The sequence below is a fragment of the Cololabis saira genome, chromosome 9, assembly GCF_033807715.1.
Source record: "Cololabis saira isolate AMF1-May2022 chromosome 9, fColSai1.1, whole genome shotgun sequence".
NCBI classification, from domain to species: domain Eukaryota; kingdom Metazoa; phylum Chordata; class Actinopteri; order Beloniformes; family Belonidae; genus Cololabis; species Cololabis saira.
In genome coordinates, this window is record NC_084595.1 from 7,170,174 (window position 1) to 7,233,848 (window position 63,675).

General features: G+C 38.3%; 2 protein-coding genes across 2 annotated transcripts in view; one reads left to right on the forward strand and one right to left on the reverse strand.

Annotated features, from left to right (window-relative positions):
* The window catches only part of si:dkey-112e17.1 (uncharacterized), a 66,225-nt gene extending 45,001 nt beyond the window's left edge, over positions 1-21,224 (forward strand). The window contains exons 4-7 of the mRNA XM_061729754.1: positions 2,765-2,888; positions 8,770-8,912; positions 16,814-17,050; positions 20,347-21,224. Of these exons, the coding sequence (XP_061585738.1) occupies positions 2,765-2,888; positions 8,770-8,912; positions 16,814-17,050; positions 20,347-21,069 (1,227 nt within the window). The 3' untranslated portion in view covers positions 21,070-21,224. The remainder of the gene's footprint in view (positions 1-2,764; positions 2,889-8,769; positions 8,913-16,813; positions 17,051-20,346) is intronic.
* An 8,556-nt stretch (positions 21,225-29,780) lies between these two features.
* Positions 29,781-60,622, reverse strand: chfr (checkpoint with forkhead and ring finger domains, E3 ubiquitin protein ligase). The gene is made up of 18 exons (XM_061729755.1): positions 60,525-60,622; positions 58,883-59,019; positions 55,060-55,159; positions 54,295-54,404; positions 53,305-53,364; positions 53,002-53,202; positions 51,199-51,279; positions 50,120-50,273; positions 48,977-49,131; positions 48,085-48,247; positions 45,467-45,666; positions 41,811-41,927; positions 40,173-40,256; positions 38,377-38,447; positions 36,504-36,591; positions 36,234-36,341; positions 34,664-34,736; positions 29,781-30,441 (listed from the first exon to the last, which is right to left on the reverse strand). The coding sequence occupies exons 2-18, from the start codon at positions 58,986-58,988 to the stop codon at positions 30,399-30,401; spliced, it is 1,914 nt and encodes a 637-aa protein (XP_061585739.1). The 5' UTR covers positions 58,989-59,019; positions 60,525-60,622; the 3' UTR covers positions 29,781-30,398.
* Positions 60,623-63,675: the final 3,053 nt, after the last annotated feature.

Here is a 63,675-nt window from a genome sequence, read left to right on the forward strand (position 1 = left end):
CCAACAAACCATGAGGCTTCTACAAAGCATTGCATCAAACCAGTTTGGATGGATCCTGCAACCTTACTGGAATGGTGTATGTCCTTTCTGGACTATGGACGAATCCTGGAGCCCCGGCCCTGGAACGTCTAACACGCCTCTATGGAGCGGGACTGGCCATTCACGGGGCCAGCACTCCGGCCATAGTCACAACGTTTACATGCACAGAAAGTTGAATTGTTGCCTTAACCCAACCAATATCGAATTTTTAACAGCCATGTATACACCTTAGCCCAGGGGTCGGCAACCCAAAATGTTGAAAGAGCCATATTGGACCAAAAACACAAAAAAAAAAGAAATATGTCTGGAGTCGCAAAAAACTCCCTTTCCTACTTCCTTCCTTCTTTCTCCCTTTCTTCCATATTTTCTCCCTTCCTTACTCCCTTTCCTACTTCCTTCCTTCTTTCTCCCTTCCTTCCATCTTTTCTCCCTTCCTTACTCCCTTTCCTACTTCCTTCCTTCTTTCCTTCTTTTCTCCTTTCTCCCTTCCTTCCATCTTTTCTCCCTTCCTTACTCCCTTTCCTACTTCCTTCCTTTTTTCTCCTTTCTCCCTTCCTTCCATCTTTTCTCCCTTCCTTACTCCCTTTCCTACTTCCTTCCTTCTTTCCTTCTTTTCTCCTTCCCCCTTCCTTCCATCTTTTCTCTCTTCTTTCCTCCATTCCTTCTTTTCTCCCTTCCTTACTCCCTTTCCTACCGTCTTTCCTACTGTCTCCCTTCCTTCCTTCCTTACTCCCTTTCCTACTTCCTTCCTTCTTTTCTCCTTTCTCCCTTCCTTCCATCTTTTCTCCCTTCCTTACTCCCTTTCCTACTTCCTTCCTTCTTTCCTTCTTTTCTCCTTTCTCCGTTCCTTCCATCTTTTCTCCCTTCCTTACTCCCTTTCCTACTTCCTTCCTTCTTTTGTCCTTTCTCCATTCCTTCCATCTTTTTTCCCTTCCTTACTCCCTTTCCTACTTCCTTCCTTCTTTTCTCCTTTCTCCATTCCTTCCTTCTTTCCTCCCTTCCATCTTTTCTCCCTTCCTTACTCCCTCTCCTACTTCCACCGTTCCTAGTGTCCTACAGCTGGTTCCTGGTGTCCTCCAGCTGGTTCCTAGTGTCCTCCAGCTGGTTCCTAGTGTCCTACAGCTGGTTCCTAGTGTCCTACAGCTGGTTCCTAGTGTTCTCCAGCTGGTTCCTAGTGTCCTACAGCTGGTTCCTAGTGTCCTACAGCTGGTTCCTAGTGTCCTACAGCTGGTTCCTAGTGTCCTACAGCTGGTTCCTAGTGTCCTACAGCTGGTTCCTAGTGTCCTACAGCTGGTTTGTGTGGTTATTTGGGAGTTTTTTGGCAGAGCAGGACCTCGGTACACCATGGCTTCCAAACAGAAGGAGACTGATTAGGATTGTACTGGAACTGTGCTAATCGTACTCACCTGGCTCTGTTCCCTGAATGTCTGCCTGCCCCCCTGCCTTGCAGCTGTGCTGAAACCACAGACGGCCAAAACGGTAGCGGCCGTTACATTCTTTCAGAGGGTCAGTCCACCCAGGTCAAAAATCACTTCCACAGAAACAGTGGTTTGAATTCTTTCTTTCTAGTTACGATTCCCTTTACACTGCAACTTCCTACATGAATTATGTTTGTTGCACCAATAACCACTGTTTTCCTTTTAACTAACAACTCATAATAGTATACAGGACTGTCTCAGAAAATTAGAATATTGGGATAAAGTTCTTTATTTTCTGTAATGCAAAAATGTCATACATTCTGGATTCATTACAAATCAACTGAAATATTGCAAACCTTTTATTATTTTAATATTGCTGATTATGGTTTTCAGTTTAAGATTAAGATTCCCAGAATATTCAAATGTTTTGAGATAGGATATTTGAGTTTTCCTTAAACTGTACACCTTTTGTCCTTGGTTGTATTTATATATACAGGACTGTCTCCGAAAATGTTATTGTGATTTTCTGTAATGCAATTACAAAAACAAAAATGTCATACATTCTGGATTCATTACAAATCAACAGAAATATTGCAAGCCTTTTATTATTTTAATATTGCTGATCATGGTTTACAGCTTAAGAAAACTCAAATATCCTATCTCAAAAAATTTGAATATTCTGGGAATCTTAATCTTAAACTGTAAACCATAATCAGCAATATTAAAATACTTACTCCCTTTCCTACTTCCTTCCTTCTTTCTCCCTTCCTTCCATCTTTTCTCCCTTCCTTACTCCCTTTCCTACTTCCTTCCTTTTTTCCTTCTTTTCTCCTTTCTCCCTTCCATCTTTTCTCCCTTCCTTACTCCCTTTCCTACTTCCTTTTGGATTTGATTATGGCTTACAGTTTAAGATTAAGATTCACAGAATATTCTAATTTTTTGAGATAGGATATTTGAGTTTTCTTAAGCTGTAAGCCATAATCAGCAATATTAAAATAATAAAAGTCTTGCAATATTTCAGTTGATTTGTAATGAATCCAGAATGTATGACATTTCTTTTTATTTTTTTTTATTGCATTACAGAAAATAAAGAACTTTATCACAATATTCTAATTTTCTGAGACAGTCCTGTAAGTGCAAAATGCCCTTTGTGCCGTGCAGATGCTGCTCCGAGCGCTGAAAGACACTTCTTCCACAGCTGGCTGTAGGGCATAAATGCTTCACTCAACTTGTTTGCACTGCTGTTACAATGATGATGTGGGCGTGTAAAATAATAAATAAATAAACTGAGGGTCATTTTGTTGTAGGTGCCAGAGGGAGTCCAGAACACTGGTGCCGAGGTCAGTGAGCTGCATCTGATGGCTGAAAATCAGGTCAACCGGGAGACGACCATAGAGCCGGACAACAACAACGACAGCCCGCCACACACAGGTTGGGTGCACACAAAACTCTGCAGACACAGACTACGTTTACATGCAGTCAAAACTCGGGTTATTGCTAATATTCCGGTAACTGAAAGATTCTGAATATTCCGTTTACATGGTAATTAATCATTTGGGATATCTGGATCAAACCAGCGACGCGCGGAGAACGTCATGACGCAATTCCCGTCATTTCTGCTTCTTCTTCCTGTATCCAAATTCAAAACAAATGCTGCTTTGTGCGACTTTTCACTCTCCTTGTAAATCTTCTACCCCGGTACTTTCTACCGTCTACAAATGCAGAAATGTTCATATCCTTCATTACCGTATTTTCGCGACCATAAGGCGCAACTTTTTTTTTTTTTTTTTTTTTTAAATGTGCCGGGCGCCTTAAGAAACGGTGCGCCGTGTCTATTACCTGAATTACTGTAATGTAAGGCCGGCCATGAGAACGGTAAAGGGAGAAGGGGGCGGGTGAAGCTGAATGAGACCATCCACTGAGCTGTTAATGCTTGATGTGTAAAGTGAAATAAAATACAATCAAACTAAGTTTTGCTCCCGCTCTATTTAAATAAGCACACTTGTTCTGCAGCGCGCGTGTGTTTTGCATGTCGGAACCGGTGACTTTCCCCGGTTAAAGCAGCGGCTGGAGCAGCGCGGTGATGGGCGCTGCTGCAACCCGACTTCCTGGTTCCCCAAGCGGTCCAATCGACCTGGTTCCCGGCCGCTTTGCGAGCAGAGATTTCTGGGGTCTGTCTCAGGTCTGATCAGCTTCACCCTCCGAAATTTGCAGCCAAATCTGTCGGTTACAAACCCGGTACCGGACCCCGACATGCGCGGGTGTGTATTCGCGGCGCGACACACAGATTCTCATTTATGTAGCGCTTGACTGGCGCAGCTGATGGACAGAAACCTATGGTGATTTTTAAAAGAAAAACTTTGCATAAGACGTTTCCAGCCGGAGTCATTATAAGGACGAATGGAAAGGGGGGGGCTGGATGAAGGGATGATGATGATCAGGTGGCTGAGACAGGTCTGGAAATTCGGACTGGAGCTCCTGTCGGATACAAACCCCGGTACCGGCTCCCCGACAGCGCGTGTGTGAGCGGGTCCAGCGCGGGGGAGCAGACGGGGAGCGGACCCGGGACCAGCGCGGAGCGGGACCCGGGACGCGGGACCCGGGACGCGGGACGCGGGACCCGGGACGCGGGACCCGGGACGCGGGACCCGGGACCGCCGAGGTCGGGATCCGCAGCACAACGCAGCACAACGGGGTATGAAACGTTTATTTTCTTACCTTTATTTATTCAGGGGTCTGTCCCAGGTCGGAACAACTTCACCCTGCGAGATTTTCAGGCAAATCTGTCGGTTTGATCTCTGGTAGCCTAACCAAGATGCAGAGGATGCGCTCAGGAGCCGCCAGGCTCCCGCCGCGGGTTTGCCGGGCCAGGGCGCACCATCCCCGGGGCAGATCCGGCCGAAATGCCGCTGGTCTTTCCCCGGGAGCCCCTACTCCCATACAGGTGGGTGGCTTCGGTCCCAGCCGGTCCGAACAGGTCACATTCCCGGTTAAAGCCGCTGTGACGCGCGCTGCTCCACCCCGCTGGGGAGAGACGGGCTCTGCGCGGTGGAGGATCCGCACAACGGGGTATGAAAAGTTTATTTACTGTTGTGCAGAAAGTGACTGACACCGAGGAAATTCGGACTGGCGCAGCTGAATTAGCGGAGCTCTTTAATGCAGAAACAGAGGTTTTGCTCCCGCTCTATTTTTTAAATAAGCGCTTGTGTGCTTGTGTGTGCGTTCTGCATGTGTGTGCGTTCTGCAGCGGGTGTGTGTGTTTTCCGGCCGGCGTGTTTTGCGGCACGCGTGTGTGCAGCTCTGCTCTGTAGACTGCGCCTTTTGGGTCGGTGCGCCATATGTATGTTTTAAATCTAAAAATGACACACAAAAATGAGGGTGCGCCTTTCCACACGGTGCGCCGAATGGTCGCGAAAATACGGTACATTTATGAAGTGATTAGTCTCCTTAGGGCTGGGCGATATATCAAGATTTTAATATATATCGATATATTTTCAAACGCGATATGGTACGAGACTATATCGTTTATATCGATTATTTAAAAAAAAAAAAACACTTTTTTTTTTTTTTTTTACGATTTTGATATAGCTTATTTTGGGACGAATTGACTTGAATGTTTTATTTGAGATTTGCAAACATGTTTTGTTATTTGCACAACTGTCAACCTCAGTGGAAAAGTCTGCCTGTTACTGTCTACATTGTATTAATTGCACAGTGTATTTTAAATGAATTGTTATGCAGGAAATGGATTTGTTTTATTTTATTCAAGAAGCATTTTTATTCTATATATGCAGGCAGTTTATTTTTATTTCATTTGTTTTATACATTTTGATATTGTGCAGGCCTCTGTTAATAAAAGAACCTGTGTGACATTTGGCACGAGGCTTTGTATTAAAACTGACTGTTTTTTTAAGGGTTTGCCTCAGATAAAAATGATGCTAACAGAGATGCTAACAGAGATGCTAACAGAGATGCTATGCTATAATGCTTTGGGGGAAACCCCAATTATGTCACGGAAAAAATATCGATATATATCGAGTATCACCATTCAGCTAGAAAATATCGAGATATGACTTTTGGTCCATATCGCCCAGCCCTAATTCTCCTCCTGGTCTTGTGTTTCTCCGTGTTTATAAGAACTTCCTGGACTCAAAAGACCAGGACTCCTTGTGAACAGAGCATGAGCAGAAAACAAATTCCTGTTCCGTTTGATGGGGATATTCAGTTTGGCGTTTACATGACCCAATATTCAGGTTTTAAAAGGAGTAACCCAGGTTTTTAAAAACCCGAATATGAGCAAATTCGGGTTATTCAAAGGGGTTATTGGTGTTTACATGGCCGTGCAAATTCGGGTTATTGCCAATATTCGGGTTTTAAAAGGGTTATTGATGCATGGAAACGCAGTCTGTGATGCATTTCCACAATGCTTTGTGTTGCATTAAGAAACTTTGCAAGAAGTCCAAATCCCACAAAAAAAGGTTGATGCTGGACGAGGCATTTGACTAAAGTAGTTTCAGCAACGATAATATTACTGTGAAGAATATTAATGTTTCAACTATAAATTCCCTGTGAAGGATTGAGGATTAGGGTTGGATTTTCTGTCCCAAAATGGTACTTTCTGCTGCTGCCACAGAAAGCCGGGGATTCTAACCAATGTTTTCTAAATTGGTCGGTGTTGCATTACTCAGAATGTCAAATGTTATGTTAAATAAAAGTAATTAAAGACCTTGTATGGAGTGTTCAATGAAAAAGAAAATTGCATTTGCTTCGGATAAGTATGCAAGCTTTTTTTCCTGGAAAAAACCAGGAGACTTCTCTCGTTCCCAGTGGGACTGAACCCAGGCTGAGAGATTTGTGGGTTGTGGCATTTAACCCACAAAGTGTCCTGGGTGTAGTTTGAACAGGCCAGAGCAGTTCAGATCTAGGCTACATGTGCTACAGTCACTTTATGTTAAAGTGACAGCAAGGAGGGTTTTTTTTCATCTTTGTTCATTTCATGGAATATTTAATTCTTTTTAGGAAATTATGTCTTGCTTTCCTACCATTGGCAAAACCCCCCAGTATCTCAGACGGCGTCAGAAAGGAGATTTAACCCATTAGTTCATGTTCCAGACCAGATGTCAGTACCACTCAAAGTGACCAAACTTACTTATGATTTTTGAAAAGATCCATGTCTATAGATGATATTTTGGTAAGACAACCTTCCTGAGTGGCAGTATTTTGTGTTCTAATGTTATATATAAAACTAAGCTGGTTCCTTATCTCATTGTTATGTCCTTTATGTCGTATATTTGCATGATAAAGACCAGGGGCCTCATTTAAAATGGACTGCGTAGGATTCATACTAAAAGTGCACGTACACTCAAAAGCCGAAAATGTCGGGCGCAAAAAAAAATCCGGATCAATAAAACCATGTGCACGCACACTTGCACGCAATGTTTGCTTTATAAATCACAGTCCAGCTGGAAGGCTGCGCAGCTGAATCCGCCTCATATCCCGCCCTCTACACACCCACTTTTTACCATAAATGCATATGGATGAGTCTACTGAGCATGCGCAGTGGCTTCCTGCAGCCTGTTTGACGTCAGAATGAATGAGAGGGTGTCCAGCCACCGTGACACTGACTTTCACGGAGACTTAGATCTAGATGTTGTAGATGATGTGGAGGACAGGAAAACCACATTATTTGGTGGTCACAGTAAAAGTTAGAATAAGTATATAAATAGTATACAATAAAATAAAGCGAGTGAGTGGCAGCACGCCGTTGCTGCCCGTTAGTGCCACGACGCAATTACCACTGGGGACAGGGGGGACATGTCCCCCCCCACTTTTCAAAATCATGTATTTGGCCCCTCACTTTACAGTTTAAAAACTAACGGTAGGCTCAGCCTGTGATTGCAAATCCTCAAGACTGGCGATGCGAAGACGGGAGCGGAGCCCCGCGGCGACGCGCACCCTATGCCGGACCCTACGGCGTAGGCTCTGCGTTGGTGTAACGCAGAACCATAATTCAGGCTTAAAAGTAAACACAACATGCGCGCACCCGGCATGACAGGCAGATATACACGGGGAGAAGAGACTATTTCTTTAATTTTTATTTTGTTTAAGACTTTATCCTTATGAACGCAATTGTTATATAGTCCAACCTTATTTTAATCAGAACACTTTCTTTTTTCCTCTTCAGCTCGGATTGTCACACACCTTGTCACGATTGATCATTAGATGATTAGACCGCTGCAATTAACCACTCATTTGAGGATGGGAGTATGATATATGTACGTCCTGCAAATGCCTGCGTAATGGCTTATTCGTGGAACACATGGATCTATGATGGTGCCGGCTTGGGTGTAAATGGATCTGTCAGTCTGATATGTGATGACATTGACTATGTTTACATGCAGTCCGAATTCGTGTTATTGCCAATCTTCACGTTTTAAAGTGGTTGTTGAGTGCATGTGGACACAGTCACTGGGAGTATGACATGTATCTGGCTGCATTTCACCACCTCACCTCACCAACTTTCAGGCACTTTTTCTGCGCAAGCAAGCTTTATAGATGAGGCCCCAGTTTGTGACATTAGTGGCTGTTATAGTTTCCTAGGAGCCTAATGATGCTCTTCTAGTTTAAGGCTCACAATGACCGGTAACAACAATATAGTAGGGGTATATTATACATTTCCTGAATCCTTATGGTGCTGTGAGTATTCTAGTTTTTGTATTTTGTGTCTCTGTTGTTCCTAGATGACACAGGGCTAAAAGATAGTATATCTTTTAGGCGAAAATTGTGTAAAAATGTGTGTTGTTTATAGTTTAAAGAGCTGCAGTGACCTCTATGTTGGTCAGAAAGATTCACATCTTAGCTTGAATGAATGCTTAAAATGATACCAAAGACAATATAGTGAAACATTGACAGATTTCCTGTACATGAGTCTAAACCAGGATATGCAGCAGCATCTAAAATGTAATTTTCTGAACTTCCTGAGCTGATAACTATGATCCAGCTGCCACTCAGGAAGGTTATCATACCAAAATATCATCTATAGACATGGATCTTTTCAAAAAGAATAAGTAGGTTTGGTCACCTTGAGTGGTGCTGATATCTGGTCTGGAACATGGACTAATAGGGAAACCCTATAAGTTAAAAATTGGATAAATTGAATGCAACTTCATTGACAGGAACTATGAGTTTGGATTATGCAAAGCCACACAAACACATCTTAGGTTTTTTTCCTAAACCGCAACCTAGATCCAATATATTTGATATTGGCTCTAGTAAAGATTTGCAACAAATGTTTGGATTTGTGTTTGTGTAGTCGGCGGTGGAGGAGAAGTTCCCCAGAGCGCAGAGGTGGATCTTTCCTGCAGCGGTTTGACTGAGCTCGACATCGGCGCGGACGATGTTTTCATCGTGTCGTCAGGCACGAGCCCGAGCGGCCTGCCCTTTTCCCCGCTCACAGTAAGAAACACTTTTTTATGTCAAAACAATGTCTGTGGTGTCATGCATCAAATCCTGCAGCAGAGCCCGGCTACTATAACGCCTGACAGCGTGGCTGCTCTGCAGAGCTGGGTAGTAACGAGTTACATTTACTCTGTTACATTTACTTGAGTACGTTTTGGGAAATGTTGTACTTTTAGGAGTAGTTTTGAATCACTATACTTTTTACTTTTACTTGAGTAGATTTGTGAAGAAGAAACTGTTCCTCTTACTCCGCTACATTAGGCTACGTTGAGCTGTTACTTTTCTTTTATCCCTTTTATCCGTGTACGCGTCAATCTCATGACATCACTGGGTGATTCTTTGGGAAAAATGTTTGTTTTTGCATTTTTTGTCACATTTACACAGACTCAAACACACACAGAGTTTCTATGAGTTCATGTTTGTTCTAGTTCTGCCTGGTTAAAAAAGAAAAGTACAAAGGCTGGAAATTTTTTATTCTGTTATTTTATTTATTTTATTATTTATTAAAGTACTTGAATTTACTTTAAGCTTATTTTTATTTAAGCTATATTTTATTTTTTTATTAATTTTAATTAATTTTATTATTTTATTGATTTAATTTGCCTGAAGATGATTATTTTGTACTTTTGTCTGTTTGGTTGTGTTAAAAAAATAAATCAGACGTTACTCAAGTACTTTTTTACTTTTATTCAAGTAATTATTTGGATGACTACTTTTTACTTCTACTTGAGTCATATTATTCTGAAGTAACAGTACTTTTACTTGAGTACAATTTTTGGCTCCTCTACCCACGTCTGTTGCTTTGCAGGGGGCTGCAAAAGGGTGGACAGTTTCCATGAAACTGTCCCCGGGAGGTTAAGCTGTAAAACCTGGGAAATATTTCACTTTTCAATCATGTTGTACATTGTTTTGCGGAATAATGTAATAACAGGGAGAAAAAAACGTATAAAAACAGTTGTTCGATGCCAAGCATCTATAATAATATATATAATATCCTGGAGTGGCTAACATGATTTACAGTTAGTGGTGGATGAATAAATAGAAAGATGTAGATGAAAAGATGAGGACTCTTCAGTGAGTGTGTGTAAACTAAACCATCCAGTTCCGTGGTCGCCGGCCTCTTCTATTCTCTTCCTACTAAAGTGGTGTTTTGAAAATCTTAGATTTAGCATACCTGATTTATTTGTCTGTAAATTACGCGTCTGACCACCATCACACGGACATCTTTTGTGCATTAACAAAAAACAAATTGCAAACTGTTTTGGAAAAATTTGTGTTGCATTGTTTCCTTTAGCATCTTTTTTTTCATCTTTTTTAAATTAATTAATTTATTTTCTACTCTTTTTTTTTTTATTCTTATATATTTATATTTATATCTTACTTACTTTACTTTTATTTTCTTTGCTCTTTATCGATATAAGGACCAACATCTTCGATGAAGCTCCTGTAATTTCGTTCTGCTACAGCTAGTGACAAAACAATGACAACAATAAAGAATATTGATTTAAACAGGTTTTCTATGTTTGTTCAGGTCAAATATTTTAGTAGCTTAGCTGCTGGATGTAGTATTTGGCATCAAATAGTGCTGATTCAATATAACTGCTGCTGCATGCAAGTTTTTACACAAAAAAAAAAAAAATATATGTATGTATATATATATATATATATATATATATATATATATATATATACACAGTATATAATTATTATTATTATTTATTCATATTCATCAACTATTATAGGCTAACCCGCAGTTTTACACATTTTCATGCTGGTTTCCAGTTCCTGTTAATTTCCTTGAAATGTTTTTCTTCCTACCTCCCTTTCGTCATTCGTTCCTTTATTACCTTCTTTGCTTTTACTTCTTTTCTTATTTTCTCCATTCCTTCCTTCCTTCTTCCCTCCCTTCTTTCTTTCCTTTTCTCCATTCTTTCCTTCCTTTCCCCTTTCCTTCCTTCTTTTTTCCCTTCCTTACTCCCTTTCCTACTTCCTTCCTTCCTTCTTTTCTCCTTTCTCTCTTCCTTCCATCTTTTCTCCCTTCCTTACTCCCTTTCCTACTTCCTTCCTTCCTTCTTTCCTTCCTTCCATCTTTTCTCCCTTCCTTACTCCCTTTCCTACTTCCTTCCTTCCTTCTTTCCTTCCTTCCATCTTTCCTTCCTTCCTTACTCCCATGGGAAATGTCTTGGGAAAGTTTCCAATTCAGAAAATTCACAAATGTTTTGAATCAGACATGTTTTGATTCAAAAAAAGCTTTTATCAGATGCTATTTATCAGTTTCCTTAACATTTATTTAAAATGATAACCAGAAAATGCTGAAGTCTGTGAACCGTTAACGTCCTGGAGTAGCCGCTACCTGCTAGGTGTGAAGACGCTAACGCAGTAATGGAAACGCCGTGGACTCGTTTCATTTGATCACTTCCTTTATGCGACATGGGCGAGGATTGAATTATTTATTTAATTTAAAGATCACACTCTCACTGGGTGTTCTTATTACTCGGTGGAAGTGTTCCAGGAGCCAGTGAACATCAGAGGTGGCAGGGCATTGAAGCGACGGAGCGTTCCCAATAAGATCTATTATGCTGGCGTATGCAGGATACAGTCAAACTACGAAAACTATGACATAAATGGGAAGTGGGGATAATTAAAAGATGGGAGGACCTTTTGCAGAGTCGGGCCCTTTTTTTTCTTGCTCTTTTGTATTCCCTCGGAATAAGAGTTGGCATAAAACAACTCTGGCAGCTTTTTGAGGGACTGGCAAGCTTTTCTGCAGCCTGGGCTAATGGAGCATTATCAACAGAGCCAGATTCCCAGCCCAAATTGTGTGTGTCGGTGTGTGTCGGTGTGTGTCGTGCACACTTTGGCACACAGTGTGTGGTCTGTCTGTGTGTGTCCTCAATCCAGACATCCATGTAAATAATGTTGGGGCAAATGTTGCAGGAAACACTAGCGGAGAAAAGGCAAAACTTCATCTGCTGAAGTTTTTAGTTGTAGGTGGATTTAGGGATGGGCGGTATGGACTAAAAAATGTATCACGATAATTTCTGGCATTTATCCAGATAACGATAAAAATGACGATAAAAAAAATAACAATTCAACTCCATCTTTGTAAATATAAATCTATCTCGCTCTCAGATCCACCATGTTTGTTACACAAAAACCTCATCAACCGGAATTTATCCTGCTTTCTTTCTTTCTTTCTTTCTTTCTTTCTTTCTTTCTTTCTTTCTTTCTTTCTTTCTTTCTTTCTTTCTTTCTTTCTTTCTTTCTTTCTTTCTTTCTTTCTTTCTTTCTTTCTTTCTTTCTTTCTTTCTTTCTTTCTTTCTTTCTTTCTTTCTTTCTTTCTTTCTTTCTTTCTTTCTTTCTTTCTTTCTTTCTTTCTTTCTTTCACTCTTTCTTTCTTTCACTCTTTCTCTCTTTCTTTCACTCTTTCTTTCTTTCACTCTTTCTTTCTTTCACTCTTTCTTTCTTTCTTTCACTCTCTTTCGCTCGCTCTTTCTTTTTTTCGCTCTTTCGTTCTTTCTTTCTTTCGCTCGCTCTCTTTTTTTCGCTCTCTTTCTTTCTTTTTTCTCTTTCTTTCGCTCTCTTTCTTTCTTTCTTGCTCATATCTATCTTCCTTCCTTCCTTCCTTCCTTCCTTCCTTCCTTCCTTCCTTCCTTCCTTCCTTCCTTCCTTCCTTCCTTCCTTCCTTCCTTCACGTACGTTGTGCGTGGATTTAACACAGAACCATAAATCAGTTTTACACAAAAACGTCATCAACGTGAGTTTATCGTTTTTATCGTGAGATACAAATTCTTACCGTGGGGAATTTTTTTGACGGTTTATCGTGAACGGTAAAATATCACCCATTCCTAGGTGGATTGATGAGATCAAACTGATGTTTTACTTAACTCGCAGTCTGAAAATAACCTCACTTTGTTCAACGGGTTCTGTTTTTGTTTTGTTTTGTCTGGAAAGTAGTGTACAGGACGGTCTCAGAAAATTAGAATATTGTGATAAAGTCCTTTATTTTCTGTAATGCAAAAATGTCATACATTCTGGATTAATTACAAATCAAATTTGTGCTGATTACAAATAATATAATATATTACAAATAATAGCAGTGACCAAAACACCTGCAGAAATACTGCAGGAATGACATAGCAGCAGTTAAATGCAGCCTTCTGTAAGCTTTAAATATCCACTGGGCTTACATCTAATACATCAAAACACAACAATAAAAAACACTTTTCTGAACTTATCAATATGACTCTGTCCTTCACAGGATAAGTAAAATGGATCACTGCAAAAACTCACAATCTTAACAAGAATATTTGTCTTATTTCTAGTTAAAATGACTCATTTTAGTAAAATAAATCTCATTACACTTAAAACAAGACTCATCACTGGAAAAAACAACAATTTTCACCTGTTTCAAGTAGATTTTCACTTGAAATAAGTAGAAAAATCTGCCAGTGGAACAAGATTTTTTTGCTTGTAATGAGAAGATAAATCTTGTCCCACTGGCAGATTTTTCTACTTATTTCAAGTTGTAGGTGGATTGAACTCGCAGTCTGAAAATAAACTCACTTTGTTCAACGGGTTCTGTTTTTGTTTTTTCTGGAAAGTAGTGTACAGAACGGTCTCAGAAAATTAGAATATTGTGATAAAGTCCTTTTATTTTCTGTAATGCAAAAATGTCATACATTCTGGATTCATTACAAATCAACTGAAATATTGCAAGCCTTTTATTATTTTAATATTGCTGATCATGGCTTACAGCTTAAGAAAACTCAAATATCCTATCTCAAAAAATTAGAATATTCTAGGAATCTTAATCTTAAACTGTAAACCATAATCAGCAATATTAAAATAATAAAAAAGGCTTGCAATATTTCCTGCATGTCTAAGATGCTACTTTTTTTACACCCAATCAGGACGCTGACATAAAATTACCTAATTAGTCCAAAATGTATAGGACTGTCTCAGAAAATTAGAATATTGTGATAAAGTTCTTTATTTTCTGTAATGCAATTAAAACAACAAAAATGTCATACATTCTGGATTCATTACAAATCAACTGAAATATTGCAAGCCTTTTATTATTTTAATATTGCTGATTATGGTTTACAGTTTAAGATTAAGATTCCCAGAATATTCAAATTTTTTGAGATAGGATATTTGAGTTTTCTTAAACTGTAAGCCATGATCAGCAATATTAAAATAATAAAAGGCTTGCAATATTTCAGTTGATTTGTAATGAATCCAGAATGTATGACATTTTAGTATTTTTAATTGCATTACAGAAAATAAAGAACTTTATTACAATATTCTAATTTTCTGAGACAGTCCTGAATACCGAAGTTTATTTTTTTTAATCAGCCCTGAAGTTCCCCCTACTTAAGAAACCGGTATTTAAGTCCCGCCGTGGCTGGTTCCTTGGTTTTGTTTTGGTCAAATGTAAAAGTTACCGTTGTTGTTAACAAGGCTTTACTAAGTAAAAGAACTCGTATTAAACCCTTTGCTAATTCGTGTCTAGACGAAGTTAGGATTATCTCTCTCTCTCTTTCTGATGAGTGAAATGCCTGAAACGTTGACCCTACCCTGATCAACAGCGACAATGTTTTGATCAGAAATGATCAAAAAAGTGACCTTTAGACTCCTAATCTGTCGATCACATTAAAACGCTTCTAAACTGAAGCAAAAATAACCCGTAATGTAAGTTTAAGATGGTAACAGAGGTGCAGTACGCGTGCACGCAGCTAGACACCAACGTGACAGGAATGATTACGAAGCCCCTGCTGTTTCTCTCCACACTTTTAATACATTTGATACATAATGATGAGGTTTGAACGAGAGCCACTCATGCTCAGCTGGCTGGCTGTGAGACCCAGTGGCTTAAGCTAATCAGCACACTTCCGTCTTGTTAATCCATTAATTTTGTACACAACAAAATCTGTAGGGAGGCATTGAGAGGTGAAGTTAAAGTGTAGCAGGTGCAGCGACGCTGCAACGCTGCCAGCGTGATCTCCTGCACCGGGGACGGAGCTGGAACTGGTTTAAGTGGGAGATGAATTAAAAAAAGACCTCACCATCATTGCAATATATAAATTACCGATTCTAACTCTGATCATTTTTCCTGGCATTATCATGATATATTGTTTTATAGTGTATTATTATATTAAGTTATGAAATCTCATGGGATGTTAAACTATAGTATTATTATATTGTTATATATTATAGTATGGTGATATAATTTTGTTATATGTTATAATATTATAAAAATTATTATGTTATATTAGGATATTACTATATTATTACACTATATTTATATTATATCGTGTTACACCACTCTATATGATAATTATTTGTTTACTTATTTATTCTCAAATTAATATTCTTAATTTAAGTATCTACTTTCGTCTTATTTACACGCACACACACACACACACACACATAGATACATATCATTGTAACTGATGTCGTCTTTTGTCTCAGAAAATTAGAATATTGTGATAAAGTTCTTTTATTTTCTGTAATGCAATTTAAAAAAAAACTAAAATGTCATACATTATGGATTCATTACAAATCAACTGAAATGTTGCAAGTCTTTTATTATTTTAATATAGCTGATTATGGCTTACAGTCTAAGATTAAGATTCCCAGAATATTCTAATTTTTTGAGATAGGATATTTGAGTTTTCTTAAGCTGTAAGCCATAATCAGCAATATTAAAATAATAAAAGGCTTGCAATATTTCAGTTGATTTTTAATGAATCCAGAATGTATGACATTTTTGAATTACAGAAAATAAAAGACTTTTTCACAATATTATAATTTTCTGACACAGTCCTGTATGTTTATATGTTTAATTTTTGTAATACTTTGCTCTTCCGGCCTTTCTTTTTTGACACGTGTTGCTGCCAACAAATTCAAAGTGTACTAATATTTTTGGTTAAAATGTTTCATTTTTTATCTACAGTATTTCCTAAGTTCTGTTGTGACAGGGTTGATGAGATTTCCAAATCATGTTTGGTTTGGTTAATAATGTCAAGACTGTTTTGTTATTCCAGAAAAATGTGTTTGCTAGGCATCTTTATCAGCTTAGTTTCATAATGTCGGTAATATATTGACATCGCCAGAGGTGGGTAGTAACGAGTTACATTTACTCCGTTACATTTACTTGAGTAAGTTTTTGGAAATGTTGTACTTTTAGGAGTAGTTTTGAATCACTATACTTTACTTTTACTTGAGTAGATTTGTGAAGAAGAAACTGTTCCTCTTACTCCGCTACATTAGGCTACGTTGAGCTGTTACTTTTCTTTTATCCCTTTTATCCGCGTACGCATCAATCTCATGACATCACTGGGTGATTCTTTGGGAAAAATGTTTGTTTTTGCATGTTTAGTCACATTTACACAGACTCAAACACACACAGAGTTTCTATGAGTTCATGTTTGTTCTAGTTCTGCCTGGTTAAAAAAGAAAAGTACAAAGGCTGGAAATTTTGTGCTACTTGTGCTTAATTTATTTTTTTATTCTGTTATTTTATTTATTAAAGTACTTGAATTTACTCTAAGATTATTTAAATTTAAGACATTTTTTATTTTTTATTAATTTTAATTAATTTTATTGATTTAATTTGCCTGAACATGATTATTTTGTACTTTTGTCTGTTTGAATGGTTGTGTTAAAAAATAAATCAGACGTTACTCAACAGTTACTCAGTACTTGAGTAGTTTTTTCACCAAGTACTTTTTTACTTTTACTCAAGTAATTATTTGGATGACTACTTTTTACTTCTACTTGAGTCATATTATTCTGAAGTAACAGTACTTTTACTTGAGTACAATTTTTGGCTCCTCTACCAGCTCTGGACATCGCTGACCTGAAAGTGTTGCTCTTTTTTTGTTCTTTTTCAGCAGCGGGAGCGGTTCCTGCGTCACAGCGACACGGGTCCTGGTCCAGCGTGTGAATGGTCGTCCTCGGACCCCGACACGTCGCCGGCCGGAGCCAGATCTTTCAGGGACGCCGGCTGTTCCCGGCCGAGGGCGTGGAGCGTCCGCACCTTCCAGGACTTCCTGCCTCCGCTGCCGCAGCTGCACAAGAAGTGGTGCAGCTGGAACTCAACCAGCCCCTTCACCAAGCTGGTGGACAGCGTCAGTAGATTCAGATTTTACATTTATTTATTTGCACAGTTAAAAATGACATGAATAAAAGTAACAACTTTACAAATTAAAGTGCAGGAAGAGGCTAAAAACTCAAAGAGCTTATCAGGTGACTCCACCTATAGTTAACATAAAATTTTATATCATACTTATAAGAACAAAATATACAAATGAGCAATTAGAAATCTATAGATGATAGAAATAAATTAAAATTACAAAGAATTTACACAAAAGAAAAATGATCAGATATATGAATAACGATAAAGAGTACAATTTAATAATTAAGGCAAGGCAAGGCAAATTTATTTATATAGCACAATTCAAGGTAATTCAAAGTGCTTTACATTGACATTAAAAGCGGCAAGACATAATAACAAATAGGTAAGAATAAGAAAAGAAGTAAAATAATAAAAAGCACAAGCTGTTAAAAAAAAAAAAAAGAAAGAAAAAAAAAATAAGGGCAGTAGAGTACAGCAGGTTTAATTTAAGAGTACACTTCAGTAAACAGTAATGTTTTTAACCCTGATTTAAAGGAGCTGACAGTTGGAGCAGACCTCAGGTCTACAGGAAGTTTGTTCCACCGGTGAGGAGCAGAATAACTGAACTGCCTCACCTTGCTTGGTTCTGGTTCTGGAACCACAACAAACCAGATCCAGATGAACCTCAGGGGTCTGGGAGCTTCATAGGAACTAACAGATCAACCATGTATTTTGTATTTTGGTACAAGACCATTCAGTGCTTTGTAGACCAGCAGTAAGATTTTAAACTCTATCCTTTGACTCACTGGAAGCCAGTGTAGTGATTTCATGAGCGGTGTAATATGGTCCAGTTTCCTGGTGTTTGTAAGGACTCTGCAGCGTTCTGGATCAGCTGCAGCTGCCTGATAGATTTCTTGTTAAGGCCTGTAAAGATGCCATTGCAATAATCCAACCTACTGAAAACGAATGCATGAATAAGTTTTTCCATGTCTTGTTTAGACAGAATCCCCTTAATTCTAGCAATGTTTTTTAGGTGGTAATAGGCAGATTTAGTGATAAACTTTAGATGGCTGTTGAAGTTCAGGTCTGAGTCAATAATTACACCAAGATTTCTGGCTTGATTTGTAGCTGTCAATGACATGGAGCCAAGGTGAGCGCTGATCTTTTCCCTTTCATTTTTAGGGCCAAAAATTATCACCTCTGTCTTTTCTGCATTTAGCTGGAGAAAATTCTGGCACATCCACTCATTGATTTGGTGAATACAGTTACTCAATGAGATCAGGGGGCTGTAGTCATGTGGTGACACTGAAATATAGAGTTGTGTGTCATCCGCATAAGTATGGTAGGAAATGTTGTGATGTTCCATAATCTGAGCTAGCGGTAGCATATAGATGTTGAATAGAAGCGGTCCAAGAATAGACCCTTGAGGAACCCCACATGTGATCTTAGTTCTCTCAGACTCATGGTTTCCTATTGACACAAAAAAGGCCCTATCTTGTAAGTAAGATTTAAACCATTGAAGCACAGTGCTGGTAAGTCCCACCCACTTTTCCAGTCTGCTGAGAAGAATGTTATGATCAACTGTGTCGAATGCAGCACTGAGATCCAGTAATACCAGAACAGAGGATTTGCCTGCATCATTATTCAGATGAATATCTGTAGGAGCTATTTGCAAATAGCCACTACAATATCATTTAAGACTTTGATGAGTACAGTTTCAGTGCTGTGGTGTGGCCGAAATCCAGACTGAAATACATTAAAGAGGTTGTTTTGCATCATAAAAGCATGAATTTGCTGGAAGACCACCTTTTCAATGATTTTCCCTAAAAATGGCAGATTTGATATTGGCCTATAGTTACTAAGTGTTGTAGCATCCAGATTTGATTTTTTTAGAAGAGGTTTTATTACTGCAGTTTTCAAGGCCTGGGGAAACTGGCCTGTTTGAAGAGAAGTATTTATTATCTGCAATACATCCGGAGCTATGCAGTTAAAAACTGTTTTAAATAAGTTTGAAGGCAGAATATCAAGACAGCATGTTGTGGGCTTTAATTTTGAAACTGTTTCCGTTAGGGTTGTATTATCTAATATGCTGAACTGTCCAAGCTTTACTACAAGATAGGAAGGCCAGAGTGTTATCATTCCTGAGGTGGAGCACATTGTTTGTCTTATCTGTAATATTTTGTTTGTGAAAAAGTCAGCGAAGTCGTTACAGGTCTTTTTTGATATCAGTTCAAGTGGGATTGAGGCTGCGGGGTTTGTCAGTCTTTCTACCACAGAAAACAATGCGCGAGTATTATTACTGTTTCTATTGATAATCTCTGAAAAATACGATTGCCTTGCATTCTTCAGTTTCTGGTTATAGTTGCGAAGACTCTCTTTATAAATGTTGTAATATACCTGAAGTTTGTTTTTGCGCCACTTGAGTTCTGCTTGTCTACATATCCTTCTCTGTTCTTTAACCAGTGTGGCGTTTCTCCAGGGTGACTTTTTCCTCCCGGACAGAACTTTGGTCTTAATTGGGGCGATAGAATCAATAACAGCCATAACATTGGAGCTGAAACTGTTAACAAGGTCATCAACTAGAACTGAGGACAGGGTTGTTGATGGTGTAAAACCCTGGGTGAATAATGCACAGGTGTTATCATTTATATAACGCTTTCTGATTACCTCTGCTTCACCTTTCATAGGATTGGCAACAGTGGTTATTTTAAACAAAACACAGTAGTGATCAGAGAGAGCAACATCGTTCACCACAACCTCTGAGATAGAAACAAACAAAAAATAAACGACTAAATAACAAACCAAATAAACACAAACGAAAAATAATTTCAAGGAGATTACACAAGACGATAAAATGTGTCAGTACTAGGGATGGGCGGTATGGACTAAAAAATGTATCACGATAATTTCTGGCATTTATCCCGATAACGATAAAAATGACGATAAAAAAATACTGATTCAACTCCATCTTTTTAACTATAAATCTATCTCTCTCTCAGATCCGCCATGTTTGTTACACAAAAACATTTCAACGGGAATTTATTCTTTCCTTCCTTCCTTCCTAATAGGGGGTGTATTGGGATTGGCCCTTTATATTCTTTGCTGATTTTCATGTTGTGCACGCTGGCTCACGATCGTCTCGGCTCACTAAAATGGCACAGAGCCATAACTAGTTAGTTAAACCTGTGATATCTTTACCTGGGAAACTGTTGTTGAGAGGTTTATTCAGAGGTCTGTGTCACGTGTCTCCCTCTAGACTCTGATTTAGAGACACTGATTTAGAGGTCTGTGTCCTGTGTTTCCCTCTAGACTCCATCCAGTTTGATTGCCGGCAGCAGAGGCGGCGACGGCAGGAAGGGTTTTTCCGACGTTCACCTGGAGGCCAAGGCCGACGCCGGCGCCACCTCCGACTCGTCCTCCATCAGCAACGCGTCGTTCCCGCTCACGCAGCCGGCGCAGCGGCAGCGCCGCCTCAACTCCACCAGCAACCTGCTGCGCTCGCGCTTCACAGGCCCGTGTTTCGGCCTGCTCTCAGAGACGAAAGACCCTCCGGAGGGATCCGGGGCCCAGCCGGGCTCCCCGTCGCCGGAGCCGAGCTCCATCTCCGTCTCCAGCTCCGTCTCCATCCCCTCCCCGTCCTCCTCCGGCCAGGGTAAGGTGGAGACCGCCCCGGCCGGGAAGAGAAGAGAGTTCCCCAGCGAGGGCGATCACGTCAGCGTGCCGGTGTTCGTCATCTCGGAGGAGGAGGACCGGCAGCCTCTGGTCTCGGCCGAGCACCTGGATCACACATCCGTCTCCGTGACGCAGAACGGACTGGTCCGGAGCTCGTACGAGTACGAGGTGAAGAGGATTTCTGTGGGCAGCGCCGGCCTGAGCCCCACCAGGGCCCGGCCCGAGTGGAGGCCGTGGGGGAGCCAGGCATCGGGCGGGGCCGCTCCACATCACGCCTTCTCCCAGAACAACGGCGTCGGCGACAGCAAACCCTTCGTCAGTTTGTCCACGGGGCTGCTCGCCGTCACCAACCAGATGTGATGCCACATCTGTATTTCTGAACTCTTAATAGTGTGACTGTGAAAAATATACCCACTTTTTTTTTATCTCCAAAATCAACTTTTATAAAAATTACCTATTTGGCTCCGTGGACTTCGCGGCCATCCGTTTTTTGTTTTGAAATGAGAAAATAAAAATAGAGAAATAATCCAAAATAATCCGTTTCCCATCTTTTGTTTTGATAATAAAAAACGGAAAACTGATCGTCATCCATTATCTGTTATCCGATTTCATTGATGTGTTTGAAAATCGCAATTGGGAATTAAAATAAGTGAGTGGAAAACTCTTTTCTCTATTTCCTATTCGTTTCCAAGGATACTGAAAACAAGGATTGCACAAATGGGGGGATTGCACATGCGCAGTAATAAATGAAGAAAGTTGTTTCTGGTTCTTTTGTTGATCAGATTGAAAATTAACAGTTTTAGATTTTTTTAATGTTGAAACAGAAAATAAATCAAATGTGAAACCTGGGAGTGAAACATGAGTTTAATCTGTAATCTCTGTCTTCACTCCGTCATGAAACTGCAGTGATGTTGTGACAGTCCAGATTACAGATTAAACTCATGTTTCACTCCCAGGTTTCATATTTGATTTATTTTCTGTTTCAACATTAAAAAAAATCAAAAACTGTTAATTTTCAATCTGATCAACAAAAGAACCAGAAACAACTTTCTTCATTTATTACTGCACATGTGCAATCCCCCTCATTTGTCCAATCCTTGTTTTCAGTATCCTTGGAAACGAATAGGAAATAGAAAAAAGAGTTTTCCACTCGGGTCCGTGTATCTTTTGGTCATTGGATTTTTCCGTCATGAGTGGGAATCAAAAAACAAAAAACGATTGGTTTATTTGATTTTCCTTTTAAAACAAAAAACAAATATTGAATTACACTGCATTTTTCTTTTTCTGTGTTAATATGACTTAACAAAGATTCAAAATACGCTTCTATTTTCGTTTTCTATTTCATATAAGAAAAATGAAATTAATAGTCAACAGGAACGAAAAAACGAACCAAAAACAACCGTTTATTCATATTCGTGCACCGGAAGCTGGCATTTACAACCGAGTGAACGTTCTGGATATTTGACAGGCATTCCTGTGACAATTCTCTCCAGGGGAAGTTTGATTTTAATATTTTATTGGTCGGGTTTACGTGACTCGGAAATGGCTCTGTACGCGGCAGTTCGGGTAACCATGGTTACCATGGCGGCGCTGAAACAACAGATTAAGGATTATTTTTTAAAGATTGATTAAGGACTTGTTCCACAGCGGTTTGATGCACAATGACATTTCCTGCACGTTGCAGCAGATGTGTCTCCTGCAATGCTCAGAAATGAGCGTCAGAAGATTCTGTGCTCGGCAGGAGAAAAAGACGCAGAGCTGGAGAGCGCTTTGATTCATCATGGCCGAATGACCGGCAATCTGTGTTCACTGGGGGTGCATGCTGGAGAAGGTCGGGTTGGAAGAATTAATTTAGTCCCACGCGTGAGGAATCCACGTGATTACCATTATATGTAGCCTATAAATTGCACTGCAGCACAAACTTTAGGTTACCTGACGCCGGAATTCACGGTATGGCTGATGGAGCTCTATAGGTTCTTCCAACCCGACCTTCTCCAGCAAGCACCCCCAGTGAACACAGAGAGCCGGTATTGCGGCTTTCCTGTAGCCTACTTTTAAGAGCCGCTTGAGAGTTTATTGTAGGTCCTGTATATTTGCATGACGCGCTGCCAAGCACGCTGAGTCCGAGAGAAGTTTTATGGCGTTTAATGACAAAACTCAGCCACAACGGCCTTCCGACATGCTTAATGGGTTTTAAACGTGTACACTGCAAACTTGATCGGGGTGATCAGTGATCAGTAAAACAGTCAACAAAAATTAGGCTACGGCTCCATAACAGCCTGTAACTGCATGCAAGCGTCCGACTGTCGCGTCACACTGCGTGGCATCGGACCCGCTCTGTCCTGAAACACTGAACGCGTCATCGGCCCCACGTTCTACCCATGGATCTAGGTTCTACCACGTTATTTTGATTGACAGCTGAGACTCGCCTTTTAAAAGGCTGATTTATGGTTCCGCGTTACACCAACGCAGACCTTACGGCGTAGGTTACGCGGCGCAGTCACCGAACGGTGCGCGTCGCCGCGTAACCTACGCCGTACCTAAACCTACGCCCTAATAAGATAAGATTCTTATTATATCTTATTATCTTATCAGAACCTTCCAGCCTGGCGATCTCCCTCCAGCAGCTGACACTTTATTGAGGTTCTTGTATTGAAATGACTGTTTCCTACAGCGCTTTCAACTTTTTTTTCCAACTTTCAACCGGCTTTCAAAGCGACCGACGGGAAGAAAATAGAACCAGGGCGTGCGACATAAGTCCAGCTCAAAACGACGCCGCGTCGCTCGCAACCAGTAGACGGTGCAAATAACAAAATAAAGCAATGGAACTGTTTTTGACGCTGACTCTCGCTCGCGTCGCATGCAGTGTGTATATTTACAATATACTGTGGACATCTGAATAAAAACCTCATAAATAGATTGAATCAAAGCGCTCTCCAGCTCTGCGTCTTTTTCTCCTCAGATCATGCCGAGCACAGAATCTTCTGACGCTCATTTCTGAGCATTGCAGGAGACACATCTGCTGCAACGTGCAGGAAAATGTCATTGTGCGTCAAACCGCTGTGGAACAAGTCCTTAATCAATCTTTAAAAAATAATCCTTAATCTGTTGTTTCAGCGCCGCCATGGTAACCATGGTTACCCGAACTGCCGCGTACAGAGCCATTCCGAGTCACGTAAACCCGACCAATTAAATAAAAAAAAAAAAAAAAAAAAAAAAAAAAAAAAAAAAAAAACCCGACCAATTAAATATTAAAATCAAACTTCCCCTGGAGAGAATTGTCACAGGAATGCCTGTCAAATATCCAGAACTAAGTTCACTCGGTTGTAAATGCCAGCTTCCGGTGCACGAATATGAATAAACGGTTGTTTTTGGTTCGTTTTTTCGTTCCTGTTTACTAGTGATTTAATTTTTCTTATATGAAATAGAAAACGAAAATAGAAGCGTATTTTGAATCTTTGTTAAGTCATATTAACACAGAAAAAGAAAAATGCAGTGTAATTCAATATTTGTTTTTGGTTTTAAAAGGAAAATCAAATAAACCCATCGTTTTTTGTTTTTTGATTCCCACTCATGACGGAAAAATCCAATGACCAAAAGATACACGGACCCACTCGCTATTTTAATTCCCAATTTCGATTTTCAAACATCAATGAAATCGGATAACGGATAACGATCCGTTTTCCATTATCAAAACAAAAGATGGGGAACGGATATTTCTCTATTTTTATTTTGTCATTTCAAAACAAAAAACGGATGGCCGCGAAGTCCACGGACCTATTTGATAGTTTCCTTCTGGCAAATTGTTTTCATATTGTTTTAAAAAGATGTAATAACGCTGCTTACTATATACCAAGGCACTGACTGATGTTGAAAATGATGACTTTGCAAATGTTTTTTGTTTTTTCGGTGTGTCTGTGTGTGAAAGAGAGTACACTAACTGTATTAATGTAACTGCAACCATTAGAGCACCTTTTTATCTGTAGTTTCATGATATCCCCAACCACTGCACTTTTGCTTGCCATTATTGTCTTTCAGGGCGGATTTTGTGCTGCTCCTTTTTAGCCTCCTGCTTTTTCTTTGTGGTCATTTCTTTGGCAAAGGTAAATAAATGTTTATACAGTGACCAGTTACCCACGTGTATAGTTTAGTGTAGAACGCTCATTTATTATCAATGTTAAGTGTATGCGTACACGAAACGGATGGATCATAAAAGGGAAATCTGAAGTACTAATATGCACCGTTATTTAGTAAAGAGGTACTAGGGCAGGAAATAGGTTATGAATTATTGTAATGTTTTAATAAAGACGATGTCATTCAGATCTTGTGGTTTTGAAAGAATCTGTACGTCTTTGTACCAGCTCAAAAGTTTTATTTTTTTGAGTTTTTCTGATTCTTCAGCTAAGATTGGCCTGGAGCATTTACAGGACTGTCTCAGAAAATTACAATATTGTGATTTTCTGTAATGCAATTACAAAAACGTCATACATTCTGGATTCATTACAAATCAACTGAAATATTGCAAGCCTTTTATTATTTTAATATTGCTGATCATGGCTTACAGCTTAAGAAAACTCAAATATCCTATCTCAAAAAATTAGAATATTCTGGGAATCTTAATCTTAAACTGTAAACCATAATCAGCAATATTAAAATAATAAAAGGCTTGCAATATTTCAGTTGATTTGTAATGAATCCAGAATGTATGACATTTTTGCATTACAGAAAATAAAGAACTTTATCACAATATTCTAATTTTCTGAGACAGTCCTGTAAAGCAAATGTTATTGGAAAAAGAAAACATCTTATGCATCACAAGTTTACAAATGCCATCAGGGATCTTTTAAAAACTTTAAGACTGAACTATCATGTAATTAACTTAAACTCTTAGTAGCTACAGTGAAGTCTAAATGTCAGTGATATTACAAGGAAAACTCATGTTGAAAGTGCAGGGGGACTTTTCTAGGAGTATTAGGGCCATGCAGGTGAAAAAATATTTGAAAAAAAAATATTTTTTTTATTGTGCACTTCGAGAAAAAAGTAAATTTCGAGAAAAAAAGTCGAAATGTCGAGAATGTCAGAAAGTAAAAAATTTGCCTTTTTTCTCCACATTTCAACTTTATTCACGAAATGTAAACTTTTTTTCTCGACATTTCGACTTTTTTCTCAACATTGCACTTCAAAAAATTAATCTTGACATTTCGACTTTTTTTGCACTTCAAGAAAAAAGTCGAAATGTTGAGAAAAAAGACGAAATTTTGACTTTATTCTTGAAATTGTATTTCAACATTGTCGATATTTCGACTTTTTTCTCTAATACTCTTCCATACTTTTCACCGTTGAAAAAAAAATCAAACCAGATTTACTCCAATTTTAATGTAATCAGACGAGCAGGCTTCAAATGCATACATACTTTGATCATTTAAGTCTCGCTAATGCAACATACATATTGTAAAGAAATCAAAACATTTCTTAAAGGCCATCACTAAGTTCTACATGTGCCTCATGACACTCTAGTAGTGATTAAACTAGGAGTTGTTGCCGTCTATATTCTTAAAAATAGTGCATTTAAAAGTGGCTGCTCTCACTCGGGAGGTAGAGTGGTCATCTTTCCGTCGGAGAGTTGCTAGTTTGACCCTCCCAACTTCCCCTGTTCACGTCAAATAGTCCATGAGCAAAGATTTTGAACCTCAAACTGGCTGCAATGAGCTCAAGTTAAAGTCGCTTTAGATAAAAGCTCCATTAACAATCACACATGGCATTAAAAACTTCAAATGCATCAGCGTGCATAACACAGCTTTCGCTCAATTTGAAAATCTAGTGAGCAGGGATGAGGTAGAACAAAACCTGCTGATTCTGAACCCCTGAGCAGCTTGGTGCAGACTTTATAGAAAAACTGAGTAAATATTAACCTCAGTATACAACATTAACCTCTGCTGCAAACACACACACACACACATACGACTGTACGGATAAGGTAAAGCGCACTCCTCCAAGGCCTCAAATACCAATTCCTGATTGGAGCGGCTTGGGGACTGTTAGCTTAGGGAGCCGGAATCTCCTGTGGGGAATAATTAAAACTCAGCCGCTCTGACGGGAGGAGAGACCGGGCTTGTGCTGGGGGGCCTGAGCTGCAAAGGAATGCTGACATGAACCCAGCATGAATGAAAAGATTGAAGGAGGAAAAAAAAATATCAAAAATGAACTCAGGAGATCAATCAGAGGACATGAAAGTGCTCATTCCCAACCACTTTTGCTTTCCTTTCCCTTCTCAACAAAAACATAACGAGATACATTCCAAAACAAAACATGTCCATACTGGACACAAATATAGAAAAACTGTACACCAAGAAAAGAAAACAGAAAAAAAAGGAAGTTAACATTTGCAAATACAGATATTACAAGCAGGTCTCAACATTGTTCTCTGTCTGGACATTGGCCTTTTCCTGGATGACCAATCGTAGTTTGTAGATTTAAAAAGAAACATTTTAACATGGAGCTAATTAACGTCCTCAGTGTTGCACACGGCAAAAAACACTGAAAACAAGAGCAGTGCTGTGTGACGTTGTTCAAAACGTACTGGACAATTGTACGGTGGCCGAGACCCGCCATTGCGGAAAATTAAAGAAACGTTGCAAATAAAATAAACGCTTTGCAAATAAAATAAACGCTGAAAATAAAAACAAACGCCGCTGAAAATAAAAACAAACGCCGCTGCAAATAAAAGAAACCCTGCTGCAAATTTTAAAAAAAACTACGCAAATAAATGAATTACCGGGGACTATTTTTGCTGATGCACCTGCGTTTTTTACGTGAGAGGAGAAGAAGAAGACGAAGAGGACGTAAGTGAAAAGGAAGAAATAAGAAGAGCGAGGAATAAGAAGAACAACGAACGAGAAAATAAGTGAAAAGGTTAGTGTTCAACGTCGCTACGTGTCATTTTTAATGTGCAACACCGGTGCATCGGCAAAAATAGTCCCCGGTAATTCACTTCCGTTGTGGCTTTTTTATTTGCGTCGTTTTTTTATTTTATTTGCAGCGGGGTTTGTTTTTGTTTGCAGCGTTTATTTTTATTTGCAAAGCGTTTATTTTATTTGCAGCGCCGTTTGTTTCTGTTTGCAGCATTACTTTTATTTTCAGCAATGGCGGGTCTCGGCCACCGTACAATTGCAAAGAAATTCTACTGCAACCCTCTCCATATTAATATTGATGACCCTAACTAAACAGAACTGAACAAAATGGGGTCATGAACATCACTACAATATTGGAATTTAAAATATAAGGCCTCTTAAATCTATCATGTGTACATTTTACTTGACACAGAAAAGGGCATTTTGTCACTATTTTACATCACTAATCATTTAGCAAGTTTGCAAGATGGAAACTTTGACACTTGGGTGATGATAGTCTTAAATAAGAGATCAGTGCATTTGACACTTGTTGACATTTTCCCCCAGTTCAACCACCAAACCTACACTTTAATACGGAAACAGCAGCTTTGAGCACCGGAGGAAAACTAGAGCACAAGGTCACCTGAATATCTGTGTGATTCTCTAAACTGTTTTGAAAGAAAGAGAGTTCTCCACAAACAGCATGTCGAGACATGTTTAACAATTAGTGGTTCATTTTTTTTCCTCTTTTAAATCAAAATAGGATTCGGTGCATGTCGGTAAAGACTAGCCCTTACTATAAGGGTCTGGTAAAGTTTCCCGTTTCTTCCCAGTTTCTCCGCTACGTTAAATCACCTTGCAGATGATTATCCAGAACAAAGCGTACGACGGAGCCCCCGACCTCCCTCCCGCGCCTTCTAACAGCTTTACAGCACACTGATCCCCTTCCCACAGACGTGAAATCCTATACAAACATCACATGGGATTACAAATCTACCCTCGTACGTGCATGAGAGGCTTTGACGTGGCTTTTTGCCCCCGCCTGGGAACGCAGTAATGCCCTGGTTAACAGGGAGAAATCCCTCAGAGGTGAGACACTGATGCATGGAGAAACTAATATTTCTGTCATACTATGGATCACTTTACTCAAATTATATTTGACAGAGGTATTTATCTGCGTTACATTGTGGTAAGAAGAAAAAAAAAAATACAACTCTTACATTAGTATGTCACAAGACTACTAAAATACATCTCTATTCAATCCATAGCTACGGTGGCCGAGACCCGCCATTGCTGAAAATAAAAGAAACGCTGCAAATAAAAAGAAACCGCCGCTGCAAATAAAATAAACGCTGCAAATATAAAGAAACCGCCGCTGCAAATAAAATAAACGCTTTGCAAATAAAATAAAGGCTGCAAATAAAAACAAACTCCGCTGCAAATAAAAGAAACGCTGCAAATATAAAGAAACCGCCACTGCAAATAAAAGTAACGCTGCAAATAAAAACAAACGCAGCTGCAAATAAAAGAAACGCTGCAAAATACAAAGAAACCGCCGCTGCAAATAAAAGAAACTCTGCAAATAAAAAGAAACCGCCGCTGCAAATAAAAGAAACGCTGCAAATAAAAAGAAACCGCCGCTGCAAATAAAATAAACGCTTTGCAAATAAAATAAAGGCTGCAAATAAAAACAAACGGCGCTGCAAATAAAACAAACACTACAAATATAAAGAAACCCCGCTGCAAATAAAATAAACTCCGCTGCAAATAACAAAAAAAAAAAAACACGACGCAAATAAAAAAGCCACAACGGAAGTGAATTACCGGGGACTATTTTTGCTGATGCACCGGTGTTTTTTACGTGAGAGGAGAAGAAGACGAAGAGGACGTAAGTGAAAAGGAAGAAATAAGAAGAGCGAGGAATAAGAAGAACAACGAACGAGAAAATAAGTGAAAAGGTTAGTGTTCAACGTCGCTACGTGTAATTTTTAATGTGTTAGGCCATAAAAACACCGGTGCATCGGCAAAAATAGTCCCCGGTAATTCACTTCCGTTGTGGCTTTTTTATTTGCGTCGTTTTTTATTTTATTTTCAGCGGGGTTTATTTTATTTGCAGCAGGGTTTATTTATATTTTCGGCGTTTCTTTTTGTTTGCAGCGTTTATTTTATCTGCTAAGCGTTTATTTTATTTGCAGCGGCGTTTGTTTCCGTTTGCAGCGTTACTTTTATTTCCAGCAATGGCGGGTCTCGGCCACCGTACATAGCAGGTCTTTTAAGCCTCGTGAAGGAGGGAGGAATACTAAAGATATATACTCAGCACGTGTAAGCAAACATATTTATGGCCTTAATCCACGCAGACATTGATTGCATTACAGTTAATCTAAAGAAGAATACATTTTTTCTGCTACCTGGAAGACAGACATAAGGAAGCACTTTCTAATCAGCATATCACATAACTGCTCTTGATCAACGAACATAAAAGCATCAACAACAAGCACATGGTTTAAATGGCAAATTGCTGTTACTCTATGTCACCAAGATCACTAAATTTCCCCCTTTTTTCCTCCCCATTCATTGTGAATGTATAAACCATTATTCCATATGGCTACTTGTTGCTGATGTACATGGATAATGATTGTACTTTGTGCACTGGGTTATTGCATAAAGGCAATTAGCCTCAATGTAAACAAAAAAAAAACCTTAAGATTGTATTTCCCATGTACAAAAAGATCAATAACTGAACATGAGACGCCCAGTTGTTGAGATTTGACGTGTGGAAAAGAAAAACATCCTGCTCCATCAGTTCTTGAAACGTGTCTGTTCACATATGTGGTTGAATTTTCTGAAATTAAGAAGAAAAATTAAAGATAAATACATTTTGCAGGGAAAATTCCTGTTTACCCTAAGATGCTCTGTAGACCGCAGACGATTAATACCAGGTACAAGTTATTACAATACAAGTGGCTTATGCCAACGTATATTACTCCCTCTCTACTTAATCGTTTTGATCCTAATATACCGGACCAATGTGTAAAGTGTAACGTGGAGAGCGGTACATTATGTCACTGCTTATTAGGGCTGGGCGATATGGACCAAAAGTCATATCTTGATATTTTCTAGCTGAATGGCGATACTCGATATATATCAATATTTTTTCTGTGCCATAATTGGGGTTTCCCCCAAAGCATTATAGCATAGCATCTCTGTTAGCTTCATTTTTTCTGAGGCAAACCCTTAAAAAAACAGTCAGTTTTAATACAAAGCCTCGTGCCAAATGTCACACAGGTTCCTTTATTAACAGAGGTCTGCACAATATAAACATGTATAAAACAAATGAAATAAAAATAAACTGCCTGCATATATAGAATAAAAATGCTTCTTGAATAAAATAAAACAAATATCCCTTTCCTGCATAACAATTAAATTAAAATACACTGTGCAATTAATACAATGTAAACCAGGGGTGTCAAATGTGCGGCCCACGGGCTGCATGTGGCCCGAGAGAGATTGTCATGCGGCCCGCAAGAAGTTTCCAACGCAAAAAAAACAAATGTTAATTTACTAAAAAGGAAGGCATAAATAATTGCCATGAATCGCAGCATATCTGATAATATATTTCTTCTACAAATCCATCGTTATTCCACAAAGAGAGCAGTTTGACATTTTTTTAGTTTTCTAGAATGCATTTGCTGATTTTATTTCTTTGTAGACGGCCGTTTATTTTTATTAACTGACTACTATTATATATTTTTTCAGGAAAAATATCACTGCTAATAAAGAGGATAGAAGATATTTATTCGGAGAATTTCAGTTTTGAATACGAGGATAGTGACAAAGTAAAACAGTTAAAAGAGAAGTGCTCACTGGCACGCTGGCGTAAATATCCGCGCCAATTTTTAAAAATAAATACACTTAATTGTACTGTAAAAATCTCTAAATCACAAAGAAAAACTGTATTAAGAAAGATTTTGCTTTTAATTAAATTTCCTATAAAAAGCGAAATATAAAAAAAACATACTTGTTTCTGTTTATCTTTGTAAAATGATATTAAAAGTATCTTACATAATTTGAAAAAAAACGAGAAATTTCAAGAAAAGATCCTGAAGAAATATATTTTACATAATTAGAGTGTAAACAAAGTGCATATTTCCTTTAAAATTAACTAAACTGATATTGGATTAGATAACAATAGTAAAAAAAAAAAGAAAAAGAACTGTTTTTGTTATTTTGAGCGTGTGGCCCGCGAGAAAAATTGGTTAAATCCGGCCCGCCAAGCAAAATGAGTTTGACACCCCTGATGTAGACAGTAACAGGCAGACTTTTCCACTGAGGTTGACAGTTGTGCAAATAACAAAACATTTGTGCAAATCTCAAATAAAACATTCAAGTCAATTTGTCACAAAATAAGCTATATCAAAATCCTAAAAAAATTATTATTTTTTTTAAAATCGATATTGTCTCGTACCATATTGCGTTTGAAAATATATCGATATATATTAAAATCTCGATATATCGCCCAGCCCTACTGCTTATGGCAATGCCCAGAGATCGCAAAGTTTTGGAAAGACGTACTTGGTATCTTATCCCAGATTATCTCAGAAGATATTCCTATTTGTTCACAATTGTGTATCTTAGGTATATTTCCTGATAACTTCAAAATAAACAGTAAAAAGAAGAGTATGATAACTTACTCTCTTCTCCAGGCGAAACATACGATAGCATTGTTTTGGAAGAACCAGCCAAACCAGACATCAAGCAACGACACAAAGAACTCTCAAACTGTCTTGCATTAGAGAAATTGACATCTGCCATGAAAGGGAAATCTGTTGACTTTTGGGAAATCTGGGGACAGTTTATGTGTTTTATGAGGAGTAATCCATCGGGACCTGTACTGGATGATTGTGTTGAATGATAATATAGGGAGGATTCCGTTTTTGTTTTTCTTTTATTTTGAGTCTTGTGTGTAATGTTTTTTTATGTTGTTGTTTTTGTCTCTGTATCTTTATGTCTGTTATGCTTGTGTGTTTTTTTCCATTGTTTTTTTTATTTTATTGTACATTTTATTAACAGATATAACTGTATTGTTGTAATAATTGAAAAAATGTCAATAAATATAGTTAAAAAAAAAAAAAAAGATGCTCTGTAGACCGTTTGTACAAGGACTCCTCCTAGTGGTAAAATATATGAAAGACGTCCAAACGACTCATTATACACGACTGTCTCAGAAAATTAGAATATTGTGATTTTCTGTAATGCAATTACAAAAACAAAAATGTCATACATTCTGGATTCATTACAAATCAACTGAAATATTGCAAGCCTTTTATTATTTTAATATTGCTGATCATGGTTTACAGTTTAAGAAAACTCAAATATCCTATCTCAAAAAATTTGAATATTCTGGGAATCTTAATCTTAAACTGTAAACCCTAATCAGCAATATTAAAATAATAAAATATTTCAGTTGATTTGTAATGAATCCAGAATGTATGACATTTTTGTTTTTTTAATTGCATAACAGAAAATAAAGAACTTTATCACAATATTCTAATTTTCTGAGACAGTCCTGTAGAAACCAGAGCCAGCACCATTTAACAACATTTAAGACTTAAAGCGACACTACGTAACTTTTCCACCTTAATATCATATTTCCAGAGTCATTGTGATGGTACATCAACTTCCAACAGGTTTAATGAAACCTCTGTCATGGTCTGAGGGGGTCTGTATCTCCTTCACTGGCACTATGTAACTTTGAGGAGCATGGTAGGAACCCTGCCACACTAAAAAACTACAAATCGTTACGACTTTGACTGCTTTACGGCATACGTCACTTCCCCCTCCTTCCCGATTCGCAGTCGAGACGAAAATGGGCGGGGCTTGGAGCGCAGCTCCGCAGAACCTGTTGCTGCGTTGCTGCTGCAGCAGCTCCACACAACAGACGTGGGGAAAAGATCCTAATGGTTTAACTTTTCAACGGTTTCCTGCTCGGAGGCAGAACCACGCAGGCCAAGTATCTGATATAACACAGTAAAAGAGTGAAAGAGTCGTCGGCTCGCTTTGGATCGCGGCTGTAACGACCAAACACACAGTAAAGCCTGATTTATGGTTCTGCGTTAAATCGACGCGTAGCGACGCGCATCGTACGGTGCGTGTCGTCGCGTACCCTACGCCGTAGGCTCTGCGTCGATTTAACGCAGAACCATAAACAGCCTTAAACCACAAACACTCACACAGACCGGGTCGGATCAAAACACGGGTTTTATTCCCCACTTCTCCAGCTAAACGCAGTTGCTGGCCAGCTCTCTGCGGTGCAATTAACCCCAATCTTCAGATAAAACTAGTTTGTTGAGGAAAAAATATTAACTCTTATTTGTAGCTGCAGAGGAAAAAAATAATCTCATATGGATCCAGACCGTTAATAATCATTATTTTCTCCATATACCGCTCCCTGGCTTCCTTGTTTAAGGTATCCCGGTAAATTCCAGTTCCTTTGCAGCAGTTTAACATCTTTTTTTGCGTTCCTTCTGTTCACTTGGTGAAACAGAAAAGCGTCCCGTCTCCTCTCATCAAAACAAATGCAGCGACGGGACAGGAGTTTTCTGGCAGTACGCGCTGGTGCTCATGGGAAACGTAGTGTTCTTTCTGGTAAAACACTACCGATTTTGTCCACAAGATGCCGCCAAACTCAGAAAAGCTGAAAGTTACGTTGTGCTGCTTTAACCGGCATCTGTCCTAATTGTAACTTTTGTTAAAAACTTGAAAAGCTTTCAGAGATAGGATGCTTTTCATTTCTATATATGAATACTTTTAAAATGAAATTATCATGATAAAATGACAAGCTATTACACCGTATGAGTAAAAATCAGAAATGAAAAAAGTGGAAGATTAACAAATAGTAGGAAAGTGTGTACTTAAGATTCATCTCCACCTGCAGAAGAGGCAATTCCGCTACACACTCACCAGTAATAAATATATTTAAATAATATGTATACCAGGCGTGCTGCTGAATGTATAACCAATAGATACAGTCTACATGAATTTGTGTTACAATTTGTGACACTTACATTGCATGGTGTGCCTTCACCTGAGTGCGACAGTTACGTCCCCAGTAACAGTCGGGGCGAGATGTGACATCAGCTGAGGACAAAACATCAAGTTATGTTAAAAAAAAAAAAAAAGATAACATGTTTAAATGCGACTGTAAAAGAGCACAAGTGCCACTCTCACTTCTCACTGCACACCAGAGGTGGGTAGTAACGAGTTACATTTACTCCGTTACATTTACTTGAGTGAATTTTGGGAAATGTTGTACTTTTAGGAGTAGTTTTGAATCACTATACTTTTTACTTGAGTAGATTTGTGAAGAAGAAACTGTTCCTCTTACTCCGCTACATTAGGCTACGTTGAGCTGTTACTTTTCTTTTATCCCTTTTATCCGCGTACACGTCAATCTCATGACATCACTGGGTGATTCTTTGGGAAAAATGTTTGTTTTTGCATGTTTTGTCACATTTACACAGATTCAAACACACACAGAGTTTCTATGAGTTCATGTTTGTTCTAGTTCTGCCTGGTTAAAAAAGAAAAGTACAAAGGCTTGAAATTTTGTGCTACTTGTGCTTTATTTATTTTTTTATTCTGTTATTTTATTTATTTTATTATTTATTAAAGTACTTGAATTTACTTTAAGCTTATTTTAATTTAAGCTATTTTTTATTTTTTATTAATTTTAATTTATTTTATTATTTTATTGATTTAATTTGCCTGAAGATGATTATTTTGTACTTTTGTCTGTTTGAATGGTTGTGTTAAAAAAATAACCAGACGTTACTCAGCATTTACTCAGTACTTGAGTAGTTTTTTCACCAAGTACTTTTTTACTTTTACTCAAGTAATTATTTGGATGACTACTTTTTACTTCTACTTGAGTCATATTATTCTGAAGTAACAGTACTTTTACTTGAGTACAATTTTTGGCTACACTACCCACCTCTACTGCACACTATAAAACTAAGAAATTTGGCAAAAAAGAGCCATAGAATAATTAGTAGAAAACGATATAGAGATCCAACAAATCCATTATTCCTTCAGTTACAATTGTTGAAATTTCATGAATTAGTAGATTATAATATTCTGCAAATTATGTTTAAAGCTCATAAAAAAACTTCAATCAACATTCAGAAAAGATTTGAAAAAAGAGAAAGCAAGATTCAGGACAAAATTGATGGAACGTTGTGTTTCTGTGAAAGGAATCAGTTTATGGAACAATCTGAATAAAGAAAACAAAGAATCCAAATCAAACATTACATTCAAAAGAACAATTAAAGCCTGTATGTTAAGTAAATATAATGAAATATGTTAGTTAAGTTTGATTGACATACCCATAGACGGCGGTAATTTTATTTTAGTTTTTTTATTTACTTAGTTGTTGTTTTTTAAATTTTTAATTTATGTTATTTGTGAATTTATTTCTTGGAAAAAGGGGCAGATTAGATAAGATTCTTCTTCTTTCTGCTCCCTTTTCATTCACAATTTATGAACATTTGTGTTTGTATTTGTATTGAATTGTTTGTTTTATTTTTTGAATGAAATAAAAAATAAAATGAAATGAAAGAAATGAGCAGTATTTCCTACCTGGCAGTTCAGACGAAGGGATGTTCAGTCTGTATTTGTACGCCAGCTCCTTGAAGGTTCTCAGACCGCAGCACAAACACATGACAGTGTTGGCAAAGATGCGACTATCTGATCAAAATCAAATCAAACGAGAACAGGTGTCACAAACAAACTAAAGAATGATTTCGCAAGACGTTAAGACAGTGCGGTAAGGGATATCTATCAAAAATATCCAAATGTTTATGCGTGAAGATTCAGCAGTCGTGCGTTGGGGTTTTGATTTGAACTTACCTGGAGCAGAGCAGGTTCCCTGTTCCGAGCCGGGCAGAGACTCCTGGAGCAGATCCTTCCACGTCTTCCCCTTGGAGCTCAGGTAGTACTGGTGGAAGAAAACAACCCAAACATTTATATAAAAATACATCTAAATGCAGAAATATTTCTGGAGCATGTGAGCAAACTCCCCCGTCCGATGTTATAGTTCATAATGATCAGTGTTGGGACTAACGCGTTATTTAGTAACGTTACTAAATAACGTTACAGTAACGCCGTTAGTTTTGCAGTAACTAATGCCGCGTTCCATTTACCTCGGAACTCGGAACTGGGAACTGGGAATGGTGTCACAGCCGAGTTATCAGCGTTCCAGTTACAAAGTCGGAAAACAAGATGGCTACGTCCACGAAAGCTGTTAGCTCTTGCCTTGTCCGAATACAAGCAACTTCTGGACAAATATGCGGTCCTTCTGCAACATTCCAACACGGTGGATGAAGAGGAAACAGAAAAGGAGCACAAGGTATTTTTTGTTTCGGCGTATTTCATTGTTTACAATAGATCGCTTTTTGGTCGGTCATAAGTAAACAAGGGGCATATATGCAATTTGTCAATTATATGTTGATGTAAACCGATTTTTCTCAATGTAATGTCAACAGTTGTCTGAAAAATAGGATATGTACAACCAGTACTGGGGATGAGGGGGGATGGCATCCCCCCTCATCCAGTCCGCAAATGACGATGAAAAGCATTCTGGGAAATTTTTCTGGCCCTAGGTCAGCCAGTCAGTATCTGAAAACCCTCGCTCTGAAGGGCTAGATTGATGCCCCCTAGCCCTCGTTTAAGCCACTACCCCTAGGTGAAAAGAGGAATTGGGACACCACTACCCTCACGGGAACCAGTACTGGAGTTGAGGGGGGATGAGGGGGGACGGCATCCCCCCCTGAAATAAAAACGGTCCAAATCATCCCCCCCTGAAATAAAAACGGTCCAAATCATCCCCCCTGCAAAACTGCCATCCCTCCTTTCCATCCCTTATGTCATTTCATCAATGAATGTGGTTTTACTGCTATTTCAACATTTAGAGTCATCACCAGAAAAATAACACCAGAAAAATAACTTATTTGACAATTTTCACCTGTTTCAAGTAAATTTTCACTTGAAATAAGTAGGAAAATCTGCCAGTGGGACAAGATTTATCTTCTTATCTTGTTCCACTGGCAGATTTTTCTACTTATTTCAAGTGAAAATCTACTTGAAACAGGTGAAAATTGTAGTTTTTTCCAGTGATGAGTCTTGTTTTAAGTGTAATGAGATTTTTTTACTAAAATTAGACATTTTAACTAGAAAAGGGACAAATATTCTTGTTAAGATTTTGAGTTTTTGCAGTGATCCATTTTACTTATCCTGTGAAGGACAGAGTCATATTGATAAGTTCAGAAAAGTGTTTTTTATTGTTGTGTTTTGATGTATTTGATGTAAGCCCAGTGTATATTTAAAGCTTACAGAAGGCTGCATTTAACTGCTGCTATGTCATTCCTGCAGTATTTCTGCAGGTGTTTTGGTCACTGCTATTATTTGTAATATATTATATTATTTGTAATCAGCACAAATTATCTGTCCCCATATCATAAAATCCGCCATTCCCCCTGGTTTTTTTTTACAACTCCAGTACTGACGGGAACGCGCAAAATTTAGGGGTAGGGCTGAAAAGTAGTGGTAGGGCCTTAACTCCGGGTCCAAGAGGAAACTCCACAAGAAGCCTGAAGTGAATGTTGTAAGTTTCTCACATGTCACTGCACTGTTTGTGGCTGAACGTGCTTTGTAAAACAAAAGTCTGTAGTAGCTAAAGCTAAAGTAGCTGAATATTCATGAAACAAGACAAAATGCATCTTACTTTGAGGACTCCTGATTCGTAGTGATTGTTGTTCAGCGCATTATCAAGGCAAGTGTCAGTCAGACTGAGCTCTGAAACAGATGGACAACTTAGCTTTACTACCAAACATTTAGCAAGTGTAATTGACAAAAAAACAACCACAAACAAACAAAAAAGTAATACAGTTTCGTGTGATACATCTTTTTAGTTCATAAATACAATATTGTGGTCAAAGTTCATCTTATGCTGAAGTGAAGTCTTGTACATGTAACACTGTTGTTGCAACAAAATCAGTGCTGACAGTTGAATTCAGTATAAGATGATGCCTGTTAACCCTTGTGCTGTTTTTGGGTCAAGGGAGGGTGAAGGGAGAAAAGAAGGAATGAAGTAGGAAAGGGAGTAAGGAAGGGAGAAAAGATGGAAGGGAGGAAAGGAGGAAGGAAGGAAGAAAAGAGAAAAGAAGGAAGGAAGGAAGGAAGTAAGTAGGAAAGGGAGTAAGGAAGGGAGGAAAGATGGAAGGAAGGGAGAAAGAAAGGAAAGAAGGGAGAAAAGGAAAAAAAGAAGGGGGGGAGAAAATAAGGAAAGAAGGAAAGAAAAGCAAAGAAGGTAATAAAGGAACGAATGACGGAAGGGAGGTAGAAGAAAAAGGAGTAAAGGAGGGTAAAAAAGGAGGAAAAGGGGAAAGGAAGAAGGAAGGAGAGAGCATGGCAGGAGGAAAGAAGGATAGAAGAATTGGGTCATTTTGACCCAAAGACAGTACAAGGGTTAAGGGGCGTGACACACGTGTGCGTGTTATGGCAACAACCCCCCTTAAGATCCAGGTCCTGGTCCAGGTTTCTTCCCTCCTAAAAGGGGAGATTTTCTTGCCACTGTTTGGCTAAAAAAGCTTTTCTCCCACTAGGGGAGTTTTTACCTGCCATTGTTTATGTAAAATTGTAATATAATAAAATATAATATAAATAACATTGAATCTAACTAATGTGAAGTGTTTATCACTGACTGCGTTTCCATGCATCAATAACCCTTTTAAAACCCGAATATTGGCAATAACCCAAATTTGCACGGCCATGTAAACACCAATAACCCCTTTGAATAACCTGAATTTGCTCATATTCAGGTTTTTAAAAACCCGAATATGAGCCCTGGGTTACTCCTTTTAAAACCTGAATATTGGGTCATGTAAACACCAAACAGAATATCCCCATCAAACGGAACAGGAATTTGTTTTCCGCACATGTTCTGTTCACAAGGAATCCTGGTCTTTTGAGTCCAGGAAGTTCTTATAAACACGGAGAAACACAAGACCAGGAGGAGACTAATCACTTCATAAATATATGAAAATTTCTGCATTTGTAGACGGTAGAAAGTACCGGGATAGCCAGATTTACAAGAAGGTGAGCAAGAAGTTGCGCAAAGCAGCATTTGTTTTGAATTTGGATACAGGAAGAAGAAGCGGAAATGACGGGAATTGCGTCATCACGTTCTCCGTGCGTCGCTGGTTTGATCCAGATATCCTGAATGATTAATTACCATGGAAACGGAATATTCCCAATGTTTCAGTAACTGGAATATTAGCAATAACCCGAATTTTGACTGCATGTAAACGTAGTCAGTGACATGACCTACACACACATGCACACACACTAGAAGAATGAATTGAAGTGATATCAATTAAAACAATCATAAAACACAGAATGTTGTTTTTGAACACCATTCAGGAATCAGCCTTTGCAATGAAAGGAAACCGTCTTTGTAAAGTCAAAGGTTCTTTGAAATGAGCGTTGACCTGGATCTGTTGTGCTAAAATGCAAACGTACCAGTGAACGGAGCCAGACAGCCCTGACAGCCGATCCTCTGGCAGCCCCAGTACATGTGACAGAACGGTCGCTGGCACAGCACACCTGCCAACACACAACACGTCACGCCTTTGAGGGAAAGAAGGAATTTGTGCCAGTAAGGCTTGTAAACACAAAATTATACTTCCAGATTTTTTAGCAAGCATTGCCTTATTTATTCATTCATTCATGGACAAAAATTGGTCTTTACTGAAGAGTATTAGGGCCAGGCAGGAGAGAAAATATTTGTGAGGGGAAGTTTTTTTTTATTGTGCACTTCGAGAAAAAAGTCGAAATGTCGAGAATAATGTTAAAATACAATTTCGAGAAAAAAAGTCTAAATATGGACTAGGGCTGGGCGATTTTGGACAAAAATAAAATCCCGATTTTTTTCTCTGAAAACCTGATTTTCGATTTTGATTTTTTTGGTAAAACTACAAAAAACAATGGAATAAATTGTTTCAAATATTTTATCTTTATTTTTAAAGAAAAATAGCCAACAAATTTCCCTATTGGGAATGAAGTGCAATTGAAAGATACTGTAAATCCTCCTTGAGTTTAGTAAAGTGAAAACATTTACAATTTTCTTGACCAAACAAAGATGACTAGACGAGCTCCGTCTGTAATGCAGCCAGCTGCAAAAAAGGAAAATCGATTTTCCGATTTTCCTTTTTTTAACATCGTCTTGATTAATAAATCCGATTTAGATTTAAAATCGATTAATCGCACAGCCCTAATATGGACATTAATGTTTATGTTTATGTTTATTAAGGATCCCCATTAGCCGACGCACAAAACGCCAGGCTAGTCTTCCTGGGGTCCTATTTAAAAAGTACAATATAAACAACAATACACAATAACATACAATTCCAGTTACAAAACATACACAGATCCAATTGCAATTAAAAAGAGAAGAAAAGAAGAAAAAGAAAAGAATAAATCACAGTTCCCGAAATGATAAAACAACACTATTAACTCTCCAATCTAAAAAATGACTTAACATGTTTTTTGAATTGAGTTTTCTCCTAATATTTAATGTTGAAATACAATTTCAAAAATAAAGTTGAACATTCGCCTTTTTTCTCCACATTTCAACTTTATTCACGAAATTTAAACTTCTTTCTCGACATTTCGACTTTTTTCTCGAAATTGCACTTCAAAATTAATCTCGACATTTCAACTTTTGTCTCGAAATTGCACTTCAAAATTAATCACGACATTTCGACTTCTTTCTCGAAATTGTATTTCAACATTAATCTCGACATTTCGACTTTTTTCTCGAAATTGCACTTCAAAATTAATCTCGACATTTCAACTTTTTTTCTCCACATTTGGAATTTTTTCTCGAAGTGCATAATGAAAAAAAAATCTTCCTCCTCTAAAATATTATTTTTATTTTTCTCCTGCCTGGCCCTAATACTCTTCCGTAGGTCTTTACCGTAATAATCAGCAATGCTATATTTTAAACTGACTGAATTTCCCAATCCGATATGAATACCTTTCCCTTTTCATTGTTGCTGGAAGCTTATGAGGAATAGGAAGCTTCTAATCATCCACTTCCAGCTGACAGAAACACAACACCTCCGCAGAGAGGCACAAAAGGGGCTTTGGACCACTCACATTGTTGAGCAATAACCTGCTGGTGGTTTCGCTCGGCGCGCCGGTCTGGCATGGGCTGCAGGCAGCAGGTGCAGATGAGATGGCAGCCCTGGGGGGGGCAGCTGTAGACGGGAGGGGCTGTCGGGCAGAAAAGCATTTCAAACCGGTACCGAAACATCGCAGCTGGAACTTACAGTCGTTGCTGAGGTAGCACCAGAAGAAAAGATCATTTTTCTAGTTAAAGCAGCACAATGTAACTTTCAGCTTTTGTTGAGTTTGGCGGCTCCTTTGGACAAAAGCGGTAATGCTTTACCAGAAAGAACACTACATTTCCCATGAGCACCAGCGCGTACTAGGGCTGTTCGATTAATCGATTTTAAATCGTAATCGCGATTATGTAATTAGAACGATGTTAAAATGTGAAAATCGTAAAATCGATTTTTCTAATTTTTTTTTTTTTTTTTTTTTTTTTTTTAACCTTGTCTGCACAGATATTAATGATTGATACCATATTAATGATTGATGGAAATACCTCTCAATACCTGCGACAAGTGCCCCATCGGAGAGGCTCTTTAGTGTAGGAGGGGGCGTTGTAACATGCCACCGGGCATCCCTCAAGCCAGATGCCGTAGACCGGCTCGTGTTCCTTGCAAAAAACTTGCAAATGTGAATAGCAAATGTAATGACTGACATTACACACCTCTACCTCCTTCATGGGTTGCATTATTATTTAGCATGCAAAGACCCAGTTTAGTTTAATTAGAAAATGTCTTGTTTTATTTAATTGGAAATATAACTTACTGTATGTTTGCAAGTGCTGATTTGCTGATTTTTTTTTTTTCAGAGATAAAACTTTATATTTTATTGTATTTTTTAAAACTTTTTTTTCAACTTATTTTACAGAGTTTTGCACTTTATTCATCGATTTTTGGTTTAATAAGAGCAAAGTTTGCACTTAAAGCCCAAATGGGGCAAATGTTCAATAAAAAAACAGCATATTTTGAAATCATTTCTTTGCCTTTTGTCAATTCACAAAATAATCGTAATCGAAAATCGGATTTTGAGAGAAAAAAAAAAATCGAGATTTTATTTTTGGGCAAAATCGAACAGCCCTAGCGCGTACTGCCGGAAAACTCCTGTCCCCGTCGCTGCATTTGTTTTGATAGTGAATGAAATAAGACGGGACAGACTTTCAAAACTACTTTTCTGTTTTCAGCGGTCGTTTGCAGGATGGATAGTGAAGAGATAATGTATCTATTTTTGGATAAACAATATAATTTGACGATGTTGAAAATCACTGAGTTCAACTTGGTTTTATTAGTGAAGTCACCCCCCGCCCCCCTGTCCTGTTTCAGAGAGATAATGCGCCCCAAACTACAAACGTTTTGTAGAGGAACTTCCTCATAAATTAGTAGTCCAACATACTTACTGACAAAATAATAAAATACTTTATAACCTGTGAATAACTGAATGCCCATTCCTTATATTTTGCAGATCAGCCCTGCACAATTTTACAGTTCTCAGGAAAAATACTAGAACCCAAGACGAATCCCCTGTATGTGAAAACATTCTAATTTTGATTCTTATTGAACATAGAACTCTACATTTACATTTGTATCATAACAATTCTGTCTCTCTTGTCGGACATCCCTCCTCGTCTTTCAGCTCACGCCAGTGAGTGAACGCCGGGACAATGTTTATTCTTGTCCGGGCATTTAGCTTGTTACTCTCCCGCTTTCTTTATTTTCTTGGGTTTTCCTTCCTTCCTTCCTTCCTTCCTTCCTTCCTTCCTTCCTTCCTTCCTTCCTTCCTTCCTTCCTTCCTTCCTTCCTTCCTTCCTTCCTTCCTTCCTTCCTTCCTTCCTTCCTTCCTTCCTCCTTCCTCCTTCCTCCTTCCTTCCTTCCTTCCTTCCAGGCTCGCTCCTTCCTTCCTTCCTTCCTTTCAGGCTCGCTCGCTCCTTCCTTCCTTCCTTCCTTCCTTCCTTCCTTCCTCCCTTCCTCCCTCGCTCGCTCCTTCCTTCCTTCCTCCCTCCCTCCCTCGCTCCTTCCTTCCTTCCTTCCTCCCTCCCTCGCTCCTTCCTTCCTTCCTCCCTCCCTCCCTCGCTCCTTCCTTCCTTCCTTCCTTCCTTCCTTCCTTCCTTCCTTCCTTCCTTCCTTCCTTCCTTCCTTCCTTCCTTCCTTCCTTCCTTTCAGGCTCGCTCCTTCCTTCCTTCCTTCCTTCCTTCCTTTCAGGCTCGCTCGCTCGCTCCTTCCTTCCTTCCTTCCTCCCTCGCTCGCTCCTTCCTTCCTTCCTTCCTCCCTCGCTCGCTCCTTCCTTCCTTCCTTCCTCCCTCGCTCGCTCCTTCCTTCCTTCCTTCCTTTCAGGCTCGCTCGCTCGCTCCTTCCTTCCTTCCTTCCTCCCTCGCTCGCTCCTTCCTTCCTTCCTTCCTCCCTCCCTCGCTCCTTCCTTCCTTCCTTCCTCCCTCCCTCGCTCCTTCCTTCCTCCCTCGCTCGCTCCTTCCTTCCTTCCTTCCTTCCTCCCTCGCTCCTTCCTTCCTTCCTTCCTCGCTCCTTCCTTCCTTCCTCCCTCGCTCCTTCCTTCCTTCCTTCCTCGCTCCTTCCTTCCTTCCTTCCTCGCTCGCTCGCTCCTTCCTTGCTCGCTCGCTCGCTCCTTCCTTGCTCGCTCGCTCCTTCCTTCCTTCCTCGCTCGCTCCTTCCTTCCTTCCTTCCTCCCTCCCTCGCTCCTTCCTTCCTTCCTTCCTCCCTCCCTCGCTCCTTCCTTCCTTCCTTCCTCCCTCCCTCGCTCCTTCCTTCCTCCCTCGCTCGCTCCTTCCTTCCTTCCTTCCTTCCTCCCTCGCTCCTTCCTTCCTCGCTCCTTCCTTCCTTCCTTCCTCCCTCGCTCCTTCCTTCCTCGCTCCTTCCTTCCTTCCTTCCTCCCTCGCTCCTTCCTTCCTCGCTCCTTCCTTCCTCCCTCGCTCGCTCGCTCGCTCGCTCGCTCGCTCGCTCCTTCCTTCCTTCCTTCCTTCCTTCCTCCCTCGCTCGCTCGCTCCTTCCTTCCTTCCTTCCTTCCTTCCTTCCTTCCTTCCTTCCTTCCTTCCTTCCTTCCTTCCTTCCTTCCTTCCTTCCTTCCTTCCTTCCTTCCTTCCTTCCTTCCTTCCTTCCTTCCTTCCTTCCTTCCTTCCTTCCTTCCTTCCTTCCTTCCTTCCTTCCTTCCTTCCTTCCTTCCTTCCTTCCTTCCTTCCTTCCTTCCTTCCTTCCTTCCTTCCTTCCTTCCTTCCTTCCTTCCTTCCTTCCTTCCTTCCTTCCTTCCTTCCTTCCTTCCTTCCTTCCTTCCTTCCTTCCTTCCTTCCTTCCTTCCTTCCTTCCTTCCTTCCTTCCTTCCTTCCTTCCTTCATCTTTACACAAAAACATTATCAACGTGAATTTATCATTTTTACCGTGAGATACAAATTCTTACCGTGGGGATTTTTTTTGACGGTTTATCGTGAACGGTAAAATATCACCCATTCCTAGTGGCAGGGTTCCTACCATGCTCCTCAAAGTTACATAGTGCCAGTGAAGGCGATACAGACCCCTCAGACCATGACAGAGGTTCATTAAACCTGTTGTAAGTTGATGTACCATCACAATGACTCTGGAAATATTAGATCAAGGTGGAAAAGTTACATAGTGCTGCTTTAAAGGTGGACTCATTATCACCTGAGGGCTGATCGGAGGACGTTGACGGCTGCTCTGCTGAGCTCTTTGTTTCCGCCTCCTCACTTGCAGGTCTGAGTGGAGGAGGAACAGGTGGGACGGCCGGGAGAGCAGGGAACCAGTAGTTGGAACTCGTAGCAAACAGCACTTGACCCACGTCCCTCCTGTAGCCGGGGCACTGTCTGCACATCACCAGAGGCTGGCTGGAGGAAGTAAAGAACACCAAGGAAACTCAGAACATGATTTTCTTGTCTTACTTTCTTTGATTTTACAACTTATTTATAGAATTTGATGAATTTAATTTGAATTTAAAAGTTAAAGGGGACCTATTATGGCATCTAATACCTATTTTAAAGGGAAAGTTCGTTTTTTTAAAACCTGGACCTTATTTCTGGCATTTTTTATGGTCGTATACTCACCCAGGCAAGTTTGGTGTCATTTGGAGTCCTTCGGAAGATATTAGGAGTTTTTTGCGAGGCTCTGAGGTTGTGGACGACGACTTTGAATATGATGGACGTCCTTACCGTTTTGAGCCAGAGTATACGGCTGAAGAGCTCACTGAACGGAGGACAGAGTGCGCGCACAGAGATGACGTCATGAGTTCAGAGGTCTTGTTTACAAACTGATTTATTTGTTACACACACAGCCCTGGATGAAGACAACAGGTCCTGGAAGCAGATCTAGTGATTCATAAAAGAAATGACGAGTTTCGCGGCAATAATGTGTTATTTAGACGCTGCATCGTCTGTGTCCCGCTGTGCCCCGTTCACTACCATTATATGGAGAAGCAGCTCGCAAAAAAACCCCTAATATCTTCCGAAGGACTCCAAATGACACCAAACTTGCCTGGGTGAGTATACGACCATAAAAAATGCCAGAAATAAGGTCCAGGTTGTAAAAAACCGAACTTTCCCTTTAAACAGGCCTTGAATGTCTTAAAAACAAGCGTTTGATTGTTTTTGCTAAATAAATTAGAAATTCAGCCTCTGAGCCAGGTCTTTATCTTCCCATTCTCTAACCTCATTATCTATGCAGGATTCTGAGTGGGCGGGGCTATGATAATGAGGCTCTGTGCTGATTGGCTGCCTGAATGACGCGATACACCACTACGGAAAAATGGAGGAAGCTCCGGCTGGCGGAGTTAGTTGTGGGCGTGGTTTCACGCATCGGAGGACAACCGATGTAAATTTAACGTAACGACGGGAGCAGAATCTTATTGGCTCGTAGAAGTCACATCACACTGGACGGCTCATCCGGGCGGCTGTACAGACTCTGCAGAATTTGGTTGCTTTCCTCCTTCTCTGAGTTGGCAGGCTGAGGGGAGACCACTTTATATATGTTAAAGCAAGAGAAAACCTGTTTTTCAGAATAGGTCCCCTTTAAATTAATTGAATTTATTGAATTTAATTTGCTAGAAGAACATGTTAGGTAACAGATTTCCCTTCAGCTTTAATCCAGCTCCAAATAAAGGGCAGCATTACAGCAGGTAAAACCACTTCTTGAATTAAGTTTTGCTCACTAATGGAGGCGACAGAACAGCAAAACCAAAGAATTCAACTACTTATGTAAATGGTGGATTTTAGAAATGATAAGGGAAGTTGCTGTGGATAATCTAGCTCCTTCCATGCATGTCAAGTGGCATTTTTGAATTGGGTGAGGATGTGAGAGTCGCCATCCCTCTAAATGATAATCTACTTCCTGCACAGTTTTTGTTACAAAATGAAGCCCTTAGGGGTGCAAGATACTTGGTACTGCTGCTTTAGCAATTCTAACATACAGACACATTTATATACAAGTCATGCTGCTATTATAGCCAATACTGCGTCATCAATGACTAGTTTTTGCAACACAGATCTGCACCCACTGCTGTTTGGAGGTAGTTTACCCTCTAAAGTTGCATTAAATGTCATTATATATATTTTATTGGGATGGGGGGGTAAATTTAGGGCTGGGTATCGATTCAAATGTCAAGAATCGATTCGATTCCGATTCTTAATATTCAGAATCGATTATCATGATTCGATCCGATTCGATATTGATTTGGCTTAGTGTTATTTAAAATGTTTTTAGAGCTGTAGCCTGAATTATATGACTGTAAAATAACTAGTGAAATAATAATTTCACAATAATTATTGTGAAATAACTAAGAAATAAATAACTCAAACAGGCCTTTCAATATCCATTTAAAGTCCAAAAAAGAAAGAAATTGCAACAGTTCATGGAGTAAACAAATCATTTTAGCTTATCTAATTTATTCTGTCACCACGCACACATATTGCCACGAAACACCTGGCATTTTTCAGAAGTGTCATGACAAACTGTGTGTCCGACTACTGGGATTAAAGTTCACCGGGCGAAAATAATGAGAGGGGAAAAAAAAAAAAAAAAAAGGTTTTAAGACATAAGAATCGATTTTTAGGAATTAATATGAGAATGGATTTAGAATCAGAAAATCGATTTTTTGTATAGTACGATCTCTTTAATTATTTTTGTTTTATTTTGGAGATGAAGTCACAGTGAATGTTGGACAATCTTGCATTTCAGATTACCGTTTAGGAGATGAAAACAAAAGTCGATTTCAAACAGAAACAGCTCAGGACGAACAAAGGCAAACCTTTTACCTAACGTCCGAGGAGTCGCTGTCGTTGTCGGAGAACTCAAAGAGGTAATCCGAGCTGCCTTCCTCATCAGAGAAAGAGCGCTCTATTTTCGGCTGCAACATGTCCTGAGTTATCTTGTTCCGACTGTCCATACTCTTGACGTCCTCCTCACTTCGACACTTTTCTGCAGGACAAAAAAGGACACATTATTTGGAAATCAATAACATTAAAAGGACGTTAGGGCTGGGCGATATATCGAGATTTTAATATGCATTGATATATTTTCAAACGCGATATGGTACGAGACAATATCGTTTATATCGATTTTAAAAAAAAATAATAATAATTTTTTTTTTTTTAGGATTTTGATTTAGCTTATTTTGTGACAAATTGACTTGAATGTTTTATTTGAGATTTGCACAAATGTTTTGTTATTTGCACAACTGTCAACCTCAGTGGAAAAGTCTGCCTGTTACTGTCTACATTGTATTAATTGCACAGTGTATTTTAATTTAATTGTTATGCAGGAAAGGGATATTTGTTTTATTTTATTCAAGAAGCATTTTTATTCTATATATGCAGGCAGTTTATTTTTATTTCATTTGTTTTATACATTTTGATATTGTGCAGACCTCTGTTAATAAAGGTTTGGCACAAGGCATTGTATTAAAACTGACTGTTTTTTTAAGGGTTTGCCTCAGATAAAAATGAAGCTAACAGAGATGCTATGCTATAATGCTTTGGGGGAAACCCCAATTATGGCACAGAAAAAATATCGATATATATATCGAGTATCGCCATTCAGCTAGAAAATATCGAGATATGACTTTTGGTCCATATCGCCCAGCCCTACGTTAAACTAATGAATGCTCAGTGTTGTTGTTATATTAACACAGTAAGGGTGTGTGCAGACCTGGGTGCTGGATGAGATACGCCTCCACCAGGTTATTGAGGATGTGGTTTTTACAAATCCTCTCCACAGGACAGCGGCAGGTCGGGCAAAGAGACGAGCGCTCCATCCAACCAGAGTAGCAGGCGGCACAAAAGACGTGCATGCACGGCTGCAAACTGAAGTAGATCCAAGACATTCAGAATTTTTATAAAAATCACACATATTTTAAATTCGATGAGGATGCATGATGTGCGTTCAAAAGAAATATAGCTTAAAATGCTGAAAACAAGCAATTTAACTATGACTGATGCAGAGCGGAGCTTCTCCTTGTGATGCATGTCATCCCTCTCCTGGTGATAAATCAGCAGAGGTGGGTAGAGTAGCCAAAAATTGTACTCAAGTAAAAGTACTGTTACTTCAGAATAATATGACTCAAGTAGAAGTAAAAAGTAGTCATCCAAATAATTACTTGAGTAAAAGTAAAAAAGTACTTGGTGAAAAAACTACTCAAGTACTGAGTAACTGTTGAGTAACGTCTGATTTATTTTTTTAACACAACCATTCAAACAGACAAAAGTACAAAATAATCATCTTCGGGCAAATTAAATCAATAAAATAATAAAATAAATTAAAATTAATAAAAAATAGCTTAAACTAAAATACGCTTAAAGGAAATTCAAGTAATTTAATAAATGATAAAATAAATAAAATAATAACAGAATAAAAAAATAAATTAAGCACAAGTAGCACAAACTTTGAAGCCTTTGTACTTTTCTTTTTTAACCAGGCAGAACTAGAACAAACATGAACTAATAGAAACTCTGTGTGTGTTTGAGTCTGTGTAAATGTGACAAAACATGCAAAAACAAACATTTTTCCCAAAGAATCACCCAGTGATGTCATGAGATTGACGCGTACGCGGATAAAAGGGATAAAAGAAAAGTAACAGCTCAACGTAGCCTAATGTAGCGGAGTAAGAGGAACAGTTTCTCCTTCACAAATCTACTCAAGTAAAAGTAAAAAGTATAGTGATTCAAAACTACTCCTAAAAGTACAACATTTCCCAAAACTTACTTCAGTAAATGTAACGGAGTAAATGTAACTCGTTACTACCCACATCTGTAAATCAGATAATTAAAAAGGGCTGTAGGTCTGAAGATTCACCTGATACAGTCATGCAGGAGGTCCTGGCAGATCACACATGTCAGCGTTTCCTCCATCTTATCCGTCTTAATTCCCTCCACCGGTGGTTTACTGAGGCCTGCGTTAGTGGAACAGGCTCTGGAGGTGTGAGGAACTCCCACATCGTATTCTTTATCTGTAAAAAAACAACATCTGGATATTATACTCTACTGCATCTGACATTTTGGCTATTGTCAAGTTGTACTTGCAAAAAACTTTGGTGCGAGACATGAGTTAGAAAAAAAAAATGCTTTGGGCGGAAGCAAAAGATTTTTCTTTTTTTTAAAATAAATTTAACAAAGGTTATGTTCCAAATAACATACTTTCATGAGCATGTTCAAACACTGCGTCCTCAAATACAGGACTGTCTCAGAAAATTAGAATATTGTGAGAAAGTTCTTTATTTTCTGTAATGCAATTAAAAAAACAAAAATGTCATACATTCTGGATTCATTACAAATCAACTGAAATATTACAAGCCTTTTATTATTTTAATATTGCTGATTATGTCTTATAGCTTAAGATTAAGATTCACAGAATATTCAAATTTTTTGAGATAGGATATTTGAGTTTTCTTAAGCTGTAAGCCATGATCAGCAATATTAAAATAATTCTTTCCAGACTATTGAGCGCACCTGGATATAAGCTGCATCCACTAAATTTAAAAAGAAAAACAGGTTTTGTACATATATAAGCGGCACTTGTCTACAAGCCGCAGGTGAATTTGATTTAACTTGAACAGTTTCAGTGGTCCACTGTGACCGGTTCTATCATTTCATTGGTCTAATGTGACGAGGCTAAATGTACGAGCATGAAGCTCGTTAGTCCGTAAAAATCCATAAATTAAAACAAAAAAATAAAACATTGTTAGAGCCACAGATTTCAAAGCGCGTGAAAAAAGTAGCAGCTTACAGTCTGGAAAGTACGGTACTTAACAAAGACAGAATTAAAACAGCAAGTTTACTGTAAGTCCATAAGCATGCGATTTGGAACACGACCAAAAATGTAACGTGACAAATCAGGCAAATCCCAAGTAAAAATAAATAGGAAAAAAAACCAACCCTGAGTTTTCCTCCTCTTGTTTTCAGGCTCTGAGTTGTCTGTGTCTTTTTCCTGCGTGGCGGCGACAACTTTAGTTTGGCCTTAAAAGAGGAAAAAGTGAACATCAGATACGGATTAAATAACGCTGAAAACACACTGGAAAAATAAGAAAAATAAAGAATAATTTAGATCATTAAAGAAAAAAAAGCAACCTCATGCAGTAAGAATTTTGAGTTTTCTCAATGTTTTGCCATTTGATTGTCCTAAGTACATTTATGTTGTTTGTTTAATTCTCTCAACTCTTAATTTCGCCATTTTGAATTTGATTACTGACTGAATGGTGCCATTCACAAAACTAAAGAAAGCTCACGAACCACATATAAAATATTAACCATGGTCAATTCATTTAACCCACCAAAATATTTACAGAACTTAATAAATTCATACTTAGCTATGCATTTTTTTTTCTTACTTTATTGACCTGTTATCAAAAATAACTTTCACCATATACAAAATGTTCTTTTTCACACCACAAATATTTGACAGCATGTAACAGCTGAACACGTTATTAACAATGGTGCTGTCTTTCGGGTCAAGGAAGGAGGAAGGGAAGAAAGGAGGAAAGAAGGAAGGAAGAGAAGAAGGAAGGAAGGAAGGAAGGAAGGAAGGAAGGAAGGAAGGAAGGAAGGAAGGAAGGAAGGAAGGAAGGAAGGAAAGGAAGGAAGGAAGGAAGGAAGGAAGGAAGGAAGGAAGGAAGGAAGGAAGAAGGACAGGAAGGAAGGAAGGAAGGAAGGAAGGAGAGAAAAGAGGGGATGGAAAGAAGGAAGGAAGGAAGGAAGGAAGGAAAGAAGGACAGGAAGGGAGAGAGAAAAGAAGGAAGCAAGGAAGGAAGGAAGGAAGGAAGGACAAGAAGGAAGGAAGGGAGAAAAGAGGGAGGGAAAGAAGGAAGGAGGGGGAGGAAAGAAGGAAGGAAATAAGGAAGGGAGGGAGAAAAGAAGGAAGGAAGGGAGGGAAAAAAGAAGGGAAGGAAGGGAGGAAAGAAGGAAGGAAGGAAAGAAGCAAGGAAGGAAGGAAGGGAGGTAAGAAGGAAGGACAGGACAAGAAGGAAGGAAGGAGAGGAGGGAGAAAAGAAGGAAGGAGGGAGGGGAAAAAAGAAGGAAGGAAGGGAGGAAAAGAAGGAAGGAAGGAAAGAAGCAAGGAAGGAAGAAGGGAGGTAAGAAGGAAGGAAGGGAGGGAAAAAAGAAGGAAGGAAGGGAGGAAAGAAGGAAGGAAGGAAAGAAAGAAGCAAGGAAGGAAGGACAGGAAGGGAGGTAAGAAGGAAGGAAGGAAGGAAAGAAGGAAGGAAGGAAGAAGGAAGGAAGAAGGAAGGAAGGAAGGAAGGAAGGAAGGAAGGAAGGAAGGAAGGAAAAGAACGGGAAAAAAGAAGGAAGGAAGGAAGGAAGGAAGGCGAGAAATAGGAGTGAAGAAGGAAGGAGAAGGAAGGAAAGAAGGGGAAAAAAGAAGGAAGGAAGGAAGGAAGGAAGGGAGAAATAGGAAGTGAAGAAGGAAGGAGAGAGCAGCGGAAAAAAAGAAACAGGAGAATTAAGTCATTTTGACCCACAGACAGTACCAGGCGTTAACAATGGTGGCATCTAGGTGTTGCATCATGCAGCAAACAAAACAATAAAAAAAAACTATGCCTGTCGTATGTAATTTACTATATACTATACTCTACTATCTACTATATCTACAACTACTCCATAACCCTACCATACACCCCAGAATCCCCATTTCACTTCTCAGTGGGTTGCAGCTTACTTAAAAGGGGGTAATCAGAACCCTACCCAGGGGGCTGAATACGGGAGTCCCGTGGGACCAGACGAACGAGAACGGCTTCTCTATACAGAAGTGGAAAGCAGACGTGGAGGGCCGAGGTTCGTCCTGAGTGGGATCCCGAGGCGGCTTGGTGAGCATCACCGGCTCCACGGAGAGGGACATTTCTGACGCTGGAACAGGTGAGTGACTACGGGGCGACTGCTCCACGTCTTAAAAGTGGATAAATAATCACACATTAGTAGTGATGCACAATATAAAAAAACAAAAAAAAACAAAAGGAGGAATAAAAGTGGTAAGAGTTGACAACTTACCATAAGCGTCCAGTGAAACCACTTGCTCCATTTTCATAGAGTGGTAAACGTAGGCGATGTCTACAGGGTGACAAGAAGAGTTGCTGTCCATCTTTACTTCCTTCATTCATTAATGAAAACGTATAAATCAGGGGTGTCAAACTCATTTTGCTTGGCGGGCAATTTTTTTCTCGCGGGCCGCACGCTCAAAATAACCAAAACGTTGCAGAAGTTTTTTTTTTCTAATTCTTTTTTTTTTTTACTATTGTTATCTAATCCAATATCAGTTTAGTTAATTTTAAAGGAAATATGCACTTTGTTTTGTAATTATGTAAAATATATTTCTTTAGGATCTTTTCTTGAAATTTCGCGTTTTTTTTTTTCAAATTATGTAAGATACTTTTAATATCATTTTACAAAGAGAAACAGAAACAAGTATGTTTTTTTTTTTATATTTCGCTTTTTTATAGGAAATTGAATTAAAAGCTAAATCTTTCTTATTACATCCGAGAGTGTTTCTTTATGATTTAGAGATTTTTCCAGTACAATTAAGTGTATTTATTTTTAAAAATTGGCGTGGATATTTACGCCAGTGTGCCGAAAAAGTCAGCACTTCTCTTTTAACTGTTTTACTTTGTCACTATCCTCGTATTCAAAACTGAAATTCTCTGAATAAATATCTTCTATCATCTTTTTTAGCAGTGATAGAATAGTAGTCAGTTAATAAAAATAAACGACCGTCTAAAAAGAAATAAAATCAGCAAATGTATTCTAGAAAACTAAAAAAATGTCAAACTGCTCTCTTTGTGGAATAACGATGGATTTGTGGAATAAATATATTATCGGATATGCTGCAATTCATGGCAATTATTTATGCCTTCCTTTTTAGTAAATTAACATTTCGTTTTTTTGCGTTGGAAACTTCTCGCGGGCCGCATGAAAATCTCTCTCAGGCCGCACATTTGACACCCCTGATATAAATCATATGACGAAGGGAAATGTGATACTTACTTTGTTCTGGCTCACTTTTCCTATACACAAAGTAGATGGTATCACCATTTTGCAGCATGTAGGTTTGCCTCTTCACCAGTTTGGACATGTTAATCACCGTCCCATTCGTGCTGAAATCAAAAGACATGTGAAAACTGAACATTTCAACACAATGCATCAAGGTTACAGTATAAATCATATCTTAGGTATGAATCTAAGCATCTTTCCTAGCACTAAGCATTTTAATCTTTTTTATTTTAATCAACTACAAACCACAGAATTTAGTACACAAGAGTATCAGGGCTATGCAGGAGAAAAAAATATTTGAGAGGGGAAGGTTTTTTTTATTGTGCACTTCGAGAAAAAAGTCAAAATGTCGAGATTAATGTTGAAATACAATTTCAAGAATAAAGTCGAAATTTCGTGTATAAAGTCGAAATTTCGTAAATAAAGTCAGAATTTCGAGAATAAAGTTGAAATACATTTCGACTTTTTTCTCGAAATTGTACTTCAACATTATTCTTGACATTTTGACTTTTTTTCTCGACATTTTGAACTTTTTTCTCGAATTGCATAATGCAAAAAAAAATCTTCTTCCTCTAAAATGTAATTTTTATTTTTCTCCTGCCTGGCCCTAATACGCTTCCGTAATATAGTGTTCAGGAAAATAGTCTATAGAAAGAAAAAAAAAAAAAGAAGAAAAAAAAAAAGGAAACTAGTCTCTGACACTTACAATTTTTTGTGTTATCGTTACTATTTAACAAAGAAACTCTGAGATTACAATACCTTGTGTCCTCAATCCACACCTGTCCTGAGTTTTCATCTTTCACAATCTTGCAGTGCTCCCCTGAGACGTGTTTATGGGCCGGAAAGGACAGACAACATCCTGATAACAAATACAGAAATAAATATAAGGGTCAATGACGTGACGCCTATATTTTCTGAAAAACTGATTTTTTTTTCAATTCAAAAAAGGTTTAAATGGATAAGAAAATACCATATATATGACCTACCTGTCCCACATATGGACTCACTTGAATTTTACAAAAAATACTAGTTATTTGGTATTTTGTTGTTATTTTAAGCGTCAAAATGTCATGTGGTGCGACCGTCCGACCATGACTCTTGTTCTGAAAACTTTTTTTGAAATCACTCTAAATGTTTTTAAATCAATCTTCTGTCCTATTTGGCACGGTTTCAGAAGTGTCTTGTAGTGTGTAAGTAAGTAAGTAATATTGCAACTAATTTGTATTTATATTTCCATCATAATATACAAACAAAGTTTGACTGATGTCCATTTTATGAAATATCATGTGGCGATACCATTAAAAAAACAACCATTTTTGTATAATACTGAAAACTTGTAAAAAAAAAGATGTCAAGATGTTAAGGAAATTTATTTTAATATGAATCATGGTTGCACCACATGACTTTTTTTTAAGGCTAGTGCCAATTCATCTTGACAAAAAACTCTGAAATCACTTAATTTAAAATTTGTATATGAATTTATGTGTACACAACATTCTTAATGTTTGAACTACTGCAATAGATATTCTTTTTTTTAATTATTTTAAAATTGACCTGTTGAAAATCCTTATTCGTTATTGACCCATAAGCAACCTATCACTATGGTGTGGCACATAGAAAAATAAAGTAAAAAAAAAATAAAAAATAAAAAAAATAAGCAACCTATTGGCAGAGTGGAGCGGGGTGCTAACCTAGGGTTCAAACTTTTGTTTCTGAAATTTTATTTGTGAAACCTCAAACAATATTTTGGAGTTTTTACACATGTGCAAATAACTGATGAGGAAAAACCAGGCGAGTCCATTTTCCTATGAACGTCCACTGTAGGTACAGTATGTATCAGTTTCACTTTCTTAACTTTAATGTTGGTTTCAGATTGTTCTCAGCCTGATCAATATCTGCCTTCTGTTACTTCCTCTTCAATAGAACAATAACAGATTTCTGTTTTTAGGCCAGCTAACATTTCAAACTCACTACTGCTGAAGTATTTAGTGGTGGTGGGAGAGTTGGTGATGTTGATAGTGATTTGGTGGAGATGGATCGAGCACCAGCAGTAAAGAATTTGAATAGTTTTCAGCCATACACAATCACGAAGGAAGACCTCGCCTTCATCAAATTTGAAACCATGAGGAAATATGTGGGCCTGTGTTGAAAAAAATCGATTTTCCGATTCTAAATCGATTCTCATATTAATTCCTAAAAATCGATTATTTTTTTTTTCATAATTTTCGCCCTGTGAACTCTAATCCCAGTAGTCGGACACACAGTTTGTCATGACACTTCTGAAAAATGCCTGGTGCTTCATGGTAATATGTGTGCGTGGTGACAGAATAAATTAGATAAGCTAAAATGATTTGTTTACTGCATGAACTGTTGCAATTTCGATCGAATCATGATAATCGATTCTGAATATTAAGAATCGGAATCGAACCGATTCTTGACATTTGAATCGATACCCAGCCCTAGAAATATGGCATCAACATTAAAGTGACATAGACGGATCACAATTCATGTGTATGCGAGCAAACCGAGGTGACGGTGTCAACCGCCCAGTAACTCTCACTCATCCTCAATAAAAACAGCTTCTGTGCTGATGGTGAGGATGCTCAGTTTCACTACATGTTGTACGACGTAGTTACAATTAGTGCTGGGCGGTATGACCAAAAATTTATATCACAGTATTTTTCGAAATTATATCGGTTTCACGGTATATCACTGTATTTTTTTTTTCATGCACAACTGGGTGTTAACCACATTTTCTAATGATTTGGAAAGGAATTGCTGCATTAAATTGGCTTAGAATGGCCTATTTTACTGTCATGAGGAGGGTGCATAAATCAAATAAAATTTGATTTAGGCATGCTTTTCAAAGAAAAAAATCTTTTACAAAATTACAAGGTAGAAAATATTATTTATTGAACATAAAAAAAACTGAACATTTTTTAATTTCCCAGCATTATGTTGTTTTGGTTCCACTTCCTGGTGAATGTTAGGTAAAATTCTTATGTGTTTACTTTTTGGTTGGCCAACGATTTATGTTTGTGGTGCGCAACCGGTACGGGAGCGGCCAGTCTATTTCCTGATACTACAACGCCGTTATTAATTGTTCGTTTTTTTTCCCACTTATTCCACCGAACACCGAAAGTGTTTTTTTGCCATTTTCGGCCGACCAATTTCGGTTACCGAACAATTTCGGTTACCGAACAATCGGTGCATCACTACTGCTAAACAGTCCCCTCACAAACAGTGTCCAGTGGCGCTACGTTCCGCCACGCGGCGTTCCCAACGTTGTGTACGCTACTGTACATACTCACCGGTATTACGGTATATGAAAAATCATATCATAAGAAAAATAAACACCGGTATTTGGTATGAACCGGTATACCGCCCAGCACTAGTTACAATCTAGCTGGATGCTTTTATCAATGACACTTGTAATATCACAACATTTAGTTTTACTGAACATCTATTTGGGTATGGAAGGATTTTTGTTTCTTTATTATGCAAGCAGAGAAAAATTAGCTTTCAATAAACAAATCATATTGAGAGCAAATCTATACAAACTGTAATTCTTTTTTTTTTTTTTTTTTTTTTTTAAATTGCAAGACAAAAACATTTAATTTAAATATAAAATGTTTGAAAACTTTAAAGTTTTGTTTGCGAATCTAAAACTTTTGTTCGCAAGTCTAACAGTTTTGCAAGCTTCTGAGCTGGATTTCCTGGGCAGAAGCCTGCAAAACTTCTAGACTCGCAAGCAAAACTTTAAAGTTTTCAAGCAAAAAACTTTGGATTCATATTTCAATAAAAAAAAAAGTTTTTACTTGCAATTTAAAAAAAAAATTAATTACAGTTATAGTTTTGCTCTCAGTCTGATTTTTTATTAAAAGTTCATTTTTCTTCGCTTGCATAATAAAGAAACAAAAATCCCTCTATAGTTGGAAAGCATTTTAGGAATGTATATTTTCAATAAAAGAAGTCTTGTATATATCGTTTGTGCTTTATTTTTTTTCTGCTGCTCCTATTTATTGATTTATTCTTAATTAAGAACACTGATGCCACTCAAAAGTTAATAGAGCCCTGCAACATAGTTCCACGTCTTCAGCCTATAAGGCAACCTTGTACCTGACACTGCCATGATATTTTTAAATATCATTACCCAGACACAAGCTGACCTATTGAGCCTACTAACTTTACAATGCAAAAAAAAAGCAGGCCCCAAAATCTTTTGTCAACAAAAGGAGACATAGAGAGATATATTGTCTTAACCTTTTCTCAGAAAAAGAAAGAAAAAAAATTAAATAATAAAAAAATCTACTTAATATTCTACACACGTGTTGTCAATAGACATCTTTTGTTCCCATCACAAGGGCTTGTCTGAGTTTGGGGCACTAAAGAAGTCTTTGTGTTTTCAAGGGGGAGGTTGTAAAGGCTGACAGCGATGTCTGCACCACCGACAGGATTGTCTTTTGTTGTAGACATTCCCAAAAAAATAAAATAAATAAAGCTCTCATGTTAAATTATTTCTCAACAAGACATTTAGGGGAAAAAGCAAAACATTTTTCATTTTAAAACATACAGATAATACCTTTTTTTCTGCCGACTGTGCATTCCCTATTAAAGAGCAGGATAGTTTCACTTGAGCCCACTTTGACCAGCTTCCCCCACGGTCTCTCCGCTGTGCAGCTGTCCATGTCCCAGCGTTGGCTTATGGGTCTACTTTTCCTGAGAAGTGAACAAAAAAAACAAGTTTTGAGAAATGTAATAGTATTGAATGAGATACAAACAGTACTGGAGTTGAGGGGGGATGAGGGGGGATGGCATCCCCCCTGAAATAAAAATGGTCCAAATCATCCCCCCTGTAAAACTGCCATCCCTCCTTTCCATCCCTTATGTCATTTCATCCATGAATGTGGTTTTACTGCTATTTCAACATTAAGAGTCATCACCAGAAAAATAACTTATTTGACAATTTTCACCTGTTTTAAGTACATTTTCAATTGAAATAAGTAGGAAAATCTGCCAGTGGGACAAGATTGATCTTCTCATTACAAGCAAAAAAATCTGATTTTTCTACTTATTTCAAGTGAAAATCTACTTGAAACAGGTGAAAATTGTTGTTTCTTCCAGTGATGAGTCTTGTTTTAAGTGTTATGAGATTTTTTTTACTAAAATGAGACATTAACTAGAAATAAGGCTGCATTTAACTGCTGCTATGTCATTCCTGCAGTATTTCTGCAGGTGTTTTGGTCAGTGCTATTATTCGTAATATATTATATTATTTGTAATCAGCACAAATTATCTGTCCCCATATGATAAAATCCACCATCCCCCCTGATTTTTTTTATTTTTTTATTTTTTTTTTACAACTCGAGTACTGGATACAAAAGTAAAATGATGGCAATGAGAAAGTGAAAATAACTGCTTTCCCTGCCCTTTTTAATGTTATCAGTTAATCTGAGTCCACATTTACTATCAGCTATCTGGTGACATGTGCAGACATTTTAAGCAAAAATATGCATGAACTGGACAAAGCCATTATTAAAATATGCATGAACTGGAGAAAGCCATTATTCCTTGCACTTCCTTGAACAATCCCAACACTTTGTTTTTCTTTGTCAAAACACACAGTGACCTGTGGTTGACCTGGATTTAAAGTAAAACGCCTCTGTAAATATCACGTTTACGTGTGCCGAATTCACAATCAAGTATTAAGGTTTCACAAAAAGCTGATGGAAAGGTTAGAGCTGATATTAAAGCTACCAAATAAGCGAGGGAACATTAAAATGAATAAATATCTCATTAGGTTTGGTACAGGACTCTTTGTACGGATGTCTAAAGATGTCTATGCTTTTACGTAAGTTTTTGGGCTGGTGCTTTTCCAAAAGTACTTTTGATTACCACAACTATCAAATGTGAACGAGTTAAAAAAGTTTTATTACACACATGCTGCGGGAAATCCCCTAATCTAAAGCGAAAACTTGGTTCAATAACACCGAGCTAACGCCACGGCTAGTCGTATGGCTGATTTATGGTTCCACGTTAGACCGACGCAGAACTACGGCGAAAGGTGCGCGCGTCGCCGCGTACCCTACGCCGTACGGTCTGCGTCGATTTAACGCGCAACCATAAATCAGGCTTTAGCCTGTGCGTCCCAGAGGGAAATAACGGCGTATTTTGACCGGAGTTTCGTCCGTAACTTTGCAGATAAAACATTCCTGATACTTTACCGTGAAATACTGGTGTGTGTTGTCCCTGTAGGTGAGTGTTAAACAGGTGCTGCTGCTCATGATCCAGCAGCTCCGAGTCTGCACTTCCTGGTCAGAGATCAGTCAGCTGATTCTGGAGGAGGAGCAGAAAACACACTTTAATCAACTCTGGAGGAGCAGAAAACACTTTAATCAACTCTGGAGGAGCAGAAAATACACTTTAATCATATCTGGAGGAAACATGGAACTCTTTATCAGGCCAAATGAAATGTACAGAAGTACCACGGAGTATTTGGGCCAAACTAAGACAAAAAAAAAGGAAATTACGAAATTACTAAATTATTAATTTGTCTTATTTTGGCCCTTTTTTTCTTTTTTTTACTTTTCTTTCTTTTTTTCTTCTTTTTTTCTTCTTTTCTTTCTTTTTTTCTTCTTTTTTTCCTTTTTCTTTCTTTTTTCTTCTTTTTTTTCCTTTTTTTCTCTTTTTTTCCTTGACATTTCGAATTTTTTTCTCAACATTTCGACTTTTTTCTCAACATTTCGACTTTTTTCTCAACATTTTGACTTTTTTCTCGAAATTGTACTTCAACATTAATCTCGACATTTCAACTTTTTTCTCAACATTTCGACTTTTTTCTCAACATTTTGACTTTTTTCTCGAAATTGTACTTCAACATTAATCTCGACATTTCGACTTTTTTCTCAACATTTCGACTTTTTTCTCGAAATTGTACTTCAACTTTATTCTCCAAATTTCGCCTTTTTTTCGAAATTGTACTTCAACATTAATCTTGACATTTCGACTTTTTTCTCAACATTTCGACTTTTTTCTCAACATTTCGACTTTTTTCTCGACATTTCGACTTTTTTCTCAAAATTGTACTTCAACATTAATCTCGACATTTCGACTTTTTTCTCAACATTTCGACTTTTTTCTCAATATTTCGACTTTTTCTCAACATTTTGACTTTTTTCTCAAAATTGTACTTCAACATTAATCTAGACATTTCGACTTTTTTCTCGAAGTGCACAATGCAAAAAAAATCTCCGTAAATGTACAGAAGAGTATTAGCGCCAGGCAGGAGAAAAATAAAAATAATAGTTTAGAGGAGGAAGATTTTTTTTCATTATGTACTTCGAGAAAAAAGTCTCCGTATGATCCATGGGTATGATCCAGTAGCTCCGAGTCTGCACTTCCTGGTCAGAGATCAGTCAGCTGATTGGAGGAGGAGCAGAAAACACACTTTAATCAACTCTGGAGGAAACAAACATGAATAGTTCTTAACTTGTTGACTGCTTGCTTTGTTGTCTTTTTATGTTTCTAATTGAAAATTGTTTGTATTTATTTGATTTCCTTTCCAATTGTTTTGTTGTTTTTTTTCTTTTATTTCTTTTATTTTCTTTGGGGACTTTGATTAATAGTAAAAAACCACATTAATAGTAAAAAACCACAATATTTTGCAGATCAGATAGTGTTCACTAGAAATGTCAATAAATATCCAACCAGACAATCATGTTATGATCATTTACTGGCACCTAAGCCAAGAACAAACATTTTAAAACACACTGTTATTACAGAGCTATCACAGGATGGAACACATTACCCAATAACATCAAAAATATTACATCAAAATACAGTTTTATAAAGGTAGCAAAAGACTATTTACATAAAATGAAATGATTAACAAATATATCACCTGCTATAATTTATTACAGCAATTTATTTGCGGGTTATACTTGGTGGTATTGTAATGACTGTATGACGCATTCTTTGTACCAATAATGTATTTTAGACAAAGTTTGCTGTTTGTGTATATGATGACTCGGTGTTACAGTGACCCGTAACAGCAATAAATGTGTGTATGTGTGGACTATGTTTTTTTTAAATTGCATTGGGGACCCCAGGAAGAATAGCTTATGTCGCGACATCAGCTAATGGGGATCCTATGAATAAATAAATAAATAAACAAATAAAGAAATTTAAATGTGAAACCAGATGAATCATGTTGGCACTTACATCTAGAACGTGATTCATTATTATATAACAAACACCACTTTCAGCTGCCAACAACTGGTCCAAAATCACGTGATTTTATGCAAAGCTTTCATTACAATAGAGGGAGCGTAGAAGCCTTCAGTGGCGAGAGCTGTGGGGTTTCATCCATCCACACTGCAGCCCACCGGACAAGGCCCTCAAAGAATTTTGAGTCCTCTAAAATGTGACCGGAGGCATTGGAGATACTGTAATGGTGTGGATAATTTGTTTAGTGACAAGTTAATTGGTCAAAAACACCTGGGTACTTTGCCAAATAACAAGCTCCAGCCTAACTTGAAGCAAAGAATGACATAATGTGTTTTCCTCAAATCCACACGATGATGCAAACAATCATTACAATCGGAATTTAGGAAAAGAAGCTGCATAAGTTATACCTGAACTATTCAAAGGAGTCGAAAGCTGGGGAATGGTAAAAATGGCATACAGGGCACACCCATCAAATGGAAACAGGTATTGTTCTCTTAATGCGGTACTCCGCAAGTAACCTTCCTCACCGAGGACAGATCAGTACTAAAGTAAGCCTAAAGTACCGCTTCCCTCATCTTCCTCAACTTTTGTAATGTGTATAGAATGTGGTTTTTTACCTTGTCTTGTTGGAAAATACAAGGTTATCGCTGGAAAGATTCAATCTTAAGGCAAGACAAGGCAAGTTTATTTGTATGATGGATGGATGGATGGATGATTGATGGATGATTGATGGATGATGGATGGATGGATGGATGGATGGATGATTGATGGATGATGGATGGATGGATGGATGGATGGATGATTGATGGATGATGGATGGATGGATGGATGGATGGATGATTGATGGATGATGGATGGATGGATGGATGGATGGATGGATGGATGGATGATGTATGGATGGATGGATGGATGGATGGATGGATGGATGGATGATGATTGATGGATGATGGATGGATGATGGATGGATGGATGGATGGATGGATGGATGGATGATTGATGGATGATGGATGGATGGATGGATGGATGGATGGATGATTGATGGATGGATGATGGATGGATGGATGGATGATGGATGGATGATGGATGATGGATGGATGATGGATGGATGGATGGATGATGGATGGATGATGGATGATGGATGGATGATGG

What these genes read in the sequence shown, in the direction of transcription:
- chfr (XM_061729755.1), bottom strand. Translation starts at nt 58,988, where the DNA reads ATGGACAGCTGCACAGCGGAGAGACCGTGGGGGAAGCTGGTCAAAGTG. An exon ending in CAAGAGGAGGAAAACTCAGG is followed by an intron (nt 50,274 to 51,198) that starts GTTGGTTTTTTT and finishes GTTTTTTTACAG; the next exon opens with ATAAAGAATACGATGTGGGA. An exon ending in GCAGGTTATTGCTCAACAAT is followed by an intron (nt 40,257 to 41,810) that starts GTGAGTGGTCCA and finishes GTGTGTTGGCAG; the next exon opens with GTGTGCTGTGCCAGCGACCG.